At 45.4% G+C, this 72,089-nt stretch overlaps 1 protein-coding gene and 1 pseudogene across 1 annotated transcript; both read right to left on the bottom strand.

The window, feature by feature from the left end:
* Positions 1–8,475: 8,475 nt before the first annotated feature.
* On the bottom strand, positions 8,476–12,972 carry LOC123072421 (lichenase-2). The gene is made up of 2 exons (XM_044495966.1): positions 12,696–12,972; positions 8,476–9,559 (listed from the first exon to the last, which is right to left on the bottom strand). The coding sequence occupies exons 1-2, from the start codon at positions 12,751–12,753 to the stop codon at positions 8,616–8,618; spliced, it is 1,002 nt and encodes a 333-aa protein (XP_044351901.1). The 5' UTR covers positions 12,754–12,972; the 3' UTR covers positions 8,476–8,615.
* Positions 12,973–40,381: 27,409 nt separating this feature from the next.
* Positions 40,382–70,840, bottom strand: LOC123072420 (lichenase-2-like; annotated as a pseudogene).
* Positions 70,841–72,089: the final 1,249 nt, after the last annotated feature.

Raw genomic sequence — 72,089 nt, 5'->3', positions numbered from 1 at the left:
TTTTTGTAGCAAAGGATAAGCCTAGACAAATTCTAATAATGAGAAAGGAGCTGCCGAGGACACATTGGGAATTATCGTCAAGCTAGTTTTCATCACGTTCATATGATTCACGTTCGGTACTTTGATAATTTGATATGTGGGTGGACCGGTACTTGGGTACTTCCCTAACTTGGACAAGCATCCCACTTATGATTAACCCTATTGCAAGCATCCGCAACTACAAAAAGAAGTATTAAGGTAAACCTAACCACAACATTAAGCATATGGATCCATATCAGCCCCTAACGAAGCAACGCATAAACTAGGGTTTAAGCTTTTGTCACTCTAGCAACCCATCATCTACTTATTACTTCCCCATACCTTCCTCTAGGCCCAAATAATGGTGAAGTTTCATGTAGTCGACGTTCACATAACACCACTAGAGGAAAAGACAAAATACATCTCATCAAAATATCGAACGAATACCAAATTCACATGACTACTAATAGCAGGACTTCACCCATGTCCTCAGGAACAAACGTAACTAGTCACAAAGCATATTCATGTTCATAATCAGAGGAGCAATAATATGCATAAAGGATCTGAACATATGATCTTCCACCAAGTAAACCAATTAGAATCAAATACAAGGAGTAATCAACACTACTAGCCACCCACAGGTACCAATTTGTGGTTTTGATACAAGATTGGATACAAGAGATGAACTAGCGTTTTGAGAGGAGATGGTGCTGGTGAAGATGTTGATGGAGATTGACTCCCCTCCCGATGAGAGGAACGTTGGTGATGACGTTGGTGATGATTTCCCCCTCCCGGAGGGAAGTGTCCCCGGCAGAACAGCTCCGCCAGAGCCCTAGATTGATTCCGCCAAGGTTTCGCCTCATGGCGGCGGAGTGTCGTCCCGTAAGCTTGCCCATGATTTTTTTCCAGGGTAAAAGTGATGATATAGCAGAAGATGGATGCCGGAGGCCCACCAGGGGGCCCAGGAGATAGGGGGCACGCCCTATAGGGGGGGCGCCCCCTGTCTCCTGGACAGGGTGTGGGCCCCCTGGCATATTTCTTTCGCTCAGAAATTCTTATTAATTCCAAAAGGTTGTTTCATGGAGTTCCAGGACTTTTGGAGATGTGCAGAATAGGTTTCCAACATTTGCTCCTTTTCCAGCCAGAATTCCAGTTGCCAGCATTCCCCCTCTTCATGGTAAACCTTGTAAAATAAGAGAGAATAGCCATAAGTATTGAGATATAATGTGTAATAACAGCCCATAATGCAATAAATATTGATATAAAAGCATGATGCAAAATGGACGTATCAGTGGGTTATCAGGAGTGGCAAGAGACTAAGCTTGGGGATACCCAAGGCACCCCAAGGTAATACTCAAGGACAACCAAGAGCCTAAGCTTGGGGATGTCCCGGAAGGCATCCCGTCTTTCTTCTTCGTCTATCGGTAACTTTACTTGAGGCTATATTTTTATTCACCACATGATATGTGTTTTGCTTGGAGCGTCTTGTATGATTTGAGTCTTTGCTTTTTAGTTTGCCACAATCATCCTTGTTGTACACACCATTTGAGAGAGACACGTATAAATCGTGATTTATTAGAATACTCTATGTGCTTCACTTATATCTTTTGAGCAAGGCAATATTGCACTAGTGCTTCACTTATATCTTTTTAGAGCACGACGGTGGTTTTATTTTATAGAAATTGTTGAACTCTCGTTCTTTACTTATATTATTTTGAAAGTCTTTTTAAACAGCATGGTAATGTGCTTTGGTTATGAATTTAGTCCTAATATGATAGGCATCCAAGAGGGATATAATAAAAACTTTCTTATAAAGTGCATTGAATACTACGAGAAGTTTGATTCCTTATGATTGTTTTGAGATATAAATATGGTGATATTAGAGTCATGCTAGTTAGTAATTGTGAATTGGAGAGATACTTGCGTTGAGGTTTGAGATTCTCGTAGCATGCACGTATGGTGAACCGTTATGTAATGAAGTTGGAGCATGAGGTATTTATTGATTGTCTTCCTTATGAGTGGCAGTCGGGGACGAGCGATGGTCTTTTCCTACCAATCTATCCCCCTAGGAGCATGCGTGTAGTATTTTCTTTTGATGACTAATAGATTTTTGCAACAAGTATGTGAGTTCTTTATGACTAATGTTGAGTCCATGGATTATACACACTCTCACCCTTCCACCATTGCTAGCCTCTCTTGTGCCGCGCAACTTTCGCCGGTACCATACACCCACCATATACCTTCCTCAGAACAGCCACCATACATACTCCCTCCTTCCATATATATAGGGCCTAACGTGTTTTTCAAGACCGCCTTTGACTATTGATAAAATTAATAGTACATGAGATGTATAATGCGTAAATTATATCATTGAAAGCTCCTTTCACATACGAATTTGTCGATATGTTGTGTGTAACTTGCATGTCATATATTATTTCTTTAACATTTGGTCAAAGTTAACCTCGAAAAATGCATTAGGTCCTATATAAATGGAAGGAGGGAGTACCTATTATGGCATTTCCATAGCCATTCCGGGATATATTGCCATGCAACTTTCCACGATTCCGTTTATTATGACACGCTTCATCATTGTCATATTGCTTTGCATGATCATGTAGTTGACATCGTATTTGTGGCAAAGCCACCTTTCATAACCCTTTCGTACATGTCACTCTTGATTCATTGCACATCCCGATACACCGCCGGTGGCATTCATATAGAGTCATATTTTGTTCTAGTATCGAGTTGTAATTCTTTACTTGTAAGTAAATAAAAGTGTGATGATCTTCATTATTAGAGCATTGTCCTAGTGAGGAAAGGATGATGGAGACTATGATTCCCCCACAAGTCAGGATGAGACCCCGGACGAAAATAAAGAGGCCAAAAAAAGAGAAAGGCCCAACTAAAAAAATGATAGAAAAAGAGAGAAGGGGCAATGCTACTATCCTTTTACCACACTTGTGCTTCAAAGTAGCACCATGATCTTCATGATAGAGAGTCTCCTATGATATCACTTTCGTATACTAGTGGGAATTTTTAATTGTAGAACTTGGCTTGTATATTCCAATGATGGGCTTCCTCAAATTGCCCTAGGTCTTCGTGAGCAAGCGAGTTGGATGCACACCCACTTAGTTTTCTTTTTGAGCTTTGATAAACTTATAGCTCTAGTGCATCCATTGCATGGAAATTCCTACTCACTCACATTGATATCTATTGACGGGCATCTCCATAGCCCGTTGATACGCCTAGTTGACGTGAGACTATCTCCCTCTTTTTGTCTTCTCCACAACCACCATATCCTATTCCACATATAGTGCTAGATCCATGGCTCCCGCTCATGTATTGCGTGAAAGTTGAAAAAGTTTGAGAACATCAAAAGTATGAAAAAATTGATTGGCTTGTCATCGGGGTTGTGCATTTAATGTGATGAAGATGGAGCATAGCCAGACTATATGATTTTGTAGGGATAGCTTTCTTAGGCCATGTTATTTTGAGAAGACATGATTGCTTTATTAGTATGCTCGAAGTATTATTGTTTTTATGTCAATATTAAACTTTTGTTTTGAATCTTTCGGATCTGAACATTCATGCCACAATAAAGGAAATTACATGGATAAATATGTTAGGTAGCATTCCACATCAAAAATTCTGTTTTTATCATTTACCTACTCGAGGACAAGCAGGAATTAAGCTTGGGGATGCTTGATACGTATCAAACGTATCTATAATTTTTTATTGTTCCATGCTATTATATTATCTAATTTGGATGTTTTATATGCATTATTATTCTATTTTATATTATTTTTGGGACTAACCTATTAACATAGAACCCAGTGCCAGTTCCTGTTTTTTTCCTGTTTTAGAGTTTTGTAGAAAAGAAATACCAAACGCAGTCCAAACATAATAAAACTTTCGCAATGATCTTTCTTGGACCAAAAGCAAACAAGGAGACTTGGAGATGAAGTCGGAGGAGCCTCGAGGTGGCCAAAAGGGTGGATGGCGCGCCCTGGGGGGGTAGGGCGTGCCCCCCTTTCTTGTTGGCCCCTCGTGGGTCTCCTAACCTAATTCTTTCGCCGATATATACTCTTATACCCGAAAACAACCAGAGGCATCCACAAAAACACTTTTCCACCGCCGCAACCTTCTGTACCTATGAGATACCATCTAGGGGCCTTTTCTGGCGTCCTCTCGGAGGGGGATTCGATCACGGAGGGCTTCTACACCAACACCATTACCTTTATGATGAAGCATGAGTAGTTTACCTCAGACCTACGGACTAGTAGCTAGATGGCTTATTTTCTCTCTTTGATTCTCAATACCATGTTCTCCTCGATGTTCTTGGAGATCTATTCGATGTAATAACTTCTTGTGGTGTATTTGCCGAGATCCGATGAATTGTGGATTTATGATTAGCTTATCTATGAATACTATTTGAATATTCTATGAATTCTTATATGCATGATTTGATATCTTTGTAATTCTCTTCGAACTATCGGTTTAGTTTGGCCAACTAGATTGGTTTTTCTTGCAATGGAACAAGTGCTTAGCATTGGGTTCAATCTTGCGGTGTCCTTTCCCAGTGACAGTAGGGGTAGCAAGACACGTATTGTATTGTTGCCATCGAGGATAAAATGATGGGGTTTTCATCATATTGCTTGAGTTAATTCCGCTACATCATGTCATCTTACTTAATGCGTTACTCCGTTCTTTATGAACTTAATACTCTAGATGCATGCTGGATAGCGGTCGATGTGTGGAGTAATAGTAGTACATGTAGGCAGGAGCCGGTCTACTTGACACGGACGTGATGCCTATGTTCATGATCATTGCCTTAGATATCGTCATAACTTTGCGCTTTTCTATCAATTAATTGCTCGGCAGTAATTTGTTCACCCACCGTATTATTTTCTATCTTGAGAGAAGCCTCTAGTGAAACATATGGCCCCTGGGTCTCTTTTCCATCATATAAGTTCTGTTTTCCATCATACAAGTTTCCGATCTACTATTCTTGCAATCTTTTACTTTCCTATCTGTAAACCAAAAATATCAAAAATATTTACTTTATCTTTATCTATCTCTATCAGATCTCACTTTTGCAAGTAACCGTGAAGGGATTGACAACCCCTTTATCGCGTTGGGTGCAAGTTTGTTTGATTGTTTGTGAAGGTATTCGGTGATTTGTGTGTTGTCTCCTACGGTATTGATACCTTGGTTCTCAAACTGAGGGAAATATTTATCTCTACTTTGTTGCATCACCCTTTTCTCTTCAAGGGAAAAACCAACGCAAGCTCAAGAAGTAGCAAGGGGGCTGATGAACCCTCTTTGTAAGCGGATGACAATGGCGAGTGATGTGACGACGGCCGACTGCGACGATGGCATCCCCTGGACCCCACTAGCTACTTCATTCCAACCGATTGTCTTTGTACCTACAAACATGTATCCCGTGAGAGAGATAGTTCAGGTCGAGCCGGTGGCAAATGCCGATTTATGGCGGGTGAGGCACAAGAGACACGTACCAGTGATGAAGATCATGATGGACTGGGTGATGCTGAATAGGATTAGGTAGGAGAAGAAGGGCGATGACGTGGGCAATATGAACACCCTATGGCAGACGTTCACCCATGCTAGAAGATGATGTGAAAAGGATGAGCTGAGGTGGGGTAGACTTTAAAGGGGAATTCTTCGGTTTCTTGTGCAGATCGTGGGAAGAGGAAGTGTAGCATCAATCATCAATTACCTGCAGCGGAAGGGTTTTTTCTTACCTTTAGTGTGGGCCATTTGGAACATTAGGCTGCAAATGGTTGGAAGCAATGGGCTGGGTAGGTTGGCGTGAGTAAATAGTGCGTTGACCCTACAATTCAAGCGCGAAGAAAAGAGCATATCACAAACCACCTGGAAACGAACACAAGCAAAAATCATAGACATCACATGAATAAGAAACCATCCTAATTACAATAAGGGGAAGGCATGCCCACATTAACAGGGCAATGGTAGGTATTGTACTGCGAGCTTCTTCTTCTAAGCTAATCTCACTGGATCGGAGGCTGGTCGCGGCAAGGAAGGCGAGGCTGGAGGCGCGAGGGGGCACTAGAGGGCCTGCTCGGGGATGCTCCCGTCTGGCCATGGGCATGGCATCGACGAAGAGGCAAGACGAGGGGCCAGTGGTAGACCGGCGAGCCGCAAGCTGCTCCTTCCCGAGCCATCCGATAGGTGCTGCTCGGGGATGCTCCCGTCGGGCAATGCGCATGGCGTCGCGCGAGGAGGGGGATGGTCGCATCCACCGCATCATCCTGCTGGATGCCGCAGGAACTGGGACGGACGATGGGAATGGCCCCCTCCGGAGCGCCGCAGCCGCTAGGAGGATCCGGAGCCGAGGAAGGGGATAATGAGGTGGCTTTGACCAGCGGCGACGAAGGCTGGCGGTGGCAGGAGCTCGAGGCAATGGGGATGGCAGGGTCCGGAGCGCCGCCGCCACAAGGACGATTCGGGGTGGAGGAACAGGGTGAGGAGGTGGATTTGGTGAGGGAGGCTGACAGCGGGTGGAGGAGCCCGAGCAGGGCGTGGGGAAAGATTGGGGTATATTTTGTTTTTTCTTCCAGGGACATCAGAAGGTGGGAGTGCATGAAGGTGTGACGTGGCTTCGCGTGACTTGATGCTTATATGTCTATGCTGCATGTTGAGATAAATCAAGTAGTGACGGTGAACTTCTTAATTATATAGGATATGACTATCATACCCTTTCTTCTTATGAAGAGAAAGGGCTAATCTGGGTCGTCCTTATGTTTAGAGTTTTGCATGACTGCTATATTTTTTATTTTTGTGAAAATTGTTGAGGTCTTCATGAATTATTTTTTTCGTATACGGAACTTCTTTTGATGATGGCTTGAGCAATCTTGATAGAGTTTTGCAGAGATGCGAAGAAACTAATTTGTCTTCAATTGCAGAAGTGACCCTTCATGGTAAACGAAGGTATAGTTCTTGGTCATAAGATTTCTTAAAGAGGCATTGAGGCAGATAAAGCTAAAATTGATGCTAAATATATTGAAATAATGCCATGGCCTAAAGATATTAACGGTATAAGAAGTTTTTTTGGTTATGCTGGTTTCTATAGAAGATTTATTAAGGAAATTTCTAAAAAATTAGGTCTCTTACTGATCTTTTCTAAAAAGATATTCCATTTATTTTTTATGATTATTGCGTAGAAGCCTTTAAAATGCTTAAGAAAGCCTTGATAACTGCTTCTAATGTTCATCCACCTAATTGAAATTACTTTTTGAAATTATGTGTCATGCTAGTGATTTTGCTATCAGTGTTTTTCTTGGTCTAAGAATTGATAAGAAATTAAATATTATTCATTATGCTAGAAAGACCTTGGATAGTGCTCAAAAAATTATGCGACTACTGAGAAAGAATTTTTACCAGTTGTGTTTGCATGTGATAAATTCAGACATTATATTGTTGACTCTTAGGTTACAATTCACACTGATCATTCTGCTATTAAATAACTTATGGATAGGAAGGATTCTAAGTTAATTATGTGAGTTCTTTTGTTGCAAAGGTTTGATTTCCATATTGTTGATAGAAAGGAAGCTGGTATCATTTTTCTCCCATTTTCTCCCACTGCAACGCATAAGCTCTTGATTATTGGGTTATGAGCGTGTGGTATTGTTTTCTTTCGTTGCAATGCATAGGCCTTTTGTAGTAGATTATTTTCGGAAAAGTTTTCAATCTATTCATCTTCAATAGTGGCAGTACAACGAACACCAGAAATAAAAATTACATCCAGATCCGTAGACCACCCAGCGACGACTACAAGCACTGAAGCGAGCCGAAGGCACGCCGACATCATCACCCCTCCATCGCCGGAGTCGAACACAACTTGTTGTAGTAGACAGTCGGAAAGTCGTCGTGCTAAGGCCCCATAGGACCAACACCCAGAACAGCAACCGTCGCCGATAAAAAATAACGTAGATCGGAAGGATCCAAACCAAAGACACACGAACGTTGACAAACAACGACGAGATCCGAGCAAATTCATCAAAGATCGATCTGCCGGAGACACACCTCCACATGCCCACCAACGATGCTAGATGCACTGTCGGAACAGGGGCTAGGCGAGAGACCTTTATTTCATCTTCAGGGAGCCACCGCCGTCTCATCTTCCTGAGCAGGACACAAACCCTAGCAAGATTGAAAAAAAAGACTAAAAACGAAGCCCTCCCGCCGGCCCTTGCCAGGAACCACCACGATCCATGGCCCTAGGGCCACCGGAGATGAGGTGGACCTGCATCGGCGCCGGCGAGAGGCACGAACCCAAACTTTCTTTCTTGGAGAAGGAGGCGAGGAGACTTATTAATGGTTATGATTTTTGTAGTAGAATTACAAATCATATACATCTCTCTAAAATATGGCTAGCCGGTGTGCAGACTAGTTTTTATAACTTCCAACGACTCAGAATGAATAGTCAATATATAATTAAATAAAATGTTAAAAATCAGCCACACAAATACACACTCAGTAAATATATATACGGTATATATACATGCCTATGACCATGACAGTGTACATGGATGGACGACGCACGAACTCAAGGAAGTTCACTTGCCGAAGGTGATGGGGTACACCCTATCGGTGGTGGGGTAGAAGAGCCCCCAGTTCTGCTCCACGCCGGCCTCCTTGAGGTTCTCGTTGAACATGGAGAACACGTACGTCTCCACCTTCCACGGCCGCCGCGGCGTGCCCTTCCCCACGTGGCTCACCAGGTTCTGATTGTACGTCCTCGCGTTCTCCACCGACGCCTCCTCGCCGCCCGCCGATGGCCACCCGGTCTCCGACACCACCACGTCGACGCCGCTCACCCCGAGCCGCTCCACCGCCGCATGCACCGCGTCCACGCTCGCGTCAAACATGTTCTGGTACCCGTACTCGCCGTCCTGCACCACCGTCCCCGGCGCCGTGAACAGCATGAAGCTGACGTCCATGTCGCCAGCGGCCTTGTACGTGTACACGAAGTACGGGTACAGGTTGGCCAGGAGCGGCGCGCCGGTGCGCTCCAGGAACTGCAGCACGGGAAGCAAGAACGGCTTGGACTCGTCGGCGAACTCGCCGGCCGATGGCGGCACGTGGACCGCGATGGTGGCCTGCGATATCGCCGTCGTGACCTTTACGGCGTCGCCCAGCCCGGCCGCGGCGAGCGCGCCCTGAACGTTCTCCATCGCTGGGACCAGGTACTGCGTGTCGCTGCCGGCCACCTCGTTGCCCACGGTGAGGTACCGGAAGGAGACATCTGGGTGTGCCGCGATGTTGGCGCGGACCCACGCGGCCGCCGCGGACGCGCTGGCGGCCAGCTCGGGTAGAACGTAGTTGGGCGCCCCGACGATGACGCCGATGCCGGTGCCGGCGAGTGCCGCCAGCGCGTCACTGTCCGGTGCATAGAGACGCACCGAGTTGAAGCCGTTGTCCCGGAGCATGCCGACGACGGTGCTCGCCGGCGGCAGGTTGTTGGCGCTCATGCCGTAGCACACGCCCACCGAGGCCGCTCCTGCACAAGTATATCCCATCGTTCGTTAACGACCAAATTGTAACCACTCTTGAAGAGTGAATATCTATATGTGTGCACTTGTGTATATGCGTGGATGAATTGCTCGATCGTTGCTCAGTCGATTTATACAGACCCAAACCGTGCGTGTGTAGTAGTAGCGTGCAGAGAGAAACAATCATAATATTGTGTACCGTAACATTGGCATCGCTTAGAAGGATCCGTTAACTTTGATTGTTAGCTATCATTCTGTTGGCGACAATTGAAAAATGATACGATGCGGACGGTGGATTGTTCACGACGCATGCATGCAACCGTTGCACGCGATAGGAGGAAGCAAACACAGAATGGCGGGAAGTTCGACACGGTTCGAAATTCTTGTCTTAGTTTGGAGGCAGGCCGCTATCAACCCATCACTGACATTTTGGTTGGATGTACGCCAGCCAGTTCCTAATTTGTGCTGGTTTTTTCATTATCTCATAATAGGTTGACTACTTGACTGTACTAGTGCTTTACGCCCACTCAGAGCACAATGCACTTCTTTTCTAAGGCCCACTCAGCGTTGCACTTCTTGACCATTAGTACAGAAATTTATGTAACATGCCCCAACCGGGAGCTCTTGAGTTCGAGTTTAGGCAGCAACAGTGCTACATTATATTTTCTTTCTCTTTCTCACTTATAGGTGGGACTCACAAATAAGAGAGTGCAGGCCCGGCCTCGTTGGCGTGCCACGTAGGCAAACTTAGCAAAGAGTTAACAGCCACTAACAGAAATTTATGTAAATATACCTCAAACACAAGTTATAGGGCTAATTTGTGTTGTTTTACAACTTTATATATGAATTTGTACCCACCGTGCAAGTTTATGTACTAATAGTGTAACTAAACTCTCCAAAAAAATGTACTCACTACATTAATTAGCATTGGCAGGCGCTTGACTTTTTTTTGCAAACGATAGAAAAAAAATCTTTCACTGACTGCCAAAACAATCTCACAAATATTTCACTGACTGCATGCAGGTGTATTGGAAATGCCAAAAAAAAGAGAGAGATGATCTGTTCTGTTCCAAAGTCTGCAACACGGCCGCTACATAGTCCACTTCGTACTCCTGTCTGTCCATCTCAGTCGTAGAGAATGCAAAATTCCATGGAGATATGGACGTATATATGTATACTTATATCCACAAGCGCACAAATATGACATATCCATATGCACACGGGTGCATTTATCAGCTAGCGATATTTATTTCGCCAGTCAAGGTGATGGTACGTGTTAGCTAGGCTATCACGCATCACGCGAGTTTGTGTCTAAGCTGATGCAGCTGTACGTATGCTTAATTAAGTTATGACATAGTCACGAATTTGGAAGGGCATTTCTACACGTGTCTTAAAAAAGATGTCGTCGAGAGGAGCTCGGGTCGCGGCGTGGACTTTTGTAGTCGGTTCTTCCCGGCGTGTCCGAGTTGCTCTTAGGGCACAGTCGGCGCATGTCCTGCATATTTCCCTGGTGAGGCTCGTCGTCAAAGTCGGAGCTATCGGTTGCTTGCGTGTGTGGCCATCCGGTGGCATGTGCCGTCGTGGCTTCTATGCAGCTGTTTGCGGGTTGGCTTCAAGGTTGGAGCTCTATGGTGAAGTCGGAGTCGCTCGTTCGAGGCAACCGGTGATGAGGATGAAGCTTGCGACTCCTCGGCGAATGCCTTTCTTCTTTGCAGCTTTGTGTTCCATGTCGGTGGCCAGGTTGGCCGGTGGTGCCCATGTCATGTGGATTGAGTTGTATCGGTTTTAGCCCGGTTTTCCGCCAATTAACCGGGCAATTCTCTTCTTAATCAATGAAAATCAAATCTTTTGCCTCGTTTAAAAAAAAAGTGCATTTTTGTGGCAACCATGGGGGTGGCAAGACAAAGATGGTCGTGGCATGTCCTTCATGGTCGACCGTTTGGCATGCCTCTAAGTATGAAGTCGGAGGGCGATGTGTTGGCAACGATGCCTTGGGATGGGCAAGTCGGGCTATGTTTCTGTAAGGTGTGCTTCTTTCTCCTGCGAGACTTGTGACCGTAGCCGGAGTTGTTTGGTCCTCAAAGTGTGTAGCCCATTGTTTGTCATAGCCCGCTAGGTTCTTGCATGTTGCTTGTTGTGTGTGTTCTTGGTAGATCGTACATGGTGAAGTCGAAGGCGCTTGCTCGGAAGAAGTGATGACGATGACAGTATAGGCAACCTCAACAACGTCCACTGTACAGTAAGGTGTGCGGGTCTAATTGTGGGTAGCCTGGTTGATCGGAGTGCCCTATCTTATGGGTGTGTCGTAATGGTTTTGTGACCGTCAGTAGAACTCATCAAAGTTTTGTGTTGGATGCTCAAATTTGTGCGTGTAGATTGTGTTCGTTGAGAAATAATAAACATTCAGGTTTTGTGTCCATGATCCGTCAGTTCTAGCGGGTGGTTGGGAGGCCAGCTGGTGTAGGTGTGGCATGTGTGGACGTGTGGTGCACTTGTGGTGGAGCATGTTCACATTATCATTGTTGTGAAGTTTTTGCCGCAAAATAAAATGAACTATTTCCCCCTCTCTTGGTGCCAATGTATGATGTGTTAACTAATCACAGTTGGCTTGTTATAAGTAAAACTGAGAAAACTTGAAATACTGTGTAAAATTAGATTATCTTTTTGTATTACAAAAACTTACAAGATACTCGCTCCGTCCCATAATATAAGAGTGTTTTTTATGCTAGTGTAGTGTAAAAAATATTTTTATATTACGGGACAGAGAGAATAATATTGTGGATGAGACCGTTGACTGAAACCATGTCATATTCGATATGAAAAATATCTTAATCCAGTCTTGGTCCACGGGACAAAGGGAGGAAGCACGGGTGGTGGGGGGCCGTTCTCGCAGCTTTTTGGATAGTTTGATATCAAGTGGATAATAAGCAGCTCTCTTCGCCATGGCATGGGTGGAGGTGTGTTCTTTTTGGATATTTTTTAACTTTCAAACATTATTTGCTTTTGTTGAACTTTTCCTGCTTTGTAAATTTGTAGAATTTGGTTGCATGGATCAAAAGATGCAAATGTCACACGTACGAGAGAGAGAGAGAGAGAGAGAGAGAGAGAGAGAGAGAGAGAGAGAGAGAGAGAGAGATGACTTACTTGTAAGGATGGAAGCGAAGATGACTCCGAGGAGCAACGCCATGTGGAGCGAAAGCATAGAAGAAGCAACCCAGCTATGCCTTGCGCCGTTTCCGTCTTCTCCTCCTACAACGCTGATATGATCCAGGGCAGACTCAAAGCTGCTCTCTCTCTCTCTCTCTCTCCTTAAAATCGAAGCTTCAGGCTTAGCTGAAATATATAGCACGTAACAAGAAGTACCTGAAGAAATCGTTTCCGATTGCTGGTTTATATAGATATAGGAGAGAGGATCAGAGAAAGCCGGTGGATGGTACCATGCCATGGATGTTTGGCCCGGGACCAACCAGCATGGATACGGTCTTCACTGGTGTCGATCGTTCGACGTCTCTATGTGCACGGCCCGACAACAACCGGCCGATCGATCGATGGTACATTTCCACTCGCGCGTCCGGCCGGTACACGTCGTCCTTGCAAAGTCGAGATTTAAAGCGAGGGCCTCACTCACCGGTATTGACTTTTCTTGTATGCATGGGTCGTTCGCGCCTAACATCCGTTGAAAAAATTGAAAAATATTATCATTTTGCACTTGTTCTGAAGCGAGTGACTATTTTCCAACGAGTTTCTACGCCCAACCACATGTTTTGTTGCACTCCCTCCAGGTTACGCCAATGGTGAAATACTTGGGCATGTCTAATGTGGACCCTCATATCGCCTGTATTTGTCTGGACCGGGCGGTCCGGAACCATTTTGCCATCTAAAGCGGTACCCCATCGGTCCGCGTAACGGTCCGGATATCTGTTTACCCACAAACCGGAGGCAAATTGGGGTGGTGTGTGTGTGTGGGGGGGGGGGGGGGGGGGGGGGGGGGGGGGGGGGGGGTAGGAGTCCGGACTACCGTCACATAGGACTCCGACACCCTCGGCACACTCAAATCCCCTCTCTGTCAAACTTTCTTCCACTCCACTCCTACCCCCTTCTTTGCATCTGGACCCTCCTCGTCCAACGACGTCGTTGTACCTTTCCAGCCACTCCCCAAGCATCGTAGAATGTTCGCTGCCTGCACCAACGCGCCTGCCTCCTTGGACGACGCAGTCGGCCTCCCAAGATCCCTCCGCGGCCAAGGATCGTCCATCCTCCTACCAACGATGTCCATGGCGGACACCATGCGCGACAGATGTTCTGCCAAAAAAAAATAGAGGTGGACATTTAGGTAACATCGTTGGATAGTCGGCTCCTGCATCACTGTCCATGCACTGGTCTGGACCAGGACGCAGATGGATACCGTGTTTGTTTTGGGGGTCGACTTTGGAGATGCCCTTAGGACCTTTTGTTTATGGAGGAACTGTCAGTCTACTCATCATATGGCATGGTTGAGAACACCAGTAGTAGCAAAAATTTCAATCAGGTTTGGGGACCACCTAGCGATGACTATGTGCACTAAAGCGAGCCAAAGGCGCGCCGCCGTCATTGCCCTCTTGCCGGAGCTGGGCAAACCTTCTTGTAGTAGATAGTTGAGAAGTCATCATGCTAAACCTCACACGACCAACACACCAGAACATCAATTATCACCGATGAAGAGAAGCGTAGATCAGAATAAACAAACATATAGAGACATGACCGAAGACAAACAAAGATTTGATTCAAACAGATCCAGCAAAGACCCACACCAAATTTCACGAGATCCGACGGAGACACACCATTGCACACCTTCTAACGACGCTAGACTCACCACCGGGACAGGGATTCGGCATGGGAGATATTGTTCCTATCAGGGGCATAGCCGCCACACAGTCCCAACCGAGACGCTGAACCAAACAAGAACGAGAGCAGTGTCCCTCCCCCAGCGAGGGCCCCGGGTCCTCTGCATGTCCACGACCCACAGGCCATGGGAGGCAAGGTTGACTGGTGCCAGCGCCAGCAAGAGGGGAAAACCTAGTCGCCTGGGAGTCGGGAGTCACTTCTTGGGCAGGAGGAAAACATTAAAAATACTTAGGACTTTAGCCATGACGATGCGATAAAACTTTACTCCCATGCAGCCATGGGATCAATATAAAGTAGACCAATTCTCTAGTTTGAGCACTCACTATTGCAGAAACCCACATAGTTGCGACCTTATCGGTGACGAGCACCAAAAACAAGTTCGTCCCTTGTACTCAAGTACTACCTCTATCTGGGTTTACTAGTCCCCGTCGTATTTGGAGTCAAAGTTTGACCAAATAATTGACTAGTAAAACGTTAATGCATGCCAGAAAAAGTTGTATTGTTAGACTCGTATTTGAATGTAGTTTTCAATGAATTTTTTTTCATTGTATAACTTATATTGTATTAGTTAAAGTAATGGTCAAAATTTGATACAAAATAAGAGTGGGACTAGTAAACCAGAACAAAGGTAGTACCAGTGATGAGTTATAGTGGCGGGCATCTTGCTCGTTACTGCCTTACTGGTAAGTTTTTTCAGCCTGCCACTAGTAAGTGATTCTGCGGCAGTGAATGATCATTTGAAGCAAGAGAGGACATCAAGCCAAAGTGGACAATATACTTTCGTGAACTGTTCGTATGAACCTAGCTTGTTACTCAATATTGCTTCAAGTTTATGTTGTGTGTGTTCGTAATAGCCTTGATCTCGGCTATTCTGCTTCCAGGTTCCAACCAACATGCATGCACACACCATCCAGTCGTTGACTATCTACCAATCTTTAGCCATCTTTCAGTTGTTGGAGAAAAAAGGTACATATCTTGGCATTTTATGCTAAAGCCATTTTGTACAACGTACTGCATGCATGCATGCTTTAACCATAACCACCGATGAAGGCACACATCACACATTAGGCGCACCAAATTGCTCGGCACCTGCAGTGTGGCCAAATAGTATGACAAGCTAGAAAGCCTAAGAAGGACTGTCAGTTTCCCCCTTTCTGACTATAAACGCTGGCCTTTTGTGAACCAGACATGAGAACAACCAACACTTTGTGCAGCATAAAAAAAAGAGACCCATAACATGATTTTCAAATCTTTTCTATTTTGTCGTCTATGTCCAACCAATCTCTAAACCAGTGGCATAATCCGATGAGCAGACATGCAAGTATATACTCCCTGCGCCCCATAATATAAGAGCATTTTTTATACTAGTATAGTGTCAAAAACGATCTTATATTATTGGACAAAGGGAGTACTATATACTAAAAATCCTTGCCCTCTGTGTTATGGGCACCTATGTTACCCATGAAAAGAGGAGGTCGAAAATGAAAGAACGTGAATAAACATACATGTATCCAGAACAATCTAGTTGGTTTGAAGTGTTGGAGAGACTTCACTTTCTTTCATTTTCGGTTCATTATCCTTACCCATATCCATCATTTTGAGCTAACATTCGTGATGTGCCATATCAATTAATATTATAGATTTCCCAATTTTTGTATTCCAGTTATCTCCATCCTACCTTTAATGCCCAGTTGGAGCCTATTGCCGAGCCTGGTTGAATAATTTTGGTTTCTTCTTGGCTAGCTTAGAGCAACTCTAGTAGATACGCCATATTTTGGATCTTCAAAAACTTTATGGATGCGATCGGTATAAATTAAGATGGCTCTAGAGTCCATGTGTGAACTCAAAGCCACTATAAGGAAAGCCTTCCAAAATTTGTTGCTGATGGGACTCATTTGTCATGTGCTAATAAGAACTTTCTCTTCCCCATCTCATCAACAAAAATTGAAGAAAATTCAAGCTTGCTTTGAACTTGATTTCCACAATGCTTACTAGCACAATTTCAACTAACGAAATAAAATTACAATAATTTATTCAATCATAAATATCTAGTGTGGCTTCTTCCTCTATTTGGAAGTGACATCGGAGACGAGATTCTTTGGGTTCTTCCCCTTCCATAGTCAGGCGGCCTATGAGCACATGTGTGTCTTCGTTGTGGGACTAAGCTACAACATTGCACCCCTAGGAGTGCGGCTTCCCTTTCTGCCAAGCCGGTAGTTGTCATGAAGGCAAGGTAGCGGTGAGCGGCAGGGAAGCGCTCCATCCCCAAGGGTTAATTCAGCCTGGTCGAGCGCATCCTCCTTGACCCACTTAGACCACGACCAGGCCCTCTCCCAGAACTTTCTCTTGGCGCGGTCCTCTTCGGTCTGGCAGGGGAAAGATCCGCTAGGAGGTCTCCACTGCCCCGACATGGCAGATGTGGGTGGTTGTGGCGCCGACGACAAAGATGGGTGAGTAGTGGCCCCCTGAGGGGGCGGGCCTGTTTATATACCCGCAAAAGGGAATGCTCCGACAGGAAATGGGGTTAGAATTGACGGCCGTGGTTGGGAAATGGGTGCGACACATGTCATTTGTCATTACTGGATGATGTTCTTAGTGCAAAAGTGGTTGTGCTATTGCCATGAGTCTAAGGTGGCAGATGTACAGATGACATAATTATTGGCAGGACTAGATACAAGAGTAAGAAAATGCCATCAAACTTCACTCCTCCGCGAGTGGTTGGGTTTGGTGCCCGCTCCATATCAGAACACCTCCAGCCTACATACTTATAGGCTAGCAGGCTTGATTTGAATCGGCCGGCAAGAAATATGGAGGCCAAGGCCGTTATGGCGCCTCTACAAGACCTAATTTTGGGCTTCAAACAAAAAACAACGCTTAGTATGGTGATCGGCGTACATATGACTTGACTTTGCTAAAGCTATCAGATGATCTCATTAAGACTGCCAGCTCTTTGCCATTATTTCTTCTCATGTTACCCTTTTCTGAGTAGGCTCCTTTGTTTACACTAATATCTACAAGTACTATATTTTATTTTGTTGTGAAACTGCATACATTATAGTTGTCCCTGCTAGTAAAGGAGTTCAAAGGGAAGCGGAACTTTGAAACTAAGACGATGAAAATGGTCACAAAATCGTACATGTAGTCACGTACAGGTGCCAAATAGTGTTGCACTGCCATAGGTCCTTACTTGTGCCAGATGTCAAACATTTCCCGAGACTTCCGCACATAGGGATCGGGCCATTGACCAAACACAAAATAATCTTGGCGTTGTGAACCGGACCATTTACCATTCTACGGACTTTGGGTTGTTTGTTCGATCAATTATTATATGCTTGCGATGCGTTAATTTTTACAAATGGTGACAATATTTATACAATGTTCTTGAGTTTTAAAAACAATGCACAAATTTTTCTATAATTGTAACATATTGCCAAATTTTAATATATTCAAGAATTTAAAAAATGATCATGAATTTCAAAAGCTGTTCACATTTCATTTACAAAATAATGAAATTGGAAAAAAGCATGCCTATATGAAAATAAATGAAAATTATTAATGTGCATCAATTTAAACAATTTATAAAAACAAAGGTTCATGAACTAAAAAAATCTCCAACTTTAGTTGAAGCATTTAAAAATGTCATGAATTTCAAAATACTTGATAATTTGGAAAATTTAATAATTTAAAAGGTGTTCACAAGTCAAAATATAAAATAGAAAATCGATAATTTAAATAAACAGAAAATGCAAATTCCAAACAAAATTGCAAGAGAAAAAAGGAAGAAGAACAGAATAGCCCAACTAAACTGTGATATTCGTCACAACAGAAGCAGGAAACAACACAGTGTCTCGAGTGGGCTGGCCCATATAATCATGGGAAATGCGTGTTTATGTTGACACACCCAGCCTTACTCGCGGAATATGATTTACCCCTCTTCACACCGCTCTCAATTGTATTTAATATTTTTAAAGGAATTATATTTCACTAACTCATTTCTTTGAGGCATGCAAGCTGTGGCGGACATTCTAGACCAATCTTGGCTGCCCCACCAGCCCAAAAGGACAAATGTACCGCTTGCCAATTGGCCAACATATTTAGGAATGAAATTGAATCAGCCCATTACCACACCGTTTTCTAAAGACAAAAATCCCCAAGCTCCGCCACTGCATGCAAGCATTAAATATTACCTACCCAATTTCAAATTAATTAAAGATCTAGATATATTCCAAGTTAAACTTTTGACAAAGTCTACAGAAACATGTGCTAAAATATACACCATCAAATATATACAGTACGGACATATATTTTAGAAATTGATGTTGTAGATGTCGATATAATTTTTCGTCAGTTTTTTTTCAATTAGGAAAAAATTAAATTTTAAATTAATTTAAAATAGGGGGAGTGTGTAGAATACTACATTGCTACGTTTAATTTTTCAAGGTAACACACCAACATGTGTTTGTCAGTATCTATATGCAAGTATCTATCAATATCTATATGACGGAGTGGTGGACCATGGCCCTTGCCGGCAGGAGGGATCTTGCCCCATTTTTAGGGGTCTTGTGAGTTTGTTTAGGGTTTGTGTCTTGCTCAGGAAGATGATGCGAAGGTATCACCGTAAAGATGGAATAATATTCTCCCCGCCTAGCCCCCATTTCGATGATGCATCTCGTGTCATCGAAGGGCATGTGGTGGTGTGTCTTCGGCAGATGTCATGAGATTCAATCGGTGGTAGTGTTTGGTGGATCTGCATGGATCCAGTCTGTGTTCATCTTCGTTCGTGTGTCTTCACGTTGGATCCTTTCGATCTATACTTCTCTTCATAGGTGACGGTTGTTGTTCTGGTGTGTTGGTCATGTGGGGCCTTAGCACCAGGACTTTCCGACTGCAATACAAAATTTTTGGCCTGACTGAGGTGAGGGAGGGGCGATGACGGTGGCGCGCTTTCGGCTTGTTCCAATGCTGACATGACATGATTAACAGATCAAAAGTTTCCTCAAAAAAAAGATACCACATGCGAAATGTGGTAAGCTATCTTCAAGATCGAAAACAAATCCAATTATATCTAAGATGACGCTAAGAGCTAATTAAGTGACAGTTTCTTTTGTGCCACAATACCATCATGCCTTCTCTGACCAGATAACACATTCACTGTCCAGCACCTCGTTAATTGAAATCTCACAAACGAATTTTGCAATCATGAACAAATGGCACTTCTTTATATATATCATTCAGTCTCGGCCCATACTACAATGGGAGTACATTAATTGGTAAGATGGCACGGGATTGCAAAACAAGCAGCAACGTGCATCATCAATCCTACGAAGAAAGAAGGAAACGTCAAGCGACGTGATCGAAGACTTGTGTCGATCTTGGAGTCAAGCCTCAGTTACACTTAGGGCTAGAGGAGAAATCGCCGACCGGGAATGACTTGGATATGATCCCAGCGAGTAGCCTAAGCTCATCCCCATCGCGGCCAACCTCCTTTATGCTAGCCCACGCAATAAAGACCTTCACCTTAATGCCTTCGAGGCCGCTGATCGTGTCATTTTTTATGTTCCCGGCGACCCGGGTGCTGTAGTGGACGTCGTATTGGCCGTCAACACGAAATTTGCATTCATCGGAGAAGTGTACCTCAAAGGAGCCGTTCGGTCGAAGCTCATAGTCATGCACTCCCTCCGGGAGGATGCCCGGTGGGAAGCCATATCGCCCTAGCATTTCGTACGCCGTCGGCTTGTTGGCTGTGGGGGCAGGGGCCTTGGCCAGGGTGGCAGCGGTGGCAGTGAGAAGGATGGCTACTATTGGTACAAGGAGGAGGGTAGTGTGCTTCGCCATTGTTGGTGCTCTAGCTCAGGCTGACAACTAAAGCTTTGCAGATATATTTGTGTGAGACCATCGAAAGATGCAAGCTATATATAGAGATAAATCTATAAATATTTGGTGTGCAATAAATGTGTATTCAGTACTCACCAAAGTTAATGGGAAATATACTCCTACTAAAAATATTTTCATATAAATTAGATAAATACTACAAGATATATATGCTCATTAATTTTTCAAATCTTAGCAACAAAATAAACATTTAATTCCCTCCAAAAAAATATTTACATTCATTGAGGTGGAATTAAATATGTACTCCCACCGTTCCTAAATGTAATTCTTTTTGGAGATTTCAATATAGACTACATACAGATGTATATAGACACATTTTAGAATGTAGATTCACTCATTTTGCTTCGTATGTAGTTCATATTGAAATCTCTAAAACGTTTATACTTAGAAACGGTGGGACTATCTTATTATAGCAGAAATTAATTTTGTACTTAATAGCATTCACCAAATTCTTCTATAAGGCCCTGAGGGTCATTATTATTTATCTTGGCCCACAATACCTTTTGAATCATGCAAGGCGACCAATCTTCTATATCTAAATAGGGGCACCCCACTAGATGATTTCTATGTCTTCTCATGAAGCCATGTCACCCGAATTGTTCTAGCCGTTGATGCAACATAGATCGGTATTCTACAGCCGTCCGATAAAGTGTTGGTCAAGTCTTCTATATCTAAATAGAGGCACCCCACTAGGTGATTTTCCTGCCTTCTCATGAAGCCACATCACCCGAATTGTTCCAGTCGTTGATGCAGCATAGATCGGTACCCACTGCCGAGTTAACACACCGTTTCGTTCTTACCGCTCCGTGCTAGCCCCCGACACCATCTATTGGGCTAGGTGCAAGATTTGGCCACTAAGAAGCCCATTTGAAGCCCATAGGCAACTATCATTCAAGATGCTACTACTCACACCCATACATCAAGCTTTGCTAGAAAAACTACCGCCAAGCCGACACTGCAACAACGCCTTCCGGCAAGTGTGCCATCACCTACCCTTCCACGGCTAGACCATGCGCCCCCTCATGCTCTCCCCCAGCAACCACCACCACCCTTTCTTGGGTCCAGCCAGCCGGCCTCACCGCTGGCGGTCCCCTGGTGAGTAACCTCACCAAAGATGCGGGAAAAAGCGGCCGCCACGTCCACGCTATACCAGCGCCGGCGCCACAGTCTATGCTCCTCATGGCCAGTCACCCCATGTGACTTAAGCCGCCGCACCCAATGCCCCCCTGCCAGTGACCACCGCCAACCCTTCCGCTGCTCCACATAATTCGTTCGTCTTCCCCGCTTTTAAGTTGCAATCTCTTCCAACTTCATGCCACAAATGCACATGTAATGGCCTCACGGCACTTAATTTCTAGCCCTCATTATCTCTGCTTCATTGCCCTGCAAATGCGGGCAAAAATGTGTTTATAACCCCTCTGTACTGCCATACTCATTGACCACGAACGCCTGCTCACATCCACGTCTGAGAACCGACTTCTGCCCTAGTAGGTGCACACTCCATCTTTTCAGCCCTCCCTGAGTATTTCTATCCTCACAAGATTATGCTTTCCAATTTCTTAGGCTTGGCTAGGGATGAAAGGATGTTGAGCGTGTAGGTCTTTTGCTGCTCACATTGGCTACATTACTTCCACATATCGCTTGCCCCTTGCATTTCTTTCATATTCTTATTTTCGTAAAATTGCTATTCAATACGATACATGCTTACACAAATTGGTTAGCAATGGGAGGTGCACATGTTTTCATTTAGGATGGACATAGTACAGAAGCCAATATCATCATTTTACTAATTTATTTGTTCATTTACATTGTAGTTATTTTCCTCCTGGTGCAAGCTTCATGTTTTCAGTCACCCGAGATTTCTACTATCCCCCAACTTATTTGTAAATATTTTGCAGATTGCTCTCCAGATCGACATGTGCTTCAACTTCTGTTTAGTAGGTATCTTGCTCCTCGGATTGGCTTCATTTCATTTTTGCAGCAGTCTCCTACTTCTTCCATTGCTATGCAAACATATGCACCATCCATTTGTTTCCATGCATATTAGATACCATATGAATTTCATACCCTGGATTGTTTTCTGCGATATATTTATTATGACATACAGGCTACAATCTGCTTCCATTTAAGGTAATTTTTTGTGCATGCTTTGCAAATATCGATATCGCTGCAAATTCTTCTATGAAATATGGTAGCCATTAAGACATATAAGCCGTCAGTCACAACCAGTTGTCACACCTGAAATAAACCAATCTGCTTCTCCCGATAATCGCCCCCGATGTACACAACTTAGGAATAGAGGTTAGTTAGGATAATTTTGTCCCTTATATATGTTTTGATACATGTATTGCGTCCAACTTATTCCATCAACCTATAGCACATATTATCCTGCCATTTTTTTCGGAATATATATTACAAAATTAGTGTACATAATTTTTGAACATATTAATCTTTCATTTGAAAAATGTGAAACATCTATAGAAAAATATTTTGCATATGTACGAAAAATGGACATGTGAATAAAAAGGTAGAAACTTTTAATCATGTGTATGAAAAATGTTTATATGTTGTAAATTTATGTTCTTGTAATTAAAATAAATTATGTTACATTCAAAATTGTTCCAAAATTTCAGAAAAATTATTTGAAACATTTTTACAAAACAATTGTTTGTACAGTGTAAAAAATTGCATAGTATAGAAAATGTTTTTCTGATTAAAAAATTGTTCCAATGTGTATTATAAAAAAGTAACATGTATTTGAAAAAAACATTCAAAGCATGTATTTGTAATAATGTATTTGAAAAATGTGAAACATTATAAGAGAATGTTTCACTAGTAGAAAAAGGACCTATAGTCCCGGTTCGTAAGGGCCATTAGTCCCGGTTTTTGAACCGGGACTAAAGTGTCGGTACTAATGCCCTTAGTCTCGGTTCTTGCATAAACCGGGACAGATGATCCTCCACGTGGCTGGTGCGGCGAGCCCAGGCAGGAGGCCCTTTGGTTCCGGTTGGTGGCACCAACCGGGACCAATAGGCATCCATGCGTCAGCATTTCAGGTGCTGGGTTTTTTGTTTTTTTTAAAGGGGGGGGGTTTGGGGGTTTTGGGGGGTTAATTTAGGTGTTTCATATATTATGTTACCTTGCTAATTAATAGAGAGAAGTGTCCTCTCTTATCTCCGTGCTTGGTCGACGCTACATACTATACGTATGGAGAGGACCAGACACGCTACCTAGTAAGAAAACGAAGGAAACAGAAGATCGTCATGAACATATGCATATAGAGAGAAGTGATATCGACCACCTCTCCTTCTTTGAGAGATTGGTCGAACAATAAGTTCTCATATATCTATCCGACGCTACGTACTGGCTACATATATACAATATAAGTATCTCTTACAATATAATCTCCTAATTAATTAAAAACGAGCTGATCAGGGTCCACATGGTATTCTCCGTCTTTAGCGATCACGTGGTCAAGAAAGAATGCCGCCAATTCCTCTTGAATTCCTCGCATACGATCTGGTGGTAGGAGTTCATCCCGCATCCGAAATATCTAATTTGAAGAAGGGGGTCAATACATATATATATATATATGAATAAATGAAACTGAACACAAATGGCGGAAATAAAATAAAATTGTGTATATTATTATGTACGTACTTCATATTGTTTGTCAGAGCAGCCCCGCTCACAGGTCGTGTGGCGGATGGACTCGCAAATGTAGTATCCACAGTAATCATTCCCTTGTTCCTGCCACAACCACTTTACAAGAAAAAGAGGTCAATCAAACTGATAATTAGCAAGCATGCTAAATGGTATTGATAAAACTAGCGCTTGAATCACTAGAAAATGCGTGGAACATGCTACTATAGTACTTACTTTCGGGTGTCTAAATTGCAGCTTCTTCGGCAGTCCCAGAGTTTTTGAGATGAATGTTTTCCAAACCCTGCCAGCAGACAAAGAAAACAATTACTTGATATCAGGAAATGAACAAAGTTGCCGATATGGTGCGATAATGATCGATTTAACTTACTTCTCTAGAATTTCAGTCATGTCCGCATACTCGTTGGGATCTTTTCGTCTCGAGTCTAAGACGGTTACTAGTCCCTGCTCAAGCTTAATCTCTAGGAGAATATAGTGGAACATGCGCACGCATGCATAACTCATCAATTACATTACTATAACCTCGACTAATAAGGGAAACCGAATATGCACAAGACAGTAACACTCACTTGAATTCGTAAGGTAAGAGTATTATAGCTTTGTTTTGATTTAATACAAACGATTTTAGCAGCTTGGCCTCGGTTTCTTTGGCCTGAGATTTAACCATATATGCATCTATGAGATTTGTGTTAATGAACCCAATATCACCGATTTGTCGTTTCTTCAATTCGGCGATCTTCAATCTGCATAATATAGTGAGGATAACTGAAAATACATGCAATGAAAGAGCTGACCTATATAGAGAGACTTAATGACAGAAGTAGTATTGTACTTACAGGCACTAGCAAGTGATCATTAATTTATCGAGGGCCTTTAGATTGAAAACGCGAAGAACTCCTCAAATGGAACATTCAACAGTTCAAGTCCAACGAGGTCATGCTCCTCTCTGACTCTCAGCGTCAAAATATTCATCCCATCAGATTCTCTGTGGGTTTCCATGTACCACTCATGGAATATGAACATCATCGTTGGTAGAGATCTTTCATCTTTGACGAGAGGCTTCCCGTACACGTATTTGTGTTCGTCCACCTCCAAGAAATCATAATGTACATCGTTGGGCAGGTAATCTTCAAGATTGTTATAACCGGACACCATCCCGCCCAGAACATTAGCAACGATATCGCTAGACACCTGGAGTGGGGGGGACGATTGGTTCGCTTGTTCGCCGAGCTGGGCAACTTTTTTACCAGCCCATCATTGACCACTGATAGTACTTCCCGACCGCGACGCTTCCATAAATGACTTTGTAAGAATGCAGTCATAGTTGCCTTTCGCCGGAGACTTTGGTGGTTTCTGCAGGGCAGCCATAGTACGCTTCACTTTTACCGGATCTATCTTCTCCTCCAGTGGTGGATGTATCTTTGCTTTCGCCCCTTCAAAGAAGTTATCCACTTCGGCTTGCATGATACGCGTGTTTTCCTCCACGTTCCTCTCATATGGTAACTTCTCTGGAGTCTTGAGAGAAGGACCGTATTTGTATTGCCTCCCGCCTCTGGCTGTGCTGCTAGACCCCGGAGCGGACGGAGAGGTTGTGGCTGTCTTTCCTTTCTTACGAGGCGGAGGCGAAGGACTACGACGTGCCGGAGCAGCCGGAGCGGCGGCATGTCTCTTGATCCTCCCTTGTTGATGAGGCGGAGAAGGAGGAGGCTGGCTGCTCAGGTGCGCTGGCTCAGGCGAAGAAGGAGGTGGAGTGCCACCACACGTCGGAGAAGGAGGCTGAGTGCCCTGATCACTCGCCGGAGGAGGAGGCGGAGGAGGAGGCGGATTGCCCTGACTCGCCGAAGGAGGAGGAGGAGGCGGAGGCATCCAGTTCGGAAGGTTGATGAGCTCCTTCCGCCATAGGCATGGAGTCGTTAGAGAAGAACCCAACCGAATCTCCCCTTCACCCGTAGGGTGGTCAAGCTGAAGGTCCTCAAATCCGTCCGTTATTTGATCCACCATCACCCTAGCATATCCTTCTGGAATCGGCTAGCCGTGGTAGGTTGAGCCAGGTTCATTAGGTATAACAGAGCCAACAGCCGCCTTGACTTTCAATGTCATCCATCGCGTCATAAGGTGGCAATGTTGAGACTCCGTGATAGCATCCATGGGGTAGCTAGCAGGAGCCGTGAAGACATGCTCCAGCTGCTGAGTCTGCTCGATGGAAGCCACGCTGCTTCTCCGCTGAGATGGCGGGGTCGCTTCAGGGGAAGATTCGGCAGGTCGTTTGCTGCGATCTGCTTCTCGTTCCTCTAGCCCTTGTGCCCTTTCATGCAGCGCCTGCAGTTGGCTATGCTCCACTTTCTTCCTCCTGGGTTTTGTAACCCCCTGCGTCCAGAAAGCCTGCCTTCCACGGAACAGAGCCTGGCGTGCCTCGTGTCCGTCCAGGGTGCTCAGGATTCCCGAGGGCCATTGTGAGCTTGTCCTTCTCTCTGTCTGAGACGAACGTCCCTTGCTGCGCTTTCTCGATATACTCCTGAAGCTTTTTGACGGGTATTGGCAGTTGCTCATCCGTCCAAACGCACTTCCCTGTTACAGAGTCCAAGGTTCCGCCAACCCCGAAGAACCAAGTCCGGCAATGGTCTGGCCAGTTCAATGTCTCTTGTTCGATCCCTTTAGCAATCAGGTCATTCTTAGCCTTGTCCCACAAAGGTCGGGCTTTGACGTAGCCACCTGACCCCGCGTGATGGTGATGCTTCTTCTTCGCAGCATTTATCTTGTTTATCGCTGACATCTTCTTACTCTTTTTCGATGTCTTGTGGGCCACAAATGCAGGCCAGTGATCTCTGATCTTCTCATACTTTCTGGTGAATTCTGGTGTCAAATCTTCGTCGACAAACTCTGTTTTCAGCTCATTCTTCCACCTCCTGAATAGTTCTGCCATCTTCTTAAGAGCATGAGACTTGATCAATTGCTCTTTAACTGGCTTCTCCGGATCCTCCTCTGGCGGTAGGGTGAAATTTGCCTTAAGCGAGGTCCATAGATCTTCTTTCTGCATATCAGAGACATAAGACACCTCAGGGTCTTCCTTCTTAGGCTTTAACCATTGCTGGATACTGATCGGGATCTTGTCCCTAACAAGAACTCCGAACTGAGCACGAAATGCATCCCTTGTCCGGATGGGTTCAATCGTCTTGCCATCGCGCGCGATTGCTGTGATCTCAAACCTTTCATCCGAGCGCAACTTTTTCTTTGGGCCTCGTTTCTTTACCGAAGTTTTGCTCGATCCGGAGGGCTAGAGAAAAGAAGAAAGACCAGAGTTAATTAATATGTGTACATATGAAAACAATGAATGCATAAATTATCTAGTCAGCACAGGCTTAACTAATATATATACCTGGCCGGACTCGGTTCATTCACCGGAGCCGTCATGATGGTATACTTCTTCTTGTACCGGAGCCGTCATTGGGTCACCGGAGCCATCATAATCATAACCTTCTTCTTCACTACCCGGTCCTTCCAGACCATCGGTGTCGTTGAGAAACGACGCAACGACATCACTTCCCTTTGCAATTATGTCCCCCAACATATCTTCTGTTTCTTCGTCTCGGGGCTGCTCCATAGTTTCTGCAAATATTTACAACATGGCAATTATTATTCAAACATGATAGCTGGATATATTAGTGGCAAACGCTGAACTAGCTAGCTAATATAATCACAATAAGGAATCATATTAGTGGCCTCGACGCTGCTTCTCTAGGGTTTGGGGTGGCCTCGGCAACGCTTCAAGGGTTTGTGGTGGCCTCGACAATGCTTCAAGGGGTTTGGGGTGGCCTCGACGACAATGCTCTTTTAACTTGGTAAATTGGGGTGGCCTCGAGAGAGTTTGTCGGGTAGGGGCGCGGCGGGAGGGGGTAGAAGACCAACATCATTTTTTTCTAGGGTTTGGGTGTCCTCGAGAGTTTTGGTCGAGCGAGAGGGCCAAGGGGGGTCCTCCCATGGTATAAGTTATCACGGACGAAAGAGGGTATATATATCGACCGCCCCTCATGTCGAAGTTATCCGGGAGGGGGTTATATCGACAACGATGTGACATGCATACATGGGAAAATAATGTTATCGGGGAGGGGGTATATCCACCCCCCCTCGTGTTGAAGTTATCGGGATAGGGTATATCGACAATGACATACCCGATAAAAAATAAGAAGAAATAAAAAGAGGGGAAGAAGAAAGGAATAGAAGAGAAGCAATCGAAGAAAAAAAAGAAGAAAAAAAGGAGAAGAAGAAAGGAATAGAGGAGAAAGAAGAAGCAAATGGAAATTTTTTCATTTTTTTCTTCTTTCTCCTCTATTCCTTTTTCCATTTTTTTCTTCTTCTTCTCCTCTTCTTTTTCTTCTTTCTCCTCTATTCCTTTCTTCTTCTCCACTTCTTTTTCTTCTTTTTTCCTCTTCTTATTTATTTCTCCTCTTCTTCCTCTCCTCTTCTTCTTTCTTCCTCTTCTTATTTTCTTTTTTCCTATCCCGTGGTCTAAAATTGGTCTATGCACGATAGAAAATTCTGAAAATATTACATCTATGATCCCTCGACGTCCCCGCCTCTCTCATGAAAAAAAACTATGAATAAAAAAACATCATGTCCTATGAACAAAAAATATCATATATTTCATCCACATCCATGCATACATCATATATATATATGTGATCATCTATGAAAAAAAGCATCATATTCTATAAAAAATCATCATATATATATATGAAAAAAACAATTATGATAACAAGAATATATATCATCATATATATGAAAAAACAAGCATATACATATGAAAAAATAAGCATATATATATATATATATGAAAAAAAATGCTGCGCCGGCCGGACCAAGTGAGGAGGACGGCGACGGCGACGGCGGGGGCGATGGCGACGATGGGGGCGGGGTAGGGGCGACGGCGACGGAGACGACGGGGGCGGGCCGGGCCGGCGCGGGTGGCGCGCGTCGGGGCAGGGGAGCGGGCGACAGCGAGGGCACGAGCGACAGCGACGGCGACGGCGACGACGGGACGGCGGGCGGCGTCGATGTCGCCGGCGTCGTCGGTGGCGGTAACTGCGAGATGAGAGTGAAAAATTCTTAAGTGTGAACTTATATAGGAAGGCCTTTAGTCCTGGTTGGTGGCACGAACCGGGACTAAAGGGTGCATTAGTCCCGGTTGGTGCCACCAACCGGGACCAAAGACCCCTGTGCTGCCCGCGTCGCGGCCAAAGTTTAGTCCCACCTCACTAGTTTAGAGGGGCGCACAGTGGTTTATAAGCCCCACTGCCGCACCCCTCTCGAGATCCTCTCCGTTCCAGGCATACGGGCCTAATTGTTACTATTATGCCTGAATCCTGGCCCATGGATGGGTTTCTAGTCGTATTCAGGCCGTGGTGGCCCAGTTGGTGGCAAATTTTTTATTTTTTCCTAGTTTTTTATGTTTTCTTTTTTGCTTTATTTATTTTGTTTTGTTTCTACTTACAACAAAATACTTATTTATTTTATTTTATTTTGTTTATAATTACTTATTAATTTTATTTTATGATAATTCTTTTTGCTATTAAAGTTTCTAACAAAAAAAGTTCTTTATGAAAATTCTTTTTGCTTTTAATTATTTTGAACAGAAAATACTTTGATAATTTTAGTTGCATCAATTTTATATAATTTTAGTTTCAATAATACTAGAGGTTGCTTATAATGTTTTGAACAGAAAATACTTTGATAATTTTAGTTTCATAAATTTTATTTATGTTATTAAAGTTTTTTTTGTTTCTACTTATCTATTTTATTAAAGTTTATATTATTTTGTTTCAAATTACTTATTTATTTTATTTTATTTGTTTCTGACTTCATTTGTTATTTTTCATGCATTTACTGATTATTTTAAGCTATAAGACCATGAAATTGAAAAGCATTTGAAATTAACTCTGAAAAGGTTCCAAGTTGGCATGGTATCATCATTTCACCCACATAGCATGTGCGTGAAAGTAGAGAGGGTTACGGCAAAAACAGGATGCACTTCGTGTACAAAACGGACAATATCTTTCGAAGTATCAGGGTTTCATACGGAAACTCGTCTATTACAAAGGGATTTCATTTTTTGAACTTATTTGAACTCCATTGTTTTTCTGTGTTCAAAATGCACCATTCAAAGCCACATCATCAATTTACAACCCTTTCTGACTTCATTTGTTATTTTTCACGCATTTACTGATTACTTTGAGCTATAAGACCATGAAATTGAAAAGCATTTGAAATGAACTCTGAAAAGGTTCCAAGTTGGCATGGTATCATCCTTTCACCCACATAGCATGTGCGAGAAAGTAGAGAGGGTTACGGCAAAAACTGGATACACTTCGTGTACAAAACAGACAATCTCTTTTGAAGTATCAAGGTTTCATACGGAAACTCGTCTGTTACAAAGAGATTTAATTTTTTTGAACTTATTTGAACTCCCTTGTTTTTCTGTGTTCAAAATGCACCATTCAAAGCCGCATCATCAATTTACAACCCTTTCTGACTTCATTTGTTATTTTTCATGCATTTAGTGATAATTTTAAGCTATAAGACCATGAAATTGAAAAACATTTGAAATGAACTCTGAAAAGGTTCCAAGTTGGCATGATATCATTGATACGTCTCCGTCGTATCTATAATTTTTGATTGTTCCATGCCAATATTATTCAACTTTCATATACTTTTGGCAACTTTTTATACTATTTTTAGGACTAACATATTGATGCAGTGCCCAGTGCCAGTTCTTGTTTGTTGCATGTTTTATGTTTTGCAGAAAACCCATATAAAACGGAGTCCAAACGGGATAAAAACGGACGGAGAATTATTTTGGAATATTTTTGATTTTTGGGAAGTAAAATCAACGCGAGACGGTGCCCGAGGGGGCCAGAAGATAGGGGGCGCGCCCCAGGGAGGCAGGCGCGCCCTAGACTCTCCTGGGCCAGCAGTAAGGCGGTTCACGCTCCTCTTTTGCAGCAAGAAAGCTAATTTTATGAGAAAGATCTTGGCGAAGGATTCACCCCAATCAGAGTTACAGATCTCCGGATATAAAAGAAACGATGAAGGGGCAGAATCTGAGAACGCAGAAACAGAGAGATAGATCCAATATCGGAGGGGCTCTCGCCCCTCCCACGCCATGGGAGCCAAGGAATATTTGCTTTCAGCCACCCCAGCGCCGAGCCACCTCACCACAGCTTTTGATTGCTCGCGAGTAGGCCGACGAGGGTGGCGAGGACCATGAGATGCTCCTCGTCCTGGACGTCGGCATCGGCTTCCTCCTCCAGCAATGCCGCGAGCGCCTCCTTGTCATCCGAGTCCATCGCCGAGAAGAAAAATCACCAAACACCTGGCGGGCGTGGTGGGCGCACAACCACCGGTATACCGCACTACGCGACCGCAGCGCCAAAAAACTCGCCCGAAAGATGGTGGAGAGGTTGCCGCGGCGAAATCTTCTCTCTTTCGCGGTGGGGAATGGACTATCTAGCGGTGTTGTGCGGTGGGTGGCGCTGGGATCAGTGATACGTCTCCAACATATCTATAATTTATGAAGCATTCATGCTATATTACTATGTGTTTTGAATTATTATGGGCTTTATTATACACTTTAATATTACTTTTGGGAGTAACTTATTAACCGGAGGCCCAGCCCATATTGCTGTTTTATTGCCTGTTTCAGTATTTCGAGGAAAAGGAATATCAAACGGAGTCCAAACGGAATGAAACCTTTGGCATCGTGATTTTTTGGAAGAATATCATCCTGGAGGCTTGGAGATCTAGTCAGAAGATCCTCGAGGAGCCCAGGAGATAGGGGGCGCCCCCCCCCCCCATACAGGGCGTGGCCCCCTGTCTCGTGGACCCCTCGACCACCCCCCCGACCGACTTCTTTCGCCTATATATGCCTACGTACCCTAAAAACATCAGAAATCAAGATAGATCGGGAGTTCCGCCGCCACAAGCCTCTGTAGCCACCGAAAACCTTTCGGGAGCCCGTTCCGGCACCCTGCCGGAGGGGAGAATCCTTCACCGGTGGCCATCTTCATCATCCCGGCGCTCTCCATGACGAGGAGGGAGTAGTTCACCCTCAGGGCTGAGGGTATGTACCAGTAGCTATGTGTTTGATCTCTCTCTCTCTCTCTCGTGTTCTCTCTTGTATGGGACGATCTTGATGTATCCCGAGCTTTGCTATTGTAGTTGGATCTTATGATGTTTCTCCCCCTCTACTCTCTTGTGATGAATTGAGTTTCCCCTTTGAAGTTATCTTATCGGATTTAGTCTTTATTTGAGAACACTTGATGTATGTCTTGCCGTGTTTATCTGTGGTGACAATGGGATATCATGTGCCTCTTGATGTATGTTTTGGTGACCAACTTGCGGGTTCTGCCCATGAACCTATGCATAGGGGTTGGCACACGTTCTTGAATCTCCAGTAGAAACTTTGGGGCACTCTTTGAAGTACTTTGTGTTGGTTGGATGAATCTGAGATTGTGTGATGCATATCGTATAATCATGCCCACGGATACTTGAGGTGACAATGGAGTATCTAGGTGACATTGGGGTTTTGGTTGATTTGTGTCTTAAGGTGTTATTCTAGTACGAACTCTTTAATAGATCGATCCGAAATAATAACTTTGAGGTGGTTTCGTGCCCTACCATAATCTCTACGTTTGTTCTCCGCTATTAGTGGCTTTGGAGTGACTCTTTGTTGCATGTTGAGGGATTGTTATATGATCTATCTATGTTATTATCGTTGAGAGAACTTGCACTAGTGAAAGTATGAACCCTAGGCCTTGTTTCCTATCATTGCAAGACCGTTTACGCTCACTTTTCCCACTTGTTACCTTGCTGTTTTTATTATTTTGGATTACAAGAACCTATATATATCATCCATATTGCACTTGTATCACCATCTCTTCGCCGAACTAGTGCACCTATACAATTTACCACTGTATTGGGTGTGTCGGGGACACAAGAGACTCTTTGTTATTTGGTTGCAGGGTTGTTTGAGAGAGACCATCTTCATCCTACGCCTCCTACGGATTGATAAACCTTAGGTCATCCACTTGAGGGAAATTTGCTATTGTCCTACAAACCTGTGCACTTGCAGGCCCAACAACGTCTACAAGAAGAAGGTTGTGTAGTAGACATCAAGCTCTTTTCTGGCGCCCTTACCGGGGAGGTGAGTGCTTGAAGGTATATCTTTAGATCTTGCAATAGATCTTGCAATCGAATCTTTTTGTTTCTTGTTTTATCAGTAGTTTAGTTCATAAAAGAAAATTACAAAAAAATGGAGTTAAGTTTGTCTCATACACTTCGTCTTTTTAATATCTTTCGTGAGTATGATGGTAAGGAAAATTGTGCTCACGTGCTAGAAGAAAAAATCTATAGAATGTTTGACACTAAATCTTTGAATGATGAGAATGATTGCAATGTTGTTAGTATGAATTCCTTGAATATCCATGATGCTAATGATATGCAAAGCCACAAGCTTGGGGAAGCTATGTTTGATGAATATGATATTTTTTGTCCCCCAAGTTTTGATGAGCGAATTTATTTTGATGATAGCATGCCTCCTACTTATGATGATTATATTGATGAAAGTGGGTTTGGAAGAGTGTCAACTTTAGGAAGTAGTGATCCCACTATTTTGGAGGATGTTGAATCTTATTGTGATGAACATGAAAGTGGATTTGGAAGAGTGTCAACTTTATTTAGTGATGATTCCACTATTTCGGAAGAGGTTCCAATTGATTATGAGAACAAAGTTGCTATCTATGATGATTATTGTGATGACTTGTATGCTATTAATAATAATGATATCCATGAAACTTGTCATCATGATTTTATTTTTCAATTGGATTATGCCTCACATGATAGTTATTTTGTTGAGTTTGCTCCCACTACTATTCATGAGAAGAAATTTGCTTATGTTGAGAGTAGTAAATTTTCTATGCTTGTAGATCATGAAAAGAATGCTTTAGGTGCTGGTTATATTTTTGAATTCATTCATGATGCTACTGAATATTATTATGAGGGAGTAATATATGCTAGTAGGAATTGCAATAATATCAAGTTTCCTCCCTATGTGCTTAAAATCTTGAAGCTATGCTTGTTTTATCTTCCTTTGCTAGTTGATTATTGTTCCCATAAGTTGTTTGCTCACAAAATCCCTATGCATAGGAAGTGGGTTAGACTTAAATGTGATAGTCATATTCTTCATGATGCTCTCTTTATGTTTCAATTCTTATCTTTTATGTGAGCATCATTGTCATCATCATGCCTAGCTAGAAAGGCATTAAAGAAAAGCGCTTGTTGGGAGACAACCCAATATTTATCCTTACTGTTTTTGTGTGTCCACATGATTATGCTACTGTATTAATCATGTTTTATAGCTTTTGTTTCAATATAGTGCCAAGTAGAACCTTTGGGAAGACTTGGGTGAAGTTTATGTGATCTTGCTGTAGAAAACATAAACTTTAGCGCTCACGAGATTAGCTGCCATTTTTTACTGGAGAGTGATTTTAGGTTGATTCTTTTTGAAGATGATTAATAGACAAATTCCTCAGGTGAAGAAATTTATTTTAGAATTGTTTGAGTTCCAGAAGTATACGTTTGATACATATTACTACAGACTGTTCTGTTTTTGACAGATTCTGTTTTCATTGTGTTGTTTGCTTATTTTGATGCATCTATGGGTAGTATTAAGTGGTATGAACCATGGAGAAGTTGGAATAAAGTAGGTTTTACACCAATATGAATGTAGAATGAGTTCATTACAGTACTTATGTGGTGGTTTTATTTTCTTATACTAACGGAGCTTACGAGTTTTGTTTTGAGTTTTGTGTGGTTGATGTTTTCAAGTTTCGGGTAAAGATTCGATGGACTATGGAATAAGGAGTGGAAAGAGCCTAAGCTTGGAGATGCCCAAGTCACCCCAAGGTAATATTCAAGGACAACCAAGAGCCTAAGCTTGGGGATGCCCCAGAAGGCATCCCCTCTTTCGTCTTCGTTCATCGGTAACTTTACTTGGAGCTATATTTTTATTCACCACATGATATGTGTTTTGCTTGGAGCGTCATTTTATTTTGTTAGCATTTGCTTGATGTTATTTAGAATAATGTTTTTCATCTCTTGTTTCAATAAAAATGTCAAGGATAGCCTTTGCCATGCTTATTTTGCTAGTATACATGTTGCTGTTTGAAAACAGAAAGTTTACCGCTATTGCAAAAATTCCCTAGAAAAGTCAGAGAATGGTATAATGTTGAAATCTTTTTCATATTGAGCTCTGATAAATTTATTACAGTGGGAATTTTCTTTAATAATTTTTGGAGTTAGGTAAGTATGATGAATCTTGCATTCTTTACAGACTATACTGTTTTTGCAGATTGCTGTTATGTTTGCATTGTTTGCATATGTTTGATTGTTTAATGATTCTATTTGATGATAGGAGTATTAAATATGCAGAGGAATTTATTATTCAATGTTGAATAATTATTTTAGTGATTTTTTACAGTAGAAAATGATAAGGTTTTGCATTGGTTTATACTAACCTACCTCACGGGTTCTTGTTGAGTTTGTTGTGAATGAAGCTTTTTGATAAAAAGAAACCATGACACGAGAGGAATTAAAGAGACACAAAGTTCAAGCTTGGGGATGCCCAATGCACCCCAAGATAATATTTCAATAAGTCTCAAGCATCTAAGCTTGGGGATGCCCCGGTAGGCATCCCACCTTTCTTCTTCAACAACTATCGGTTAGTATCGGTCGAGCCTAAGTTTTTGCTTCTTCACATGAGTTGTGCTATCCTTGCAATGTAATTTTATTTTATTTTGCTTGCTGTTTGAATAAAATCCCAAGATCTGAAATTCTTAAATGAGAGAGAGTCTTCATATAGTTGCATAATTATTTAGCTACTCATTGATCTTCACTTATATCTTTTTGGAGTAGTTTGTCATTTACTCTTGTGCTTCACTTGAGTAAATGGTTGAATGAGTTGAATGTCATAAATATGAAATTATATACGTTTCATTTGCTTACTCCATGGGGAGTAATGACTTCACATCTAAGAAGTAGAGGTTGTAAATTTATTGACGGTTAGCAAGCATTGTATTAGTCATTTGAACAATTCATGAAAGAATATTGAAGGAAAAGAGATTTCACATATAAATATATTATCATAGACATCTTTTATAATTGTGAGCACTCATTAAGTATGACATGCTAAAGACTTGATGTTGGGCAAGTAAGACAACGTAATGGGTTATGTTTCCTCGCATCTCAATCAAAGTATATTGTCATGGATCATTCAAACATGTTGAGCTTGCCTTTCCCCCTAATGCTAGCCAGAAATTCCTAGCACCAAGTAGAGATACTACTTGTGCTTCCAAATATCCTCAAACCCAGTTTTGCCATGAGAGTCCACCATATCTACCTATGGATTGAGTAAGATCCTTCAAGTAAGTTGTCATCGGTGTAAGCAATAAAAATTGCTCTCTAAATATGCATGACTTATTAGTGCGGAGAAAATAAGCTTTGTATGAACTTCTTATGGAAGCAATAAAAGCAACGGACTGCATAATAAAGGTCCATATACAAGGGGCAATATAAAGTGACGTTCTTTTGCATTAAGATTTTGTGTATCCAACCCTAAAAGCGCATGGCAACCTCTGATTCTCTCTGCGAAGGGCCTATCTTTTACTTTTATGCAAGAGTCAAGGTGATCTTCACCTTTCCCTTTTTCATTTTATCCTTTGGCAAGCACTTTGTGTTAGGGTGATCCTGATATATATATCCAATTGGATGTACGTTAGCATGAACTATTATTGTTGACATCACCCAAAGGTGAATACGTTTGGAGGCAACATTATAAGCCCCAATCTTTCTCTGTGTCTGATTAAAACTTCATAACCACAAGTATTGCGTGAGTTTTAGCAATTGTAGAAGACTATATGATAGTTTAGTATGTGAAGTTTGCTAAATTAAAGCTCTGACATAAACCCTTCCTAAAAATAGGATGAATTGCAATTGTTTTGATGACTAAGAATGAAGTTTGCTAGTTTTCAAGAAAGTTTATGGTCTATTCTTTGACATGTGAATTGCTTGTTACTTTATCGTGAGAAGTTTTATGAGATGAACTACTGTTATGACATATTATCATTGATCAAACTTGTGCACCTTCTAGCATTCACACTTCATAAATTCTTTCTTTTATCATTTACCTACTCAAGGACGAGTAGGAATTAAGCTTGGGGATGCTGATACGTCTCCAACGTATCTATAAATTACGAAGCATTCATGCTACATTACTATGTGTTTTGAATGATTATGGGCTTTATTATACACTTTTATATTACTTTTGGGACTAACCTATTAAACGGAGGCCCAGCCCATATTGCTGTTTTATTGCCTGTTTTAGTATTTCGAGGAAAAGGAATATCAAACGAAGTCCAAACGGAATGAAACCTTCGGCATCGTGATTTTTTGGAAGAATATCATCCTGGAGGCTTGGAGATCAAGTCAGAAGATCCTCGAGGAGCCCAGGAGATAGCCCCCCCCCCTACAGGGTGCAGCCCCCTGTCTCGTGGACCCCTCGAGCACCCCCCGGCCGACTTCTTTCGCCTATATATGCCTACTTACCCTAAAAATATCAGAAATCAAGATAGATCGGGAGTTCCGCCGCCGCAAGCCTCTGTAGCCACCAAAAACCTTTCGGGGGCCGGTTCCGGCACCCTGCCGGAGGGGGGAATCCTTCACCGGTGGCCATCTTCATCATCCCGGCGCTCTCCGTGACGAGGAGGGAGTAGTTCACCCTCGGGGCTAAGGGTATGTACAAGTAGCTATGTGTTTGATCTCTCTCTCTCTCTCGTGTTCTCTCTCGTATGGCACGATCTTGATGTATCCCGAGCTTTGCTATTGTAGTTGGATCTTATGATGTTTCTCCCCCTCTACTCTCTTGTGATGAATTGAGTTTCCCCTTTGAAGTTATCTTATCGGATTGAGTCTTTATTTGAGAACACTTGATGTATGTCTTGTCGTGTTTATCTGTGGTGACAATGGGATATCATGTGCCTCTTGATGTATGTTTTGGTGACCAACTTGCGGGTTTCGCCATGAACCTATGCATAGGGGTTGGCACACGTTCTTGACTCTCCGGTAGAAACTTTGGGGCACTCTTTGAAGTACTTTGTGTTGGTTGCATGAATCAGAGATTGTGTGATGCATATCGTATAATCATGCCCACGGATACTTGAGGTGACAATGGAGTATCTAGGTGACATTGGGGTTTTGGTTGATTTGTGTCTTAAGGTGTTATTCTAGTACGAACTCTTTAATAGATCGGTCCGAAAGAATAACTTTGAGGTGGTTTCGTACCCTACCATAATCTCTATGTTTGTTCTCCGCTATTAGTGGCTTTGGAGTGACTCTTTGTTGCATGTTGAGGGATTGTTATATGATCTATCTATGTTATTATTGTTGAGAGAACTTGCACTAGTGAAAGTATGAACCCTAGGCCTTGTTTCCTATCATTGCAATACCGTTTACGCTCACTTTTACCACTTGTTACCTTGCTGTTTTTATTATTTCAGATTACAAAAACCTATATCTATCATCCATATTGCACTTGTATCACCATCTCTTCGCCGAACTAGTGCACCTATACAATTGACCATTGTATTGGGTGTGTTGGGGACACAAGAGACTCTTTGTTATTTGGTTGCAAGGTTGTTTGAGAGAGACCATCTTCATCCTACGCCTCCTACGGATTAATAAACCTTAGGTCATCCATTTGAGGAAAATTTGCTACTGTCCTACAAACCTGTGCACTTGCAGCCCCAACAACGTCTACAAGAAGAAGGTTGTGTAGTAGACATCAATCGGCAGGGTGGTGGCCGAGCGCGCGGCGGTGGAGGGCGAATCTGGACGATTGCCTTGTCTTTTCGCCTGACAGTGTGGCCCAGGCGTGTTTTTTCCTTCTGCCGGAGCCCCCGAGCGCACCCCCCCCCCCCAGCGTGCTGGGTTCGGCCTGGGATTGCCGGGCCCAAAAACGGGCCGAGCCAGCGGATTTCGGCGTCTTGGGGGCGCGAGTGGGGGGGGGGGGTTCGGCGTTGGCGCGAAAAAAGTCGCCCTGGGCGGCCTGTTGGGGGGCGCTGCTGGAGATGCTCTAAGGACCCAACCGGCCAAGCCCACGCTAAGTAGCGAGTATGCCACATGGGCTGACTCGACTAGAAGGCCCAAACCTGCGAGAGCCTTTCGGTCAAGCGTGCACCCAGCCTCCCATAGCGCCCAATTTAGTCCCGCCCCACTGATCTCCGAAAATGGGGGCGCAGAGCTCTTCTATATGATGCGACGGAGTATCATAATAAAAAGCAACACGTTTGACAAGTTTTCTCGGTGTAAACTGAACACCGAATCGAATAAGCCGGTTAATTGAATTATCGGTTAGCTGCTTTTGCTGTTCTTTCGGTTTATTGTTTTGCTATCCGAAATTTAGAATAAATAGAATGGTAAAAACCAAGTTTTCGGTTTCTACCGCACATCTAGAGATTAAAGAAAAGTTGACAAGTTTACAAAAAATCATTGATTTGAAAAAAGTACAGGAATGTGACAAAAAATTCTATGAAATTGAAAAGGTTCATAGATTTAAAAAAACACGAATTTGACAAAGAAGTTAATAAATTTGACCAAAAAAAGTTCACGATTTGGAAAAAGTTTGTGAAATTGAATTTTTTTGTCAATTTAAAAAATCATGAATTTGACATAAAACATCATGAATCTGAAAAAGTTTGCAAAATAAAAAACATTCATTCATTTGAAAAAAATGGATTGGAAAAATAAGTTTCATGGATTTGAAAAAGGTTCATAAATTTGAAAATGAGAAAGGAAAGTTTAAAATAAGAAGAAATAAACAAAAATAAAAAACAAAATGAAACTGAAGAAAAAAAAGCAAAACAAAAGGAAAAATAAAAAGAAAACCAGACTGAGAAGATGCACAACAACAAGAATAAAAGAGGTAATTAGGCACAACAAGTGAGCTATCCCAGTTTGGTTATAGTGGGTGGAAGTGATCCAAGAGGACTGGGACAGGGGCGAAGGGGTGTGTGACGCTACTCCATGTACGATGTATACGTACATGGCGGGCGAAGAGTTTATAAAATATGACTAGCATACCCTTTCTTATGAAGAGTATGGGCTAATCTGAACCGTCCTTGTGTTTAGAGGGTGTACCGAAAAGTGTAAATTAAATCAAATGTTAAAATTCGGCCACACAAATACACACTCAATAAATATATATACTGTATATACACGTCTATCGGACAATGATCATGGCCGCGTACATGGATGGACGACGCACCCATGGACTCAATCTAACTTCTTCACTTGTCGAAGGTGATGGGGTAGACCCTACCGGTGCTGGGATAGAAGAGGCCCCAGTTCTGCTCAACGCCGGCCTCCTTGAGGTTCTCGTTGAACATGGAGAACACGTACGTCTTCACCTTCCACGGCCGCCGCCGCGTGCCCTTCCCCACGTGACCCACCAGGTTCTGGTTGTACGTCCTCGCGTTCTCCACCGACGCCTCCTCGCCCCCCCCCCCCCCCCCTCCCGACGGCCACCCGGTCTCCGACACCACCACGTCCACGCCGCTCACCCCGAGCCGCTCCACCGCTGCATGCACCGCGTCCACGCTCGCGTCGAACATGTTCTGGTACCCGTACTCGCCGTCCTGCACCACCGTCCCCGGCGCCGTGAACAGCATGAAGCCGACGTCCATGTCGCCGGCGGCCTTGTACGTGTAGACGAAGTACGGGTATAGGTTCGCAAGGAGCAGCGCGCCGATGCGCTCCAGGAACTGCAGCACGGGGAGCAGGAACGGCTTGGACTCGTCGGCGAACTCACCGCTGACGGCAGCACGTGGACGGCAATGGTGGCCTGCGATATGGCCGTCGTGACCTTTACGGCTTCACCCAGCCCGGCCACGGCAAGCGCGCCGTGCACGTTCTCCATGGCCGGGACGCACTAGTGCAGAACCGGGCAATAGCACCGGTTCGTAAGGCCCTTTAGTGCCGGTTCCATAACCGGCACGAAAGTGTGGGCACTAAAGCCCCCCTCCCCCCGCTTTAGTACCTGTTCAGCACGAACCGGTGCTAAAAGTCAACCACGTGGCACGAGCCAGCTCCGGGGGCCTGGAGCCCTTTAGTACCGGTTGGTAAGACCAACCGGTACTATAAGGTTTGGGGTTTTTTTAGTTTTATGATTTCTTTTTCATTTAATTTTGTGTTTCCATTTTAATTCTTTTTCGTTTGCTGGTATTTTACGATACTACACATTGTACACGTTGTGCATATATATATATATATATATATATATATATATATATATATATATATATATATATATATATAATTTCTAGTAGAACCAATCATGCATATATATATCATCAATGTCTCACAAACCACCATATTAATTAATTCACACATACACACATGTATAGCTATATACAATTTCTCCTATATATGCATGTTGCCTTCGGAGGCAGTGGCATTAGCCTAATTGGTGCCTTCGGAGCACGATGACAATTGGAAGTGGTTTTCATGGGGGCGGTAGCGGGTAATAGTATTCTCCCTTCGGATTTATGATCTGGTCGAGCAAATATCCCGCTATTTCCTCTTAAAGTGCTTCTACGCGCTCCGTTTCTAGGAGCTTCTTCTGCATCTCTCTGAACTGTTAAGAAGGAGATCAATATGCATGTGTATTAGTTGTGTGACTAGATATCGATAATGGTGTAAAAATTGTGAATAGTGTTCTGACAACCGTACCCATTCCTGTCTTTGAGATCTGCTCCTTTCGGACGCCACCATGCGAATGTTCTCGCAAACGCAGAATGCACACAGATCAGTCCCCTGCGCCTGCTTCAGGGCCTTTACGAGAATGGAATTTGATCAGATAATAATTAATCAAGCATGATAATTAAAAAGATGGCAGCTAGCTAGCTAGCTAGTACTACTTAATTACTTACCTTGGGTCGAAACCATTTAAGCTTTTTTTCCATTCGCCTTCCATGACGCTGATGAACCTTGCCCAAGCCCTGCCCGCCGACAAAGAAAATGAATAAAGGGGTTATTAAATAGTTCATATCATGAAATGACGAACTAAATAGGCCGAGATATATAGTTAATAATGATTGAAATTACCTGTTGACTATCCCAAACAAGATGTTATAGTCAGTATTTTCTTTGAGTAGTGAGTCCAGTATTTCAACTGTTCCGGCCTCAACTTTAATGATACACAACATCCAGTGAAATCTGCATGCACACACATTTGCATGTCTTAATTAAGCGGGCATATGTAAGAAAAAACATGTAGCTAGCTAGTAGGCAAAAACAGAGAATTTGTAGTACAAGACAGTGTGACTCACTGGAAGTTGTAAGGAAGTAGTATATCTTCATTGTATTTGAGGCGCTTCAAGAACTCTAGCATGTTGTCCTCTACGGCCTTTTCATGATGTGGATTTATTAGCCATGTGTATTCATTAGCGGTGTTTGGGTCAATGAACCCAATGCCAAAGCGTCCATCTTTTCTCATTTCATACATCTTCATCCTGCATAATACCACAAAAAATAATATAGTGAGGATAATTACAGGTAATGATTGATCAAAAGGATCACTACAGCTAGCTTGAGACTTAAATTACAGAAAGAAATCACTTACAGACAATAGCAACTGACGATAGATTTGTCGAGTGCGTCTTGATAGTATAACTAAAACAGTTCAGAATACTCAACGGACAGAGCTTTTTCATGGAAGTAATGCTCCTCCTTGACATTCACCATGAGGGACAATCGATCGGAAATCTTGGTAATGTCCATGTACCATTGATGCAATTCATACATTCTCGTTGGGAGGTTCTTGACCTTGTCTGGCTCGACCAAAGGTTGGCCCCGGACATATTTCCGTTTTATTTCATCCTCTGTAAGCACAGGCATGGGCTCGATCTCGAGGAGTTGTCCAATAATGATGTTGAGAACTTCAGCCTGCATTATATGGTCCTTGGTTATTACCACATTGCCCACCTCGGGAACGTAAATTGTTTGCCCACAATAATATTGGGCACGCGTACTGTCACGTGTTGTTGGCACAACAAGCGAGGGGATCGATTGCGCCGCCTGTTCTCCCAGCTGGGGAATGGTTTTCCCGCATTTTTTGACAGCTGCTTGTTGTTTGCTCGATCCCGAGCTCGCCTCCTTACGTAGATGTGCTCGATTTAACTTCCTGATGTGGCGCTCATAGTCTGTGTCAACAGGCTTGGGAGCTGGTGGTTGAGCCATACGAATGAAGTGGTCAATCGTTTTCTCAGGCACTTTCTCCCTTGGCGGCGGTGGCGGTTTCGGTGCAAAATGGGCTTCCACCTCGGCCTTCGACATGGCTGCGTTTTCCTCCTCGGACTTGTCATAAGGCCTCTACGGAAGAGGCGTGAGGCTTGGACCATATTTATATCGCTTGCCTACGCCTGTACTTCCTGTACTACCTCGACTCGTACCGCTACGCACCATAGCTGCGGGGTGTCTCTTCTGCGATTGCTGAGGCGGCGGAGACGGCTGACGGGGCTGAGTTGGACGAGGAAGAGTGGCCTAAAGCTGTGCCGGACTTGGAGGAGGAGTGGCCTGAGGTTGTGCCGGACTTGGAGGAGGAGTGGACTTCTGACGCTGTGACAGACTTGGAGGAGGAGGAGTGGCCTGACACTTTGCCGGACTTGGAGGAGGAGTGGCCTGACACTTTGCCGGACTTGGTGGACTTGCAGAAGCTGGAGTCTGCTGACTCGGTGGCGGACTTCGACGAGGAGTCGGCTGACGCGGTGTCGGTGGCCATCGAAAGATGATGCAATCCTTTTTCCATAGGATGATACGATGTTTGGCCTCTCCGAGAAAGTGCTCGTCGTCACCTCCAGGATAGTCAAGTTGTAGCTCCGAATATGGGTCCACCACCTCATCAACCAAGACACGCGCATAGCCCGCTGGAATCGGGTTGCAATGGAAGTTTGCCTCGGGGGGATTTGTAAAAGCAACGGCGTCCGCCACCTTCATGGATATGTTCTTCATTTTGACGTGTAGCTCGCAGTTAGTGTTATCCGTGATGTCATCCACGGGGTATCTATCCAGCATTGCATCGTCCGGGGTGGAACCCACGCTGCTTCTCGGCATGGATGGGGCGGTGCTATCCAATGTTGGATCATTCGCTAGTTGTTGCAGCTGCTGAGACCCCCTTTGCTGGATAAGTGAGTCGATCTGCTCCTGCTGCCGCTGGAATTTGACTGCCAATTCGGCTTGACTTGCTTCTAGGCCTTGAAGGCATTCATAGTCCCGCTTCCTCTGCTCCTCCTCCATCTTCCTCTTCTTCTCCTCCGCAATCTTCTTTCTCGCACGGGTTCTGTAGTCGGTGTTCCAGTCTGAAAACCCCTCATACCACGGAATAGCGCCCTTGCCTCGTGTTCTTCCCGGGTGTTCAGGATTTCCCAGGGCACGCGTAAGCTCGTTGTTCTATCTGTTGGGCTGGAACACCCCCGATCATGCCTCTTCTATTGCAACAAGTATCGCATCGTCGGCGCCCTTCAGACTTGCCCTCGTCGAAACATTGCCTGTCTTTGGGTCCAACTCCCCCCTATGCGCATAGAACCAATCCCGCACCTGGGGGGCCAGCTCTTAGTAACCGGAGTGACACCTGCATCCTCCATCTCTTTCTCAGATTTATCCCACTTAGGCATTGCCACCGCATAGCCACCTGGCCCCAGCTTATGGAACTTATCCTTTTTTCGGCATTCTTCTTTTTTATTCTCGACCGTTCCTTAGCTAATTCCGAATCCTTGAATTTCATGAAATCGTCCCAATGAGCACGTTGGTTCTCTAGTGTTCCCTCGAATACTGGAGTCTTCCTTCCTCCCTTGACGTACTTGTCCCATTCACGATTCTTGTGGTTCTTGAATGCAACCGCCATCTTCCTAAGAGCAGCGTTGAGGCAGTTCCGGACTAGGGGGTGTCCGGATAGCCGAACTATCATCATCGGCCGGACTCCAAGACTATGAAGATACAAGATTGAAGACTTCGTCCCGTGTCCGGATGGGACTTTCCTTGGCGTGGAAGGCAGGCTTGGTGATACGGATATGTAGATCTCCTACCATTGTAACCGACTCTATGTAACCCTAGCCCTCTCCGATGTCTATATAAACCGGATGGCTTTAGTCCGTAGGATGAACAACAATCATACCATAGGCTAGCTTCTAGGGTCTAGCCTCCTTGATCTCGTGGTAGATCTACTCTTGTAACACACATCATCAATATTAATCAAGCAGGACGTAGGGTTTTACCTCCATCAAGAGGGCCCGAACCTAGGTAAAACATCGTGTCCCTCGTCTCCTGTTACCATCCGCCTAGACGCACAGTTCGGGACCTCCTACCCGAGATCCGCCGGTTTTGACACCGACATTGGTGCTTTCATTGAGAGTTCCTCTGTGTCGTCGCCAATAGGCTCGATGGCTTCTTCGATCGTCATCAACGACGTAGTCTAGGGTGAGACCTTCCTCCCCGGGAAAATCTTTGTATTCGGCGGCTTTGCACTGCGGGCCAATTCGCTTGGCCATCTAGAGCAGATCGAAAGCTACGCCCCTGGCCGTCAGGTCAGATTCGGAAGTTTGAACTGCACGACCGACATCCTTGGGGACTTGATCCTCGATGGATTCGAGCCACAGCCGAGCGTGCCGCACTATCACGATGGGCATGATTTAGCTCTGCTGCCGGACAGTACCCTGGAGGCCGCACTCGAGCCCGCTCTGATCTTCAATTCAGAGCCGGCTGCGCAGATCGAGGACGGATGGCTAGACATCGCCTCGGGGGCTGCAACCTCTACGGCGATAGAGCCGAACACTGATCTTGTCCCTCACGAAGCTTGTGACTCCGAGGTGTCGGACTCCTCGCCGGACCCCGAACCTCCCGCGCCCCCTCCGATCGAATCCGATTGGGCGACGATCATGGAGTTCACCGCGGCGGACATCTTTCAACACTCACCTTTTGGCGACATCTTGAGTTCGCTGAAGTATCTCTCGTTATCAGGAGAGCCCTGGCCGGACTGCGGCCAGGACGGTTGGGATGCGGATGACGAAGAAATTCAAAGCCCATCCACCACCCACTTGGTAGCCACTGTCGATGACCTAACCGACATGCTAGACTACGACTTCGAAGACATCGACGATATGGACGACGATGCCGAAGACGACCAAGAACCAGCGCCTATTGGGCACTGGAAAGCCACCTCATCATATGACATATACATGGTGGATATCCCAAAGGATGGGAATGGCGAAGGGGCAGCGGAGGATGACCCCTCCAAGAAACAGCCCAAGCGTCGGCGCCAGCGGCGCCGCTCTAAATCCCGCCACAGCAAGAACGAAGATTTTGGCACTGGAGATAATAATACACCGGACAGAGCCGAAGACAATCCACTCCAGCAAGATCCAGCGCAGGAGGACGGAGACGCCAGCCCTCATGAGAGAGCGGCAGAAGAAGAGGTAGAGGACTACATGCCTCCCTCCGGAGACGAGGCAAGCCTCGACGATGATGAATTCGTCGTGCCTGAGGATCCCGTCGAACAGGAGCGTTTCAAACGCAGGCTTATGGCCATGGCGAACAGCCTGAAGAAAAAGCAGCAACAGCTTAGAGCTGATCAAGATCTGCTAGCCGACAGATGGACTGAAGTCGTCGCGGCCGAAGAGCATGAGATCAAATGCCCCTCCAAAAGCTACCCTAAACGCAAGCTGCTCCCCCGATTAGAGGAGGAGGCATATGAACCCGCATCACCAGGAGACAATACGGCTGATTGACCACCCCGTGGTCGCGACAGAGAGGCCTCTAGGCCCTTCACTAGACCCGTACCCCGGCATCGCTCGAAAAGCACAAGGCCACAGGGGAACGCTCCGGACTTGCGAGATATATTGGAGGATAGGTCAAGACAATCAAGATCGATCTATGGATCGCATGGGCGCCCCATGATACGTGATGACAACCGTCGCGCCGGACACAGTAAGTCCGGCCGGGCCGAACAAAACAGACAAAGCTCTTTTGAGCTCCGTCGCGATATCGCCCAGTACAGAGGCGCCGCACACCCACTATGCTTCACAGATGAAGTAATGGATCATCAAATCCCCGAAGGGTTTAAACCCGTGAATATTGAATCTTACGATGGCACAACAGACCCCGCGGTTTGATCGAAGACTATCTCCTTCACATCCATATGGCCCGCGGTGACGATCTTCACGCCATCAAATATCTCCCCCTCAAGCTTAAAGGACCAGCCCAGCATTGGCTTAACAGCTTGCCAGCAGAGTCAATTGGGAGTTGGGAAGACCTGGAAGCCGCATTTCTCGATAACTTCCAAGGCACGTATGTGCGGCCACCAGATGTTGATGACCTAAGCCACATAATTCAGCGGCTAGACGAATCGGCCAGACAATTCTGGACACGGTTCTTAACCAAGAAAAAACAAATCGTCGACTGTCTGAATGCGGAGGCCCTTGCAGCCTTCAAGCATAATATCCGCGACGAGTGGCTTGCCCGGCACCTGGGACAGGAAAAGCCGAAATCCATGGCAGCCCTCACATCACTAATGACCCGCTTCTGCGCGGGTGAGGACAGCTGGCTAGCACGCAGCAACAACCTCAGCAAACATTCTGGCAGTCCGGATACCAAGGACCGTAATGGCAGGCCGCGTCGTAACAAAAACAAACGCCACCTTAACGGCGACAACAGTGAAGATACGGCAGTCAATGCCGGATTCAGAGGCTCTAAACCCGGTCAGCGGAAAAAGCCAGTCAAAAGAACTACTCTGGGTCTGTTCAATTTGGATCGAATACTCGACCGCTTGTGCCAGATACATGGCACCCCTGAAAAGCCAGCTAACCACACCAACAGGGACTGTTGGATATTCAAGCAGACAGGCAAGTTAATTGCCGAAAACAGTGACAAGGGGCTGCATAGCGATGACGAGGAAGAGACCCGACCACCGAACAATAGAGGACAAAAGCGTTTCCCCCCACAGGTGTGGACGGTGAACATGATATACGCAACGCACATACCCAAAAGGGAGCGGAAGCGTGCCCTCAGGGATGTATACGCGATGGAGCCAGTTGCCCCGAAGTTCAATCCATGGTCCTCCTGCCCGATCACTTTTGACCGGAGGGACCACCCCACCAGCATCCGCCATGGCGGATTCGCCGCATTGGTTCTAGACCCAATAGTCGATGGATTTCACCTCACCAGAGTCCTGATGGACGGCGGCAACAGCCTGAACCTGCTTTATCAGGACACAGTGCGAAAAATGGGCATAGACCCCTCAAGGATTAAACCTACGAAAACGACCTTTAAAGGCGTCATACCAGGTGTAGAAGCCAATTACACAGGCTCAATTACACTGGAAGTGGTCTTCGGATCCCCATATAACTTCCGGAGCGAGGAGTTAATCTTCGACATAGTTCCGTTCCGCAGCGGCTATCATGCCCTGCTCGGACGTACCGTGTTCGCAAAGTTTAACACGGTGCCGCACTACGCATACCTCAAGCTCAAGATGCCAGGCCCTCGATGAGTCATCACGGTCAACGGAAACACTGAACGTTCTCTCCGTACGGAGGAACATACAGCGGCTCTCACGGCAGAAGTACAAAGCAGTCTCTTAAGACAATTCTCGAGTCCGGCCGTTAAACGGCCGGACACAGCTAAGCGCGCCCGGAGTAACCTACAACAAGACCACCTGGCACGTTCCGAGCACGCGTAGCAGTGCGGCCCCATCCCCAGCCCCTGTAAAACGTCAAGACAGGTCCTTCGCGTACACCATTACGCTCTGAAGATACCATGGGCATGGGGAGAGGGGCGCGACCACGATAGGCCCAGACTGCGGTTCAACCACACCAGGGGCTCTTAAGTGTGTCGTTCTTTTTTTCTTTTCTTTCTTTTTCTCTTTACCCACAGGACTCTGTTCGTCAGAGGCCCTGTCCGGCAATAGACCTGCCGAACTCACGATGCAACAGCCAGGGAAGAAGAAAGGCTACAGCAAATATCCAGGTGGTCTCCATTACGAGCATTAAATCTATTTTATGCACCATTCCGCAGCCTACCCCTGGAGGGGGACATATTTTACAGTCCCATCCCTTGCTTATCGCACCATTTGTATCGTTCTGCACTTATAGCAGTTTTTCTTGAATAAGTAACGCAGCACCCTTTTGCTTCCAATTGCATTTCTCTTTTATGCATATGTTCATTTATGACATTACGCATCAGTACGTTTTGGTACAGCTAAAATACACCAGGGGCTTATGTTTCCCGCATCATGGTGTGATAAGTCCGAACACTTTCACAAGTGCTGCACCCCGAACTTATAGCACTATATGCATCAGCTCCGAATCATGTCTTGGGTCAATAGTTGGGTTTGCCCGGCTCCCATGTTTTGGTACCTTGTATCGGCTAAGGTAGCACTGGGAGAACCACTACGATTGCGCCCCAGTTGAGCTGGGTTAACGCCTCAGTGGAGAAAGCTAAAACTGACCGTTATGATGAGGCGAGAGCTGGTCACTGTTCGAGAGGTTTTTGCGAGTCCTTAAAGACTTATGCCGCTTAGAGCGAGGAGCCAGATTTTGTCCGGCCCAGGCGTGGATAGCGCTGCAAATTCGGCCTTCCGAAGACTAGGGGCTTCGCCGAAATTTAAAATTATAGAATTCTATGGCTAAGTGAGAGTGTTCAAGCATTATAAGTCCGGTTGCCTTGTTCGTTGTGTTGAGCGCCTCCCTAGATAGACCCAAATATTGAAACAAGAGCGCTCAAATTTATCCCGAACACCCCAGCACTCGTGGCTTGGGGGCTGAAGCCGATGACTTGCCATCTCTCAGATTTGATAAACAGCCGCACAGAAGGTAATATTTTAAATTAAAAAGTGTTGCTTAGCGCAAATGAACTAAGTTTTCAGCGCACAGGATAACAAAATGCGAGTCTACTCAAATATTACATCTTTGGAGCACTCACCCGCAATAGTGCGGGCGCCCTTCAACACACTCTTATAATACATCTCGGGCGTGCGATCCTCCTTGCCCTCTGGTGGTGGGTCCGTCACAAGCTTCTGGGCATCCATCTTGCCCCAGTGCACCTTTGCGCGGGCAAGGGCCCGACGGGCACCCTCAATACAGGCGGAGTGCTTGATGACTTCAACCCACGGGCACGCATCCACCAGCCGCCGCACCAGGCCGAAGTAGCTCCCAGGCATGGCCTCCTTAGGCCACAGCCGAACTATGAGGCCCTTCATGGCCTGTTCGGCCGCCTTGTGGAGCTCGACCAGCTGCTTCAGCTGGTCGCTAAGGGGCACCGGATGTCCGGCCTCAGCATACTGAGACCAGAAGACCTTCTCCGTCGAGCTCCCCTCCTCGGCCCGGTAGAATGCGGCAGCATCAGACACGCTGCGAGGAAGATCTGCGAACGCTCCTGGAGAGCTCCGAATTTGGGTAAGCGACAGGTAATTAACACTCACATGCTTACTTTGCATGAAAAATGCCTTACCCGCTGCTATTTTCTTTACCGCCTCGATCTCCTGGAGGGCCTTGTAGGCTTCGGCCTTAGCGGCTTTGGCACTCTCAAGAGCCGTTGCAAGCTCAGACTCTCGAGTCTTCGAGTCACGCTCCAGGCTCTCATGTTTCTGCACGAGATCCTGGAGCTCTTGCTGTACCTTCGCCACCCGCGCCTCCTGTTTCTCTCGCTCGGTGTGCTCCGCAGCCGCATTGCGTTCGGCCGCGGCCACCGCCTCTTTCAGGGTCGCCACCTCATTAGTGGCCCCTGCAATACCCACGTTATCCTTGTCATTCTTTTTGCAACCAAAATCCTTTTCTGTAAGGTGCAATTTTAATAAGGTGTTACTCACCTTCCTTGTCCTCGAGCTGCTTCTTGGCACGGCCGAGCTCGTTCTCGGACCGCTCGAGGTTTTCCTTCAAAGTATTGACCTTCGCAGTCAGTGCGGCAGAGGTCAGCAGCGCAGCCTGCAATCCCATATTGACATATTTTTTATGACTCCTGCGTATATCTTTTTTAAGATCCTCAGTCCGGCTTTTCTTTCCGAACACCGAACCGAGCATCAGGGGCTACTGTCTATGTGGTACCATTTTATACATATTGAAATTCTTACCTCAAAGCCTGTTAGAAGGCTGTTGCAGGCTTCGGTCAGCCCGCTCTTGGCGAGCTGCACCTTCTGAATCACCGCACTCATAACAGTGCGGTGTTCCTCTTCGATGGAGGCGCCGTTGAGCGCCTCCAGCAAATTATCCGGCACCTCCGGTTGGACGGAGGCAGCCGGTGTCACGGTCTTGCCCTTCTTGCGAAGGGGTCGCCCGCCGGACTCCGGGGCCACTGTGGGTTCGGGGGCCGAGTCCGGTGCAAAGTCCGGGAGGTTGTCCTGCGACACCTCCGGGGCCCTCTCCTCCTGGTGGGTCCCTTCCTGTGATCCCACCTCGGCATCGTCCGCGTCACGGGGGGTGGAGGCAGTCGGAAGAGAATCCATATCCGATGCGAACTGGGAAGATCATCCTTAGGCGGACTGCAGGGTTGTATGCGGCATTAGAAAGACATTATGTGGCGGAAAATAAAAACCTTGAAGTTATTCGGGAGTCTGGGTACTTACGATCTTGCCAGAGGCTTGGCCCTTGGAGGCCAGTCCTCGTCGTCGTCACTGGCGTTGGCAGAGCAGTCCGGGGGAAGAGTTTTTCCCTTCTTGGACCCTTCGGCCTCCCTTGTTGGGGAGGCCTTCCTTTTCTTCCCTCCCCCCGCTGGGGGAGAGGCTTTCTTCTTCTCCTCCTCGCCTTGGTGGGAGGAGTCGGCCTCGGATTCATCATCCGATAGCACCTGAAAACGGGAACTCTTCCGAGTCCCCGTGGCCTTCTTCTTGGCCTTCTTCTCCGGCACCACGTGGGGTGCCGGAGCCAGCAGCCCCGTTAGGCGGGCGTCCGCTGGGTCCTCTGGCAATGGGGCCGGACAGATAGCCTGTGCGGCCTTCTTCAGCCAGTCCTGTCAAAGGAAAGGGAGTTTAGATCCCGCATAGAGTCAAACTATGGAAAACAAGCGTCCCTTAAAGGACAAAATAACTTACCTCATCAGCTGGACGCTCCAAGCTGAATCCGCGATCTTCGGTAGCGGATGCGGGAGCCTCGGCGCCTTTGAACAGCACCTTCCAGACCTCTTCGTACGTAGTGTCAAATAGTCCATTCAAAGTCTTGTGCTGCGCCGGATCGAACTCCCACATGTTGAAGCCCCGTCGTTGGCACGGGAGAATCTGGCGGATAAGCATGACCTGGACTATGTTGACAAGCTTGAGCTTCTTGTCCACCAGCTTTTGGACGCAGGCTTGGAGTCCGGTCAGCTCCTCCGAATCACCCCAAATCCGGCCGCTCTCTTTCCAGGAGATGAGCCGTGTGGGGATGCCAGATCTGAATTCGGGGGCCGCTGCCCATTCGGGGTCACGCGGCTCGGTGATGTAGAACCACCCCGATTGCCACCCCTTGATGGTTTCCACAAAAGTGCCCTCCAGCCACGTAACGTGGGACATCCTGCCCACCATGGCGCCTCCGCACTCCGTTTGGCTGCCCTTCACAACCTTCGGCTTGACACTAAAGGTCTTGAGCCACAAGCCAAAGTGGGGCTGGATGCAGAGGAAGGCCTCACACACGACAATAAACGCCAAGATGTTGAGGATGAAATTCGGGGCCAGATCATGGAAATCCAGGCCGTAGTAGAACATGAGCCCCCGGACAAAGGGATGGAACGGGAAGCCCAGTCCGCGGAGGAAATGGGGAAGAAATACTACCCTCTCATGGGGCTTGGGGATGGGGATGAGCTCTCCCTCGATGGGGAGCCGGTGCGCGATGTCGCTGGACAAGTATCCAGCGTCGCCCAGCTTCTGGATCTGCCCCTCCGTGACGGAGGAGGCCATCCACTTGCCTCCTGCTCTGGACATAGTTGGAGAAGGTTGAGGCGAGATGTGCGGGCTTGGGCGCTGGAGCTCGGGTTCGCAGAGATGGATAAGCCAAGGAGGAAGAAGGCACAGGTAAAAGGGTTGGATCTTTATCCCCTTATATGGGCGGACGAAACATGCATCCCCACCGGCCTGATAAAACTCGCTTATCCCCAAGCGCCGCAATCAATGGCGCGGTTGGGTTACCCACGTCCATATTGATGGAAATCCCGGAATAAGGGGAACACGATCTCTGCTTCGACAAGATGTGCCAAGGAAACCGCTTCGCTAAACGCGCTGAGGTGGTACAATAAAAACGATTTAAGTAAAGGCTTGGTAGTGGTGTGATGTCACGCCATCAAATACGTCAGCAGATTGAACTTGTGTAAATATTATTCTCTCTACGGTGGTATGTGGAAATTATTTTGCAGAGCCGGACACTATCCTGGTGTTCACAATCTTCTATGAATTGTTCGGAGGGAGAACCCACCTTGCAACGCTGAAGACAACATATGCGTCGGACTCGTCGTCATTGAAGCCTGGTTCAGGGGCTACTGAGGGAGTTCCGGACTAGGGGGTGTCCGGATAGCCGAACTATCATCATCGGTCGGACTCCAAGACTATGAAGATACAAGATTGAAGACTTCGTCCCGTGTCCGGATGGGACTTTCCTTGGCGTGGAAGGCAAGCTTGGCGATACGGATATGTAGATCTCCTACCATTGTAACCGACTCTGTGTAACCCTAGCCCTCTCCGGTGTCTATATAAACCGGATGGCTTTAGTCCGTAGGACGAACAACAATCATACCATAGGCTAGCTTCTAGGGATTAGCCTCCTTGATCTCGTGGTAGATCTACTCTTGTAACACACATCATCAATATTAATCAAGCAGGACGTAGGGTTTTACCTCCATCAAGAGGGCCCGAACCTGGGTAAAACATCGTGTCCCTCATCTCCTGTTACCATCCGCCTAGATGCACCGTTCGGGAACCCCTACCCGAGATCCGCCGGTTTTGACACCGACAAGCGTCCTTGACTTTCTGCACATCTGCTTCTGCGAAATGATCTGGTAGGGTGAAATGTTCCATGAGAGTATCCCAAAGCAGCTCTTTTTGTCTTTTGTCAACAAAAGTAACATCTGGACGTGGAGCAGCGTCCTTTTTGTCTTTTTGTCTTTTGTCTTTTGCTGGCTCTCTCCATTCTTGAAGGGAGATCGGGAGTTGGTCCTTCACAACAACTCCGCACTGACGAACGAACTCGTCCGCAATCTTCTTAGGCGCTAATGGTTCGCCATTAGGTCTGACTGCCTCGATATTGTACTTTACGCCCTCGTTCAACTTTTTGTTCGGGCCTCGTTTCGTCCTTTTGCCTGAAGATTTGCTTGATCCGGATGGCTGAAAGAACAAATATCGATTCGTTAATATATCTTCAAGTCATTTAAAACGTGTGATGATCAACAGATGCCTGCTTATATAAATATATATACCTCGCCGGTCTTTGTTGTTTTTCAAGATCAACATTTTCTTCATCATCATCATAATCATAGTTCATGACTTCATCAATTCGGTCGTTGCGATCGAATATCATATCACCCTCTCCGGTCTTGTTTAGAAATTCGGAGCCGTCATAATCTTCTTCATTCTGATGATCATCTGGCCCGTGAGGATGGCTTATCATATCGAACATGTCCTGTTCTCCCTCTCTGCCGGTATTGTCCGCCATAGCTTTTATTTAACTAATCCAAAAGAAATATAAAACAATTTAGTATTCAAATTACATCGTCTCGAATAATAGATATAATATCAAATACATCGTCTCGAATAATAGATATAATCTCGAAAACATTGTCTCGAATAATAGATATAATCTCGAATACATCGTCTCGAATAATAGATATAATATCGAATACATCACTGGCTAGGTAGCTAATAAAGATCGAATACTACAGAAAAATCTAGGACACTCGCGGTTCCTGCGGCGCGGGCGGTGGACACCCAAAGAGAAGGAACCCTCACAGGATCATAGCTGAAGTGAGATCCCTGAAGAAACTGCCATGTATTGGAGAACCTGCCGCCCTCTAATGCAACCATGTAGCGATGGGCGTGCTCGTCCTCCTCCCTGACACGGCGACGTACCATCTCCGGCGGGGCCGGCTCCCTCCGCACCGAAACTGGCCCAAACAAACGCCACCAAACGATATCAGGGTCGACGACGGGACCCGGGGCCGGGTTCCTCATCAAGCGGCGCGCCCCTCCAGGCAGCACCTCCCAGTGCCAGCCCGGCGGAGCCCAGTCCCGGACATGGGTCAGCCGGACGTCGTCGCAGACGTGTCGACGGCGAGGATGCGGGTCGGGCATCGTCGAGAACAAATACTAGCTATATGCCCACAAAAAGTAACATTTTTTTAATGATTGGATTTTGATAACTAAAATTTCTAACATTTCTATATAACTAACATTTCTATAACATTTCTAACAATGCTATATATAACTAACATTTCTATAACATTTCTAATATTTCTATAACTGAAAAACAGAAAAAAATTATAACATTTCTATATATATAACTAACATTTTTATAACTATTTCTATAACTAAAAAACAGAAAAATTTCTAACAATTCTAACTTTTTTATAACTATTTCTATAACTAAAAAACAGATAAATTTCTAACAATTCTAACATTTCTAACTATTCTAACAATTCTAACATTTCTAACTATTCTAACAATTCTAACATTTCTAACTATTTCTGAAAAATAGAAAAATTTCTAACAATTTCTAAAAAACAGAAAAATTTCTAACTATTTGTATAACTAAAAACAAAAAATGTATGTGTGTGTGTGCGCGCGCGCTCACCGACGAGGCGAGGGACGACGGGGGGCGGCGACGGGGACCGGGCACGCGGCGACGGGGACGGCGACGGGCGCGGCGACGACGGGGATGACGACGACGGGGACAGGGACGGGGCGGCGACGATGGGGACGGGGATGGAGGGGCCAGGGCGGCGAGGACGATGGGGACGTACAGGGCGGCGCCGACGATGGGGACGGGGACGACGCGGGATGGGCCGGGACGGGGCGGCGGTGACGACGGGGACGACGGGACGGGGACGACGGGCACGGGGCGGCGACGGGTGCGGCGACGAGGGATGGAGACGTACGGGGGCGGCGGGCGACGGTGCAGAGGAGAAGAAACCAGATGAGAAACTGAAATTTTCGTAAGTGTTGTTTATATAGGAGGGGCCTTTAGTACCGGTTTGTGCCACCAACCGGTACTAAAGGCCAGTTTTGGCCAGCCCAAGCGGCAGGAAGCGACCCCCTTTATTACCGGGTGGTGGCACAAACCGATACTAAAGGCCCCCCTTTAGTATCGGTTTGTGCCACGACCCGGTACTAAAGGGGATGCGCTGGCGCAGGTGCTGTGCGGCAAGTTTAGTCCCACCTCCACTACAACAGGACCCCATCTATAGCAACGGATTTTTCTGTATCTAGAAGTCCATATATGCGTTGTTAGTGTCTTTACCAACAGTTTGGGATGCGTTGCCTTATCTAGTGTTGCTAGCGCATAATGCAACACTTATACTTCCGTTGGTAAATGGACCGTTGCAAGAGTACAACACATAAAATCGATTGTTACAACACTTTTATACGTTGGTGGTCAATGTACAGGAATCCAAATCTCATTGCTTGGCAACAAAGAATTTGCAACTCTTCAGGTGTTCATACATATATTTTTAATAATAATATGCAATTAATGATGTTGATAATGGAAGTAATTATCTATATCAAGTGAGGAAAAAAATAAAAGAATATACTCACAAGAGAAAGAGAACATATATATTGATAAAACTGTTGGATTACAATATTGGGTATTACAGGAGGTACATCATCCAAATGTGATGCATAATCTAAATATATTTTTGACAGCGAAACTTAAACTGAAAGCATTCATCAACATCCCTACAACTTAACAAAAACTTAACCTAGGAACAACATCCAACATGAACAACATCCTTACAACTTAACTAAAACTGAAAGCATCCATCATCATCATCATGAACCAGAACATCATCATCATCATGAACCGGAATATCATCATCACATCATTGCAGTATCACGCACCCATATGATCATCCATATATCTTTTGAATCTACAAAGAAAATAACAAAATGAACTGTTAACACACAATGCATTTACATGACGCAACTAGTGATAGAGGCAGGATATTAGACACATACAAAGGTTAAAGGCCATGCAATCTTTGTTGTTTCTGCATTACCAAGAGTATTGTAGTTGAACGGTAGGAAGATGAGAGAGTATACCTTCCATGGCATCGTCCATGACTTGCTCCATGAACTCGACTTGCTCCATAGCGTCCCCTTGCATCCAGTTGGTGCGTGCAACTGCAAAACCAAGGGAAAAAGGTGCAACACAAGTGAAGCGTCATCAAGTTCCATCTATTATATTATTTAAACAAGAGACAAACAAGCAATCATGTTCGTCCACATAGATTAAATTTTCTTGATCATCCATTTTATATATTAACGGTTAAGATTAAAAAGATGTAGTATTACGTACATATAAAGTGATGTAATAACAGTTTAGCGTGTCACGTGCACATCTTTCATCCAAGTCTTATCTGCCTTCTCTACTAAAAAAAGATATCTCCAAGACAATCACATGCAAACTCGTACATTGCTATTGCATAGTATATATGGGTGCCAACTATAAGGAATAAGGAAGAGTCCGACCACCACAAAAAATATTAAAAAATCCATGTGGAATCCTATATTACTAAAATAAAATCAGCCGCATATGCCTTTTTTGTACACCATTGATTTCTTCTTTGAAGATTGGGATTAACAGATATGTGCAAGCTACGTAACACCAATCTTATGTGCATACAAGTCTACCATAATCTTACATAATGATAAGTCCAAAAGTGCATGAGTGAAATTCTCAAGGAAAAGAAAAAATGAGGTCCGTCAATTCATCAAATATGTATATGCATACATTTATGTTTGTGCCCGAGACAAACAAAGTACTCTAGGCCAATCAGGCCAGCCGGCCAAGCCGTACGCTAATTCCATGCATGTGACATCATGCTTCTGTCACCCATTGATTAAGATGTGTTTTCCTTGCTTTTTTTAATTAAAAATTCCATTATGAATTCAAAGAGATGCCAAACCTGGCACTATTTGCATGAATGTTGTACATGCATACTAGCGTATCTAATAACAAAATATTTAGGCAGCACATGCAAGTATATACGACTAGAGAAGAATAAAAGATTGACTCATGTGAATAAGAAAAGAAAAAGAAGGTTAACTAGCTTGTTGATATGCTTAATAATTTAACAAGCTTCAGGAAAAAAACAACAAGTTTACCTTCTCCAGTCAACTTCATGTCTTTTTCGTGTAGATGCATCAGATTGTACATTTCTAATTTTAAAAATATACTAGGTAATTGCCGTGCGTTGCAACAGGGGCATAAGTATTTTGTATGCAATCATCATGATTAACCTTCCATACCATCGTGCACATGCTTTGCTATGGAACCACAATAAAGAAAGGTCGACAAAATAATTTGTCAAATGAGTACAAATTCAACTATCATTTCAGCTATTGCACATGCAATTTTTTCAAATTCAATATTTTTCAACTACCATTTGAACTACATTTGCAATAGCTATCCTTATACAAGAGCACTCCTTAAACAAACCAAATATTTTTGAAGTGTGCTTATCTGTTCAAGGGCTAGCAAAGGCGAGCGTGCACTGAATCTTTCCCAGGAGAGACCATGCCCTGCAAGCTGCTGCAGTTCGGCACTTGCTGCTGCAAATAATCCACACAGGCTCAATGGTACATGGAGCTACAGAGAGAAAGATAGGAGGTCAGAGGTGTTGCTAGCCTGCTCTGCACAAGCCTCTGCTCTACTCACATCCAGCAGCAGCCAACCTACTGCACAAGTGCAGATCCAGTGATGGCCATGCTCACCTCTACACGCTGCCGGTCTGTGGTAGCTTAAACAATAGTAAAATAAACTTATTCAAGTTAACTCACCTATTTATTCTAGTGTTGTCATTTTGATTCCGGTGAGTTTTGCAACCTTTGTCACTCCGTTAACATCCTTCTCCATGCACCTTTTTATCTCTGTAATTCAGAAACAAAAAATTGATTTGCAAATTAGAATTCGAGCAAGGCAAAAAAGTTAGCCAAATCATGTTTGAAGAAAACAACCCCAATTGCATATGTTACCTTTCATAGTTGTTACTTTGACGACAATTCTGATTTCTCCTCCCAAGTTCTGCATACAGATACAAGACTGTTGGAGAAATGATAGAGAGCATCTTATTTCTATTCTTGTTAGAATGGACATATTCAAGAAAAAAGATTTGGTGTGTGTGTGTGATAACACAAAGATCAACCCGCGAAAGGAAAATCATGTCACATAAATTACAATGGCTATGTACACACAGAGAGAGACTCAAACACACACAAAGGAAAAAAGAGGCACTTGTTCAAAGAAGCCACTGAAACCAGGCTGCATGGAGCTCGACATACTTCCAAATCTAGCTCAATATCCATATTTTCTGGGTGGTCGTTCCTCTTTACTGAGCAATGAGGAACACTGGCCTGGCCCCTGGTGCACAACTACTGGGGAAATCTTAATGTGATCACGCTAGCTAACATGCTCTGTCCTAGCCCCTGGTGCGCATGCAACACTGCTGGGGGGAATCTAATGTGCATATGATGGATAGATTTCTACAAAATCCAACTTTAGAGGTAAAATATTGATTAACAGGAGTGGACCAACTCACCTGAAGCCAGAGGAGGAGGAGAAAGCTACATGGTTGCTTCGTCCCGAGCAGCAGCAAGGCTGTCCAGTGGCCGTCCTCCCTGCACGTCTACAGGAGAAGAGAAGAGGAGGGGTTAGAAAAAAGGGGGAGAGAGATAGGACGGAGCAAGTGGAGAGGAGGGGATGCACTCACCGGATGAGACGAGGACGACATGGCGACCGGCGCCGGAGCCGACGCCCGAAACCCGGTGGGAGGGTCGCGGGTGGGCTTTGGTGGCCGCAGGTGCCGATCTAGATGGTTGGGAGGGCGCCGCGGTGCGAGAGGACCACGGGATGTGTTTCGCGGTGGCGGGATTGGCCGAACGTCGCCGGAATCAGCCACCGCCGGTGGCGCAACGAGGAGCCGCGTGAAGAGAGAAATTGGACGCGCGAGGGATGGGTGGGTGGGGGGTGCGGCAGATCCGGTAGCCTCCGGGGTTGCGAGATGGGAGGTTGGAAGGAGAAGGGCTAGCGGCGAGGTGTGGCGGAGGAGGGAGACGAGACGGTTGGTGGCGGCGATTTGGGAGAGACCAGGGCAATCGGAGGCTCTGTTTCTCGCGCTTCTCTCTCTCGTTTCTTATGTTTATTTGTTTTCATATATGTATATCAATCTGCAACGCATATGCTGCACTGTTTATATGTATATCTATTATTAATTTTACAACGTATGGTCAAAATGGTGTACAACTTGCGTTGCTTTATAAGGGGTATCCTTGTAGTGCTCGCTAGCCGAGGGGCGACCGCACTGGTTTATAAACCCCCGTGCGGTCGCTCTCTCGAGCTCCTCTCCAAAGCAGGCCTACTGGGCCTACTTGTTCTTTGCTGCCCTGTGGGCCCACTTGGCCTTTGCGGGCCTACATCCTGGCCCAACAACAGGTTGGGTTTCTAGTCGTATGCAGGCCGCTCTGGCCTAGTAGGCGGGCTTTTTTTTATTTTATTTTTGCTTTATTTATTTTTGTGTTGTTTTTTTGTGTATTTAGAGTTTCTTTGTGTATATTTTTGCTTTAGGTACAAAAAATTACAAACTTTCTGTTAGTGCCCGTAGTTTTCAAATTTGAATACTTTAAATTTTGAATTATTTGAAATTAGTGTGAATCGCTAGTTTGTGAATAACTTAACTTTAAAAATCAGTAAAGGCATGAAAGAATTTGTTTGCACATAAAATTTCTTCGCATTTCAAATGCCAAAACACATAACTACCCTAACTATTAGAGGGATTCCCCTCTGGGTGTGAAACACAGAAGAAAGTGATGATAGTGAAGTCGATCACATCCCAGATCTTTGGGTGTGAAACTTTTTCTTTGCGTGTGTCCCTTTGCACCGTAACCATGGAAAATCTTCATCATTTAACGGGATGCTCGGGTCAATATTCACTGTGAATGGAGCAATTTCATCAAACTATTCATAATCTTCTGACTTGTTTGTCTTGTCATCCACTCCCATGATGTTTCTCTTCCCAGAAAGAACTATGTGCCGCTTTGGCTCATCGTAAGATGCATTCGCTTCCTTATCTTTTCTTTTTCTTGGCTTGGTAGACATGTCCTTAACATAGAAAACCTGTGCCACATCATTGGCTAGGACGAATGGTTCGTCTGCATACGCAAGATTGTTGAGATCCACTGTTGTCATTCCGTACTACGGGTCTTCCGTTACCCCGCCTCGTGTCATATTGACCCATTTGCACCGAAACAAAGGGACCTTTAAACCACGTCGATAGTCAAGTTCCCATATGTCCTGTATATAACCATAATATGTTTCCTTTCCCGTCTTGGTTTCTGCATCAAAGCGGACACCACTGTTTTGGTTGGTGCTCTTCTTATCTTGGGCGATCGTGTAAAATGTATTACCATTTATCTCGTACCCTTTGAAAGTCATTATATTCGAAGATGGTAACTGGGACAGCAAGTACAAGTCATCTTCAATAGAGGTGTCATGCATGGTACGTGTCTGCAACCAGCTGGCGAAACTCCTGGTTTGTTCACGTGTAATCCAGTCATCAGACCGCTCCGGGTGTTTGGAGCGTAGCAAATTCTTGTGTTCATCCATATACGGAGCCACCAAGGCGGAATTCTGTAGAACTGTGTAGTGTGCTTCAGTGAGAGAATGTCCGTCCATACATATTATTTGTTCCCCTCCTAGCGTGCCTTTTCCATCCAGTCTGCCCTTATGCCGCGATTCAGGAACACCAATCGGCTTAAGGTCAGGAATAAAGTCAATACAAAACTCAATGACCTCCTCATTTTGATGGCCCTTGGAGATGCTTCCTTCTGGCCTAGCACGGTTATGAACATATTTCTTTAAGACTCCCATGAACCTCTCAAAGGGGAACATATTGTGTAGAAATACAGGACCCAAAACGTTAATCTCTTCGCATAGGTGAACTAGGACGTGCGTCATGATGTTGAAGAAGGATGGTGGGAACACCAACTCGAAACTGACAAGACATTGCACCAAATCATTCTGTAACCTTGGTATGATTTCTGGATCGATTACCTTCTGAGAGATTGCATTGAGAAATGCACATAGCTTCACAATGGCTAATCAAACGTTTTCCGGTAGAAGCCCCCTCAATGCAACCGGAAGCTGTTGCGTCATAATCACGTGGCAGTCATGAGACTTTAGGTTCTGGAACTTTTTCTCTGCCATGTTTATTATTCCCTTTATATTCGACGAGAAGCCAGACGGTACCTTAATACTGAGCAGGCATTCAAAGAAGATTTCCTTCTCTTCTTTGGTAAGAGCGTAGCTTGCATGACCCTGATGTATGCCGTCTTCTCCGTGCATACGTTGCTGGTCCTCCCGTGCCTCAGGTGTATCTTTTGTCTTCCCATACATGCCCAAGAAGCCAAGCAGGGTCATGCAAAGATTCTTCGTCACGTGCATCACGTCGATTGCGGAGCGGACCTCTAGGTCTTTCCAATATGGCAGGTCCCAAAATATAGATTTCTTCTTCCACATGGGTGCGCGTCCGTCAGCGTCCTTCGGAACAGGTTGTCCGCCAGGACCCTTTCCAAATATCACCTTCAAATCCTTGAGCATATCATGTACATCAGCACCAGTACGGTGGCGAGGCTTCGTCCGGTGATCCGCCTCACCTTTGAAATGCTTGCCTTTCTTTCTTACGGGATGCCTGCTCGGAAGAAATGACGATGTCCCAGGTACACATTCTTCTTACAACTATTTAAATATATACTGTCGGTATCATCCAAACAGTGCGTGCCTCCGCGGTATCCCTTGTTTGTCTGTCCTGAAAGGTTACTGAGAGCAGGCCAATCATTGATGGTCACGAACAACAACGCCTTTAGGTCAAATTCTTCCCCCATGTGCTCATCCCACGCACGTACACCTGTTCCATTCCACAGTTGTAAGAGTTCTTCAACTAATGGCCTTAGCTAAACATCAATGTCGTTGCCGGGTTGCTTAGGGCCTTGGATGAGCACTGGCATCATAATGAACTTCCGCTTCATGCACAACCAAGGAGGAAGGTTATACAAACATAGAGTCACAGGCCAGGTGCTATGGTTGCTGCTCTGCTCTCCAAAAGGATTAATGCCATCTGCGCTTAGACCAAACCATACGCTCCTTGCGTCATCTGCAAACTCCTTCCCGTACTTTCTTTCAATTTTTCTCCACTGCGACCCGTCAGCGGGTACTCTCAACTTTCCGTCTTTCTTACGATCTTCTCTGTGCCATCGCATCGCCTTGGCATGCTCTTTGTTTTGGAACAAACGTTTCAACCGTGGTATTATAGGAGAATACCACATCACCTTGGCAGGAATCTTCTTCCTGGGGCGCTCGCCCTCGACATCACCAGGGTCATCGGGGCTGATCTTATAGCGCAATGCACCACATACCGGGCAAGCGTTCAAATCCTCGTACTCACCGCGGTAGAGGATGCAATCATTAGGGCATGCATGTATCTTCTGCACCTCTAACCCTAGAGGGCAGACAGCCTTCTTTGCTTCGTACGTACTCTCGAGCAATTCGTTGTCCTTTGGAAGCATATCCTTTATCATTACCAGCAACTTTCCAAATCCCTTGTCAGATACACCATTCTCTGCCTTCCATTGCAGCAATTCCAGTGTGGTGCCCAGCTTTTTCTTGTCACCTACGCAATTCGGGTACAACAATTTTTTGTGATCCTCTAACATGCGCTGCAACTTCTTCTTCTCCAAATCACTTGCGCAGTTTCTCTTTGCATCGGCAATGGCCCGACCTAGATCATCAACGGGCTCATCTGATGTCTCTTCTTCAGCTTCTTCCCGCATTGCCGGCTCAGCTTCTTCCCGCATTACCGGCTCAGCTTCTTCCGCCATTGTTGTATCATCGTATTCAGAGAACCCATGGCCAGGATAGCTGTCGTCGTCCTCTTCTTCTTCATTGTCTTCCATCATAACCCCTCTTTCTCCGTGCTTGGTCCAAACATTATAGTGGGGCATGAAACCGGACTCAAACAGGTGGACGTGAATGGTTCTTGACGTAGAGTAATTGCGACCATTCTTACAGCCAGCACATGGACAAGGCATAAAACCATCCGCCTGCTTGTTTGCCTCAGCCGCAAGCAGAAAAGTATGCACGCCCTCAACGAACTGAGGAGAGCATCGGTCATCGTACATCCATTGCCGGCTCATCTTCATTACACAACACCGAATAGACCAAATTAATACAAGTTCATACATAAAGCTCATACAACACTTAAATGCAACAAACAAATAACTCTCTAGGTAAAGCATTTAAATGCAACAACAAATGCGATCAAGATCACAACTAAGGTAACAATTGATCCAACAACATAATGATACCAAGCCTCACTATCGATGGCATATTTTCTAATCTTTCTAATCTTCAAGCGCATTTTCTCCATCTTGATCTTATGATCATCGACGACATCGGCAACATGCAACTCCAATTCCATCTTCTCCCCCTCAATTCTTTTCAATTTTTCTTTCAAGCACTCGTTTTCTCTTTCAACTAAATTTAACCTCTCGACAATAGGGTCGATTGGAATTTCCGGTTCACATACCTCCTAGATAAAAATATCTATGTCAACTTGATGGGCATAATTTGTCATAAACATGAAATGCAACAAATAGTTTTAAAAGAGAATATACCACATCCGAATCATAACAAGGACGAGGGCCGGCGGGGACGGATATCAAAACCATGGCACTGTGTATAACAAACAACGTACGGGTAAGATAATTATACGAGTAACTATATATCCAAATCACACAAACATCATTTTTTTATATAAAATTTCATGGACAAGAGGCTCACCACAAGGTGGTGCCGGCGACGGGACGGTGCGGGCGATCGACGGTGGTTACGACGGAGATTTAGAAGGCACTAAGTAAAACACACCTACATATGCAAACTAAGTGTTATTTTGACCTCAAATTGCATATAAATCAAATACTACCACATATAATTCATCCAAAATTACTAAAACCCACAATTAATCACTATATAAACCAATGCAAGAGCTAATCTAGCAATGAGAGATGAAAGGACAAAGTTGTTAACCTTGGTGATCATTTGAATGGATGGGGGCCTGCAAATCTTGACAAATTTGGGGCAAATTTTATGATGAACTCGAGAGGAAGAAGGAAAGAACAGAGGAGAGGGAGAGGGGAAAGGGGGAAGAACAGAGTGCGGGTGGGGTTTATATAGGACGACCTTTAGTACCGGTTCGTGCCACGAACCGGTACTAAAGGTGCTGGAAGGGCCCCACTCTGACAACATCCTGCCACCACTTTCTTTAGAACCGGTTCGTGGCACGAACCGGTGCTAAAGGTTCGCCACGAACCGGTACTAAACAGCTCCTTCCGCCTAGCCGTTGGAACCGGCACTAATGGACACATTAGTGCCGATTCTGTTACAAACCAGGACTAATGTGTCTCACATTTGACCCTTTTTCTACTAGTGACGAGGTACTGCGTGTCGCTGCCGGCGACCTTGTTGCCCACGATGAGGTACCGGAAGGAGACATCCGGGTGTGCCGCGATGTTGGCGCGGACCCACGCGGCCGCTGCAGAGGCGCTGGCGGCCAGCTCGGGAAGCACGTAGTTGGGCGCCCCGACGATGATGCCGATGCCGGTGCCGGCGAGTGCCGCCAGCGCGTCATTGTCCGGTGCGTAGAGACGCACCGAGTTGAAGCCGTTGTCCCGGAGCATGCCGACGACGGTGCTCGGGGGCGGCAGGTTGTTGGAGCTCATGCCGTAGCACACGCCCACCGAGGCCGCTCCTGCACAAGTATATCCCATCGTTCGTTAACGACCAAATTGTAACCACTGTTGAAGAGTGAATATCTATATGTGTGCACTTGTGTATATGCGTGGATGAATTGCTCGATCGTTGCTCAGTCGATTTATACAGACCTAAACCGTGCGTGTGTAGTAGTAGCGTGCAGAGAGAAGCAATGATAATATTGTGTACCGTAACATTGGCATCGCTTAGAAGGATCTGTTAACTTTGATTGTTAGCTATCATTCTGCTGGCGGCAATTGAAAAATGGTACGATACGGACGGTGGATTGTTCACGACGCATGCATGCAGCCGTTGCACGCGATAGGAGGAAGCAAACACAAAATGGCGGGAAGGTCGACACGGTTTGAAATTCTTGTCTTAGTTTGGAGGCAGGCCGCTATCAACCCATCACTGACATTTTGGTTGGATGTACACCAGCCAGTTCCTAATTTGTGCTAACCTTTTCTTATGGAGGAATGTTCTACACATTGTTGGAGAACATAATCGTCTTTTTTAAGGGGTGGAGAACATAATGGTTGACTACTTGACTGTACTAGTGCTCTACGGCCCACTCAGAGCACAATGCACTTCTTTTCTAAGGCCCACTCAGCATGCACTTCTTGACTAGTCCAAAAAACAGCCAGTGGCAGAGCTTTGACTCTTTTTTTTTGCAAAAGACAAAATAAAAATCCTTCACTGACTGGACATAAAAAATATCGCAACATTTCCCTGACTGCATGCAAGTGGATTGGAAATTCGAAAAAAAAAACCAATAAAAGTGTATGTTCCAACGTCTGCTACATAGTAGAGAATGCAAAATTCCAAGGAGATGTGAACGTATATACTTTGTACGTATATGGTTCACCTAATTAAAGGCACTTGGCATAGCTGCATATATATACTTATATGCACAAGCACACAAATATGACATATCCATATGCACACGGTTGCATTTATCAGCTCGCGATATATATTTCGCCAGACACAGACAGGGTGATGGTACGTGTCAGCTAGACTATCACGCATCACGCAAGTTTGTGTCGAAGCTGCTGCAACTGTGCGTACTCTTAATTCAGTTCTGACGGAATCACGAATTTTGAAGGACATTTCTACAATTTGTCTTAAAAACGTGTGCATTTTTGTGGCAACGATGATAGTGGCAAGAAAAACATGGTCGTGGCATGTCCTTCGTGTTCGACCGTTCGACATGCCTTTAAGTATGAAGTTGGAGCAGTAGTGTCGCGAGGCGATACGGCGGCAACAATGCTTTGTGATGGGTAAATCGGGCTATGTTTGTGTAAGGTGTGCTTCTTTCTCCTGCGAGACTCGTGACCGAAGTCGTAGCTGTTTAGTCCTCGAAGCGTTCGGTTGATTGTTTGGCATAGCCCCTAGGGTTCTTTCATGCTGCTCATTGTGAGTGCTCTTGGTAGGTCGTCCACAGTGAAGTAGGAGTTGCTTGCTCGGGGAGAGGTGATGACGATGATATTGTAGGCAACCTAAACAATGTCCATTGTACAAGGTGTGTGTGTCTTTTGGGTAGCCTGGTTGGTAAGAGTATCCTATCTTGTGGGCGTGTTGTAATGGTTTTGTTCCCGTCACTATAACTCATCACAGTTTCACAATAGCTATATGTAAGTCGCCTGAATTCGGAATTTGGATCAGTCAAATTTGGCATGAAGCAAGGAACTCGCCGGAGGGAAAGAAGAAGCACGCTTGAGAAGCCCTCAAGGTTTATCATACGGTGGCAGGCGACCCCACAATATATCTTAGGGTGGCAGGCGACCCCAATATCTACCTTAGGGGTGTGGGGGTGGTGCAGGTTCGTCGGAAAAGCTGACCATCACCGGGGCTAGAGGGATAGCCGGGGGCGGCTGCAGCCGATAGTGGACATTGGTTTGGGGGGGGGGCAAGGCAGCGAGGCTGGCGTGGGAGCGCTGCCAGCCGCGGGCGGTGGTGGCTGGTGGTCTGGCCGGTGGTCCGTGGGGGCGGTTGGGGAAGAGAAAGATCGAACATGCAGTGAGGAAGAAGAGAAACAATGTCATGCTGTTTCGACGTTGAAGATGGAGCCCTAGACGTTGGATCTTGATCCAACAGTTGAGATAGAAAGTTAGAATTCGATTTGCCTCTTCAAAAATTTCAGGTGACTGTCTCCTAGCCACTCCCTCACAGTATTATGTTCGATGCGAATTAAGCAACATTCAGGTTTTGTGTCCTTGGTCCGTCACCTATAACGGGTGGTTGGGAGGCTGCTCATGTAGGTGTGGCATGTGTGGACGTGTGGTGGAGCATGTTCACATTATCATTTTTGTAAAGTTTTTCCAGAAAAAGAAATGAACTATTTCCCCATCTCTCGGCAATGGTGTATAATGTGTTGGCATTCACAGTTGGCTTGACTTTTTTCAACAACAAAAAAATCACAGTTCGCTTGTTATAAGTAAAACTGTGAAAACTTGAAATATCGTTTAAAATCAGAATATTCTTGCATTACAAAGGCTTACAAGATACGTACTACTGCATGATATCGTAGATGGGAGCATCTACTGCTGAAGACATCAAATCCGATCCTTCAAACGCTCGTCCGTGGGCACTGACCAGACACTCCTTATTTTGGTGCGTCCACACCCGTGTATCTCAAATCTGACATCACATACCCATGCAACACATGCATGTATGAAAATAAACTGACGTACATCAACGAACTAGCACCAAATCTAGTTAAATTGGGCATCATTCTAGCATAAATGATTATCAAACAATCAAAAGATGCAGTTTCAATCAGACAGTAACATAAATATATGATAAAAACTTAATTAAATGGAGACGGCAAAGGAAATCACCATTTCCTCGCCGCCCCTTCCCCTTGCAGTCGACGGTGCTGCTTTGGCCTTTGGTGCAGGCATCGGCCACCGGAGGGTCGTGGTCATCGTTGTCAGAGATTGATCCCTCATTGGAGTCGTCCGATAGCTCCATGTGACCCCCGGTAAGCCTCCAGAGCAAGCACTCCTGCTCCAGGGCGTGCCTCCTCGCTTTCGCCTTTCCCGCCGCCTTCGACGACGCCTCGCGCTCCAACAACTCGATAGCGAGCCGGAGCGCTTTGGCGTTCTTCCGCCATAGCCATCGCGAATGCATCTCCGCCGTTATCAGGGAGCGCTGGAGGACAGACGCAATGAGCGCGTCCTCGGGATCGACCGGCGTGCACGAGAGTGCCCGAGGCCTCGCCAACACATCGCCCACCTCCATGGCCTCCCTCACGCGTTGCCGCTCGCGTCGTGCGGCCCACACCTACGACTCAGGTGTCCTCGACCGGCCCGACGCTGGCGAGGGCACAAGCATCCAACGATGCCCATGGATGCCCTTCGGAGGTACAATAGATGTGGTCGCGGCGGGGCGGTGTACCTGGAGTGGGGCGGAATGGGCAGTGCTCCCACCGGTGATGTGCGCCAGACAGGAGGGCCCGGCAAATTCACCCATACTGCGACGGCGGGCGAAGGGGGATGGCGCGTCGCTCTATGAGCTGCCTTCGCTGCTACCGCCCTAATCTAGATGGGAGTGGCGCAAAGCAATGTGCAGAGCAACTTCATCGATGTCGCTCTCGTCGTCATTGGAGCCAGAGCCGGTGCGGTCATCCCCATGGATCGGATTTGGAAGAGGAGAGGACGGATTTGGAAGAGAAGAGGATGGATTGGGAAGACGAGAGGACATAGAGAGTGGAGTGGACTGAACGGATTGCAGTGAAGAGTTCATCAGAGGGAATATATGTGGGGTCGAGGTGAGGCAGCCTGACGTGGTGGACGCGCCCAGATTGCCCCATATTTGGGCTGGATATAATGGACGCCGAACAACCATGACGTTTGAGGCGCCCGGGTGAGTCAGTTTTTGTGACATGTCACTTATAGGTCAGCCCGCCGGGCGTTTGAGACGGGTTTGAAACATCCGGCTGTAGATGCTATGAGACAATTGACTGAAACCATGTCACATTCAATATGAAATATATCCCATAAAAAAGATACTAGTATGAAAAATATATTAATATCCAATCTTGGCTCAGGGGACAAAGAGAGGAAGCACGGGTGGTGGGGGGCCATTCTCGCAGCTTTCGGATCACTGGATATCAAGTGGATATCGACGAGCTCTCTTGTCCACGGCATATATGCGTGGAGGCGTGTGCTTTTTGGAATTATATATCTTTCAAACTTTATTTGCTTTTTTGTTGAATTTTTCCTTCTCTGTATATTTGTAAAAAAATGGTTGCATGCATGAATCAAGAGATGCAAAAGGCCCAGAATTACTCTCGAGTATGTCAATTTGGGATGAATAATCAATGTGCAAGGTCGTCCTATATGAGAGAGAGAGAGAGAGAGAGAGAGAGAGAGAGAGAGAGAGAGAGAGAGAGAGAGAGAGAGAGAGAGAGAGAGAGAGAGAGAGAGAGAGAGAGAGAGAGAGAGAGATGACTTACTTGTAAGGATGGAGGCGAAGATGACTCCGAGGAGCAACGCCATGTCGAGCGAAAGCATAGAAGAAGCGACTCCAGCTATGCCTTGCGCCGTTGCCGTCTTCTCCTCCTACAACGATGATATGATCCAGGTCTTCTCTCTCTCTCTTCCTTAAAATCGAAGCTTCAGGCTTTGCTGAAATATGTAGATAGCAAGTAACAAGAAGTACCTGAAGAAATCGTTTCCGATTGCTGGTTTATATAGAAATAGTAGAGAGGATCAGAGAAAGCCGGTGGATGGTACCATGGCATGGATGTTTGGCCCGGGACCAACCAGCATGGATACGGTCTTCACTGGTCAGAGATTGATTGATCGGTCAGCTGGCACGTGTCGATCCACCTCTCTATGTGCACGGCCCCGACAACAACCGGCCGATCGATCGACGGTACATTTCCACTCGCGCGCGCGGGGCCGGTACACGTCGTCCTTGCAAAGACGAGATTTAAAGCGAGGGTCTTCACTCACCGGTATAGACTTTTCATATATGGTTTGTTCGCGCCTAACATCCATTGAAAAAATTGAAAAATACTGTATCATTTTGCATTTGTTCTGAAGTGAGTGACTATATTCCACCGAGTTTCTACGCCCAACCACATGTTGTGTTGCACGCCCTCCAGGTTACGCAAATGGCAGATTACGCAAATGGTGAAATACTTGAGACATCTTCAACGTGGACTCTTAAACCGCCTGCATTCGTCTAGACCGACCGGTTCGGAACCATTTTGCCATCCAAAGTGGTACCCCATCGATCCGTGGACCGGTCCGGACATTTGTTTATCCACAAACCAGAGGCAAACTGGGGTGGGGGGGGGGGGTTGTGGGAGGCAAATTGGGGTCGTTCTACCTTTCCAGCCGCTCCCCAAGTATCGTAGGACGTTCGCTGCCTGCACCAACACACCTGCCTCCTTGGACTACGCAGCCGTCCTCCCAAGATCCCTCCGCAGCCAGGGATCGTCCATCCTCCTACCAACAATGTCCATGCCGGACACCACGTGCGACAGATGTTCTGCCACAAAAAATAGAGGTGGATATTTAGGTAATAGCGTTGGACAGTCGGCTTGTGCATCACTGTCCGTGTACTGGTCTAGACCAGGACGCAGATAGATACTATGTTCGTTTTGGGGGTCGACTTTGGAGATGCCCTTAGGACCTTTTGTTTATGGAGAAACTATCAGTCTACTCATCATATGGCATGGTTGAGAACACCGGTAGTAGCAAAAATTTCAATCAGGTTTGTGGACCACCTAGCGATGACTATGTGCACTAAAGCGAGGAGAAGGCGCACCACCGTCATTGCCCTCTCGCCGGAGCTGGGCAAACCTTCTTGTATTAGATAGTTGAGAAGTCATCATGATAAACCTCACACGACCAACACACCAAAACATCAATTATCGCCGATGAAGAGAAGCGTAGATCGGAATAAACAAACCTATAGAGACATGACCGAAGACAAACAAAGATTTGATTCAAACAGATCCAGCAAAGGC

The sequence above is a fragment of the Triticum aestivum genome, chromosome 3B, assembly GCF_018294505.1.
Source record: "Triticum aestivum cultivar Chinese Spring chromosome 3B, IWGSC CS RefSeq v2.1, whole genome shotgun sequence".
NCBI lineage: Eukaryota > Viridiplantae > Streptophyta > Magnoliopsida > Poales > Poaceae > Triticum > Triticum aestivum.
Note: the sequence above shows the minus strand (reverse complement) of the source record. Positions and strands in the feature narration are given on the sequence as shown.

What these genes read in the sequence shown, in the direction of transcription:
- LOC123072421 (XM_044495966.1), bottom strand. Translation starts at nt 12,753, where the DNA reads ATGCTTTCGCTCCACATGGCGTTGCTCCTCGGAGTCATCTTCGCTTCC. An exon ending in CTTCGCTTCCATCCTTACAA is followed by an intron (nt 9,560 to 12,695) that starts GTAAGTCATCTC and finishes ATACTTGTGCAG; the next exon opens with GAGCGGCCTCGGTGGGCGTG.